Source organism: Mytilus edulis, chromosome 2, assembly GCF_963676685.1.
Source record: "Mytilus edulis chromosome 2, xbMytEdul2.2, whole genome shotgun sequence".
NCBI classification, from domain to species: domain Eukaryota; kingdom Metazoa; phylum Mollusca; class Bivalvia; order Mytilida; family Mytilidae; genus Mytilus; species Mytilus edulis.
This window is the reverse complement of record NC_092345.1, coordinates 81,230,639-81,289,590: the sequence shown is the minus strand read 5'-3', so window position 1 is coordinate 81,289,590 and position 58,952 is coordinate 81,230,639. Positions and strand designations below refer to the sequence as shown.

The 58,952-nt window shown below is 31.5% G+C and overlaps 1 protein-coding gene and 1 long non-coding RNA gene across 4 annotated transcripts; both read left to right on the top strand.

Annotated features, from left to right (window-relative positions):
* Positions 1-19,120: 19,120 nt before the first annotated feature.
* On the top strand, positions 19,121-39,183 carry LOC139513104 (solute carrier family 49 member 4 homolog). Of its 2 annotated transcripts, none has more exons than XM_071301279.1 (12): positions 19,121-19,474; positions 22,745-22,835; positions 25,054-25,217; positions 25,554-25,608; positions 26,893-26,960; positions 28,839-28,892; positions 34,188-34,317; positions 34,832-34,940; positions 36,231-36,298; positions 37,318-37,436; positions 37,843-38,025; positions 38,624-39,183. In XM_071301279.1, the coding sequence occupies exons 1-12, from the start codon at positions 19,201-19,203 to the stop codon at positions 38,851-38,853; spliced, it is 1,545 nt and encodes a 514-aa protein (XP_071157380.1). In that variant the 5' UTR covers positions 19,121-19,200; the 3' UTR covers positions 38,854-39,183. The 2 variants fall into 2 exon arrangements, with proteins under 2 accessions (XP_071157380.1, XP_071157381.1); XM_071301280.1 differs by lacking the exon at positions 19,121-19,474 and adding an exon at positions 21,877-22,193 and having other exon boundaries at positions 38,624-39,020.
* Positions 39,184-42,945: 3,762 nt separating this feature from the next.
* On the top strand, positions 42,946-50,784 carry LOC139513103 (uncharacterized). Of its 2 annotated transcripts, none has more exons than XR_011662392.1 (4): positions 42,946-43,016; positions 45,808-46,005; positions 47,539-47,697; positions 48,342-50,784. It is a non-coding gene; the product is annotated as an uncharacterized lncRNA (long non-coding RNA). The 2 variants fall into 2 exon arrangements; XR_011662391.1 differs by having other exon boundaries at positions 42,967-43,012.
* Positions 50,785-58,952: the final 8,168 nt, after the last annotated feature.

Below are 58,952 nucleotides of genomic sequence, written 5' to 3'. Positions count from 1 at the left end.
AATTTGACATTGAACAAGTTACCATGGCAACAAATCATGACTAAATTTGTATATTTTAAAAATAATCGTGATTTTCTTTGTAATGCCCCGTCTAAATTGTTTAGAAATCAAGATTTCAAATCCATCAAGCAAAGTTCACTTTAGATGGGTGAGGCTATTTTTATGTACTTTTTGGTCGTTTAGCTCTTCACCTGTTTTAATTCTCATACATCCCTGGCTTTCAAATATTTGGCATTGAGCGCTTCTGATGAAGGTTTTTTTTCAGAAAAGCGCTTCTAACGAATGCAAAAGAAGAGAGGTGAAGATACCAGAGGAACAGTCAAACTCATCAATCGAAAATAAGCTGACAACGCCATGTCTAAAAATGACAAAACAAGCAAAGTTTAAAAGAAACAACATAGAAAACAAAAGACTGAGCAACACGAACCCCATCAAACACTTGGGGTGATCTCAGGTGCTCCGGAGGGATAAGCAAATCCGACAAATAATAGTACACAAGCAACATATAACGTGAAGTTTTCATATTATTTCTTATTGGGGTCCATTATTGACTAAATCAAACAGAGATTTGATTTTTTTTGTCAGCAATATATCATAATTTAACCTTAAGATTGAAATATGATGGTATGTACTAAGCGCAGCAAAGTAATAAATGCTAAAAATTGTACATCAGTGATAAGTCTGATAAAAAAATACTACTTTTAAAAATAGATGACATAGGACGCAAGGACACGAATGGGCATTTTACAGAAAAAAGCTGTAAACTTCAAAGATTATATTTTATATATTTTGTTGGATTCAAAGTTCACGTAAAGGATTTCATTTTTTAATCTGTTTTAGCATCTATGAATAAAAACAAAGTAAAAACACAAAAATACTGAACTTACAGGAAAATCAATTCGGAAAGTCCATAATCACATGGCAAAATCAAATAACAAAACGCATTAAAAACGAATGGACAAGAACTGTCATATTCCTGACTTGGTACAGGCATTTTCAAATGTAGAAAATGGTGGATTAAACCTGGTTTTATAGCGCTAACCCTCTCACTTTGATGACAGTCTCATCAAATTCCGTTATATTTACATTGATGCGTTAACTTAACAGACACAATAAATAAAATAGTCAAAATATGGGTACATCAGTCATCATCGTATTACAATTTAACAGAACACATTCATTGATGTGTGTGTCTGACGTCAGAAAATTTTATACGTCACATAAGGCAGCAACCATTTGATTATCGGGGGGGGGGGGGGGGGGGGGGGGGGGGGGGGGGGGGGGGGGGGGGGGCTATGGATTTTTTCCCCGGACAAACTTTTTTTTTTGCCTACGGCGAAAAGCAATCTATTTTTTTGGAGACAAGTCGAAAACAATTTTTTTCTTTCAATTTTAGCATTACATATAGTGGCAGCTGAGGGTCAAACAAACAATTTTTTTTCCTCAGGGTCAAAAACAATTTTTTTTCTCTCCAAAAACTGGAAAACAAACCTTTTTTTTCTATAAAAATCCATAGCCCCCCCCCCCCCCCCCCCCCCCCCCCACCCCCAAGAAAATCAAATGGTTGCTGCCTAAATTTTTCGTTCAATGTGCATACACACAATTTTAAAATTTACACAGGCAATGTTACCATGTAGGGTGAAAAAATCAAAAGTATGTATGAATAAATTTCAGAAACAGACCAAACAGATTGAAAATAGTCAAAAAGCTATTTATAGAATTTATAAGATTCCACAAATAGTTAATTCCAATACGCGATTGATTTTGACGTTTATGGTTCAATGTATATTGTAATTACTATACGATATATAAAAATATTAATTTTCGCGAACCATTTAGGTCACGGAAATTCCAAAATATGGCATCAGTAAGGAGAGTTGTGCAAATAATGTAAATACACAGAACCCCCTCCAAACTTTCTTTAACTAAAAGTATTCATCATTTTCTATTTTATATGTACTAACAACATTCCATTTTTAATAATAGAAATATATCATAATGACATAAACTAGAACAATATCATACTGACGGGATCTTTTAAAGTACAGATTCACGTTATAAGAACCAAAGAAATACAAAAAGTCGCATATACAAAGCACGCCACCAAAAAATGAAAAACAAAACAAACACATTGACGAGATGTATAAGTACCGAGCCACGTCAAACGGATATCACATAAAACCATTCAACGGTAAAAGTAATATTAATAATAGAACAAGGACAAATGAAAGAACTATAAAACACGTTGTTAAGATGATTAACAACATCAGTACGCAGAATCAAGACCATCGTGTATTATTTGTGAAGTTGATACGGAATATTTATCATCAAGGTCTTGGTACCTTCTGATGATTTGTTTTTAGAAAAAGGACGAGACGTTCTTCGAGATACCCCTGGTTCATCAAATTTCTACTCAGACACTGATGCCGTTTTACAAAGTCTAAATAAAAGACGTTTCCCAGTTTCCTACAACCTTTGCGTGCTGTATTCCTTGTCACTAGGTCTTTTGTGGTATGGATTGTTTAACGATCTATTTCTTTCATAACTGATAATGAAGTTGATATTTTTGGTGGTAAATCTGTCATTAGGGACTGTATTACTTTGCAATGTATACGAGAAAACGTACTTTTTTGTGTGTATTCGGTCATTTAATTCCCAAGAAAAGCAGTGAAATGTCTTAAACATGCCAATTCCCATCGAAATTCCAAACTTTACGTTAAACCAAAATGACACCATGTCAACCCTATCAAGTTGCAATTATGATAATCATATTATATTATTTGAGAGATAAAATGTAACAAATTTTACGACACAAAAATTGGGAAACTCGATCATTATATAAGACAAAAGTGACGTGATTGCCATTGAGACAATTATCCACCACAGCCTTATTGACATGGATAAAACAATTGGTTATATTGGTCATTTTTTCTTCAATGTGAGCAAAACCATAATCGTATCGTCAGCTTAAAAAGCCTCCAGCATGAAAAATGTGAAAAATAAAATCATCAAAACAAAAAGTTATTTTATACTGTGTTGCTCATACTATTACATTATGTTATTAAAACTTATATTGTCTCCTCTTTTTATATATAAAATAACGATTATGACAGCAAACACATAAATAATAACGCTTTAGTTATAGAAAGCAAAGCAAACAGTCACAAATTAGAATAGCAGAAGAAAATAACCAAAAATAAATGAGATAGAAAAGATAAAAAAGACAAAAAAGACATATACGAACTATACGAAGATGTGGTATGAGTCAACTCTCCATCCAAGTCACAATTTGTAAAATTAAACCATTATAGGTCAAAGTACAGAGCTTTGGCTCACATACAAATGAAAGCTATAAATGGCCTACTAAATATCTAGTGTAAAACCATTCAAACAGGGAAACCAACGGTCTAATCTATATATAAAAAAGAAACGAGAAACATTCACGAAGCACACCAACAAACGACACCCACTAAACTTCAGATTCTTGACTAAGGATGGGTACTAACAAATGCAGCGGGTTAACACATTTTAATAAGAGCCAACCTTCACCCTAGCTTAAACAATAGTGTAACATGATAATATAGAAAGCCACGCTATAAATTATCAATTAAAATGTCTTAACTCAATCTAAAGACATATTAACACAAATCAGTGAACATACACTGATAAAATGAATTTGATCTATGACACAATGTAAATACAAAGTTAATAAAACAAGGGGTTAGATTTAAAACAATACCAGGAAAATAACCGTAACCTTGGTAAAAATTTCGCAAAATAAAATGACGTACACAGGCAATGCATCTTTTCCAGATAATAACTTCAATATCTTCAACAGAAGAACCACACGAACATTTAGTATAATTCAATACATGTATCTTTTTTATTTAGAGCAGCATTAATGGAACTGTATTGGTATCTTAGGCTTGCGTGCAGTATTTCACATTTAAGTTTCCCCGCCAATTTCGAAATACAAGGATTCTACGCTTGAATTTGTTATTATCGATGTTACTATCATTGCAAGCTATTAATTTTTTCACTGATTGATAGAAATCATATCAAAACACGGTTCCCATACTTAGCATCCATATTCCAAGTGGTTTTTTTTTTCTAAAAGTAAATTTAAGTTTCCTCAATACGTTTACCTATTTAAATACAGACTTTACCTAAATGTCCAGTTTCCATTTAACGAGAAAGTGAAACCTAAATGCTTCTGATGTTTAACTGTTTCCACGATATCTTTTGATGGTTTGACATTTACGATTTCTTATGGTGAGGTTTCTTTTGAATCGAAAATAGCATGTATGTCAGGACAAAAAAGACTCGCCTGTTTCTGTTGTAAATATGTTCTCTCTCTATATTCTTACCTTCGTCTTGTAACACAGATGTATACAATAATGACTGCACTGATGATCACCGTAAGTACTGATGTTATGATTATACCTGTAAAAAAACAAATGTATCATTAGATTATACCGTTTGTTTTTTCCCGTTTGAATGATTTTAAACTAGTAATTTTTTGGGCCCTTTATAGCTTGCTGTTCGATGTGAGTCAAAACTCCGTGTTGAAGACTTTTATAAATTGTTACTTGGATGGAGAGTTGTCTCATTGGCATTCATACCACATCTTCATATATACATTAATACATTCATTTTATACTGAAAAAACAAGGAATTGAAATAATTTACAGACTTTGATGTGGATATATAAAGATGTCAGTCAGGGTTAGCTCAATATTTCTAATACATTACTAACGGAAGGTTCATATCTAACAATAATTAAAAACATTTCACATGATATTTATACGAAGTGTTTGTGTACCCAGCATTTTCAAATAGAAAAACAAAGGAGATGTGGAATCCGTCCAATCAATGCAATTTTTTTTTTTTATTGTTTTAAAAAGATTAGAAAGGTGTAAACCAATAGTTCCTCTCTCTGAAGTACTTTTAAAATTGTACGTTCTATTTTATAGTTATTTGCAAGATTCAAGCACCAATATTTAAATGGTTTTATTATTATATTGCTAAATCGTTAAAAACTGACAACGACAACCTTCTATAATGCAAATTACGGTGAAATAATATGAAAAAAGAGGTGTTTTTAATTTTTGGAAACTACCTCGATCAATTTTGTTTAGCAAAAACTAATGTGCTAAAGAGGCAATTAATTCATTTCAGAAGCAGGAATGTGCAGAATATTTTTCATCCAGTTACACATGCTTTAGATATTGCATTGTATGGACGTTTGGTGCACTGTTCAATGTAATAGAACTCAAATGCCACTCCAAGGAAAATTCAAAACGGAAAGTCTTTTATGAAATGGCTAAATCAAAAGCCCAAAACGCATCAAACGAATGAAAAAGAACTGTCATGTTCCTAACTTTGTATTTCCTTATGTATATTTAATAACTAGAACAAACTATTCAAATATTTATTTCTATATACAAAAATTGCATTTCGATTCGATTGTAAATGTTTGGAAATGTAATTGCTTTTAAATTCACCAAATATGTAGACCTCTGTCCAAACAGAGACATGTGATCTGCCGAATAATCTGTCTATGGATCCTATCAGAACATATATTTAAAAGAGAACGGTACCATAAACGACAGTCTAAATACATTCAGCCGACAAATGGACACTTTGTGAAAATTCAAGTAAAAAGGCATGCTTCATTAGATAAGTATATTCAGTTCTTTTAGTTCATTATACATTTCTGGCAGGATTAATTGCCTGTATAAAAGTAAAGCCATGTGATATAAATTGTGACTGAGTTCAATTTCTCAATAAACTATTTGTCTTATCAATAAATTGTTCGTGTTCTGTCTTGTCTGACAAAGCGTACACTACAACATGTGGCAGCGGTGGAATCAAAGAAAGTACACAGAACCTTTAGTGTGATATTTTTTGGTTTTTGAAATTGCAATGGCGGATTCAAATGGGGATATTACAACCTATGGGTCTATCTTTTGGATTTCAATTGTGGCGATAGGAACAATTATCATCAGAACACTAATCGAGAACATCAATTTACCCCACCAGAAATATGAACTTTTACATATCTAGGATGTTTATTTAATCAAAATCAGTAAAATCCTCCCTACAGACAGACGTCGTCAATCTTTATTCCACAGAATCAGGACCACACGACTCCGCTTAGTAATACCCCATATGCCTTTGGTTAATATCCGTATACAGTTATGGCCAGTATGCCAGCTACCGAGCGTTTAAAACACATGAAAGAAACAATGTTTTTAAGGAGACAGAAACATTTCATTTTTGTGGAAAGGATTTTTTTATTAAATGTGTTTGTGTTTATTAGTTTATTAATACATATGGGCTAAAACTATTTATCCATGGCAAGATTTTGTTTGCTGGTTATAAGAGAACAGTGTAGACGATCGTGATTGCCAAATGGCAGAGGGAAATGTACACAAACGGATAATTTTGTTGACCCACTCATACTAAGCAAAGACAAGTGATAAGCTGAAGGATTCGTCAATGGAAAATATCAAAACAAGAATTTGAGGAGATGTCTATATTGCTTCTGCTTTATGTTGATCCATTGTGAAAAATAAATTTATAACTGGATTTGTTATCTAATTAGCAACACGACGGATGCCACATGTAGAGCAGGGTCTGCTTAAACTTTCGGTGTACCTGTAATCACCACTAGTTTTTGCAGTGTTCGTGTTGCTCAGTCTTTTTTGCCATGGCATCGCAGTTTATTCCCGACTTATGAGTTTGAATATCACTTTTGTATGTTTCGCTCTTCTTCTTATTACATTAATTAAGGTCATTCATTTGCTTTTAGTTCATAATTAATACTGTCTCGAATTAGTGGCTTAATCAGAGTAGAATTATTTGCCAAGTCAGTAATATGACAGTTGTTATCTATTCGTTCGACGTGTTGGAGCTTTTAATTATGCCATTTGCTTATGGACTTTGCGTTTATAATTTTCCTCGTAGTTTGGTTTTTTTTTTATTTTTTTATTTTGAGTGTATTTCGTAAGAAAATATACCAGTTGTCTTTTATGGTGAGGAGCAAGGAGTACAGTTTGGGATAGACCAATTTAAGTTAGTCAATTGTATCGAGTATGCAATTGCATAAGTATTGAACATCTCGACTCTCATGGAAACTCTGGAAAACGCTATTAGTATTTTATAAAATGTGTTTTTTGCTAATTAGTGCTCATAAGTCGAAAACACTCTGACAACGCAAAAAAACGAAAACGACCAATAGACCAACAACAGTGTATAACACTCAATATAGAAAAAAACATAAGTCCGAGAAGCATGAACCGTTAATGTATAGATGGTTGTGAAAGGTAAACTAGTTGCAGATACTGATTCTGGGAGATTGGACGAATGTTTCGATTCTTGTTAAAAATGGCTTGACCGCAGCTCAAGGGTAGACTAGACGTGTTCTGTTATTAAGCAAGAAAGTTCATATCTTGTTAGCTATTTTTGTGTGTGAAAATATTGTTTCAAAATCTAATTTAATAAATTGGAATGAAAAGTATGAACAATATGTGTGTTATTCAGGGGGAGAACTTTTTCTCGTTTCAATGTATGTTACTTATCAGAAAAACCCAGAGTAGAACTTGGACAAAATCAAATGATAAATGCATAACCATCAGTCGTAAACTACATTTAAAAAATTCAAAAGAAATATTTGAAAACACAGCATCGATGCTTGCCTAAACATATCATATTTTCAATATTGTTATTTGATCGTTTGGTATTTATATAATTTGGTGTCTCGTCTAAACAAGTTGAACGACCCGACCCATCCCTGTGTATTTTCATGTTCAACTTACTTAATGAATAATCAATTGAAATTGCTTCTATCGATGCCTCTGTCGTTGTTACATTCATTACAGGTGCCGTTACATTCATATTGCTGAAAGAAAAATAATAACAACGAAACATTAAATAAGAAATAAACAAATAAATAAAACTGATAAGACAAAAAAGTTCAGATATGCGAAACATACCGGAAAGAAAAGTATAAAAAAGTTTATAAAGAATAACAGTTGCAACTGTACTTATATAAAGTGATATAAAAATCAGATGTATCTATACCTAACTTAATTTTAGGGGGTATAAGGTTTGAAGTGGCTTAACAATACGATAACCATATGATTAATATTTCCCAAAGGGCAAGAATAATTTATTGGAGCTGATTTTCGAACTTACCCCAGGTATTGCTGATATGAACTTTTGATATAAATCTAGCAAGAGTTGTAAATATTAGAGGGCTTAAATGCAATTATAATTAAAATTGGACTGGTTTTTTTTTAATTTGTCTCAGACATTGCTGGTAAAACTTGATAAAAACCTGGCAAGAATTGTTCTCCTGAGAACGCTTACACAAATGGAAAGAAGAATGTAACACGCCCGGTATTTATATGCCCCAGCAACGCATCGGGGAACAAACTCACAAGTCTTCGAGTTTGTTTACAAACTACAGGTAATGAAAAATACTTATGTTAACTGTATTGATTATACAGGGGGAAAGACATCTTGGTGAATAGAAAATTGATACAAAAACGGTAAGCAAATTGTTTCTTGCTATCTTACAAAATAGATTTTTGTACAGTAATTACGTTATCCTCCCTATACCTGCTAATGCTAAGATATCAGTTAAAACTGTTTAAAGCAATATCAATTCTGTATTTGTTACAGTTTTAATTAAGATGTAATCAAGTAAATACACTTGTCATAGACACCAGACATTAAATGTTCACCAAACGCATGTTTCGTTTACGAAAGACTCACCAGTGACGCTTAGATTAAAAAGTAAAAAGGCCTAACAAGAAACGAAGAGCAAGAGCATTGCAGACCCAAATTTTCGAATTGTTTTGATAAATACAGCTACGGTTGTCAACTTATTTTTCCCCTAACAGAAGATAAAAAGTTTCGAAAATTCAAAGTTCGGTAAACAGTTTACAATTTAAAACATTGAACATATCAATGATCATTCATGCATTCCTGCTTCAAATTTGGTTATTGTATTAAACATGTTGAATGATTGTGTACTGCGATTTAATAATCCGTGATGACAGACGGCGGTCGTAATCTTAACTAAGAGGGTGGTAAATGGTGATTTTTGTGCAACGTGATCGCCGTTTTTTATTTCACGTTCAATGTGTTTTTACTTTTTTATTTGCCGTTCAGTCGTGCAAGACAACAACACTTGGCAGGGATCGTCAAGACATAAACCAATTATATCATAAATGTGTTTTCTAATCGGGAATATCAAGTAAAAGAGAGAGTTTTTTTTTGTTTTTTTTTTGTAATTATTTTATTTTTGATGATGAAACATGTGAAATTACATACTACAGTATTCGATACACATTTTAAAAATAAAGTAATACTTGATAAATCAATTAAGTCATTAAAACGTTTAATCCCGCTGCAAATGTTTGCACCTGTCCTAAGTCAGGAATCTGATGTACAGTAGTTGTCGTTTGTTTATGTAATATATACGTGTTTCTCGTTTCTCGTTTTGTTTATATAGATTAGACCGTTGGTTTTCCCGTTTGAATGGTTTTATACTAGTAATTTTGGGGCCCTTTATAGCTTGTTGTTCGGTGTGAGCCAAGGCTCCGTGTTGAAGGCCGTACTTTAACCTATAATGGTTTCCTTTTTTAAATTGTTATTTGGATGGAGAGTTGTCTCATTGGCACTCACACCACATCTGCCTTTATCTATATATGGATATAATAAGATATATATATAAATATTACAAAAAGATTTTGTTAATTAATCAAATAAATTAAATAAAAGCTGCTTCTAACATATGCCATTTCTGATCCATTTTTACTTTTTGTACAGGGGTTAAGAAACATACAGAGTATTTTTCTATATTAATCCAATATTTTAAATATTCTACCCCACCATATTTTGTGGGGGATATGTTCTTACATCTACATTTGTATATATAGTATTTGAATAACAACAAAATATTGTTAACTGTTTTACTGTTTACAAAATCCTCAGACACACCTAACATGACTTCTTTTGCACTGAAATGCAGGAGAATGCCATAATTTTTAATCCCATCTATAACGGATAGCCAGAAGTTTTGTGATACATTACATTCCCAAAAAATGTGAAAAATATTTTCTTTAAATTCTGAACAAAAAGTCCAAAGTTCAGTTTCTTTTAATTTACATTTCAATAAAAATGAATTACATGGTAGAATCCTATGAACAATCTTAAATTGAAAGTTTTGCAAAAAAGAGTTTCTGGTTATAATGAAGGGCATGGAATAAATAGCATTCCAATCCTCAATCTGCATATTTAAATCTCTTTCCCATTTTTCACGGGAAGATAAAGATAATACTTTATTATCCTCCAAAAATAATGTATAGAAAAATTTACAAGATTTTGGTTCCTTTTTAACTTTATCTATTAATTTATTTTCAATAATTTTCAGTTTTGAACTACCTTCTATTATACTTTTCCATCTCTTTGGAATCGCACTTAAAATACTATGAAATTCTACAAAATTAGTATTGATATCATACTTTTTTTTAAATTCATCATATGAGAATAATGTATTATTATCTGACATCAGATCATTAATGAAGAATATACTATTTTCAACATATTTGAACCTCAAAATCATCTTGCCATCCATTAAAACAGAGAGTTAATATAAACAGGAAGACAGTGACTCAGTCACAAAAGCTTCACATCAAAGTATTTATTTTTCGTGCAACGTTCATGACCACCCTCACCTAAATATTCGCTATACTCAATGAATAAAATCATGTTAAGTTTTATGGACATCAGTGTCCCTTTATATCAAACATGTTTAGACAACTTAGTACAGGCCTTTAGTATCAGGAATATTGGTAAAGATAATATAGAAAGCTCACCTTGATTTGACTTCATATATCCGTATTATAGTTTGTGTTCGTATAAACAATAGCGTGAAGCGGATACAACTTAAATCTATCTAAAACATGTCATTTTTCATTATCATCAATTAATCGGATTAATTCAATTATATTGTATAACTGCTTTTATGTACAACCTATGTGTTGAACAAGACCTCATTTATATTGAGATGACACTTTTACCAAACCAAAATAAAATGGAGGTGCAGTTGAAGAAATGAACAAAGCCGACTATCTTGAAGAGGAAAAATTGTCAGCTCTCCAACACTTCTTTTCATTAATATTTAATATGTGATCCTAAAACATAACAACAAATAAATGAGGTCCTCGCTGAACCGAACAGAGAGAAACAGATAGATGAGGACACTTGCGATCAAATAACTTACGCCCCAGAAAATGACAAAAATTCGCTTACTTTTACAGGTTATCTAAAAAGGTTATGTGATATCTTCAGACCTTTTTTCTACTCATGAGTAAAACTTTGTGGAACGGAAAACTCGAAATACAATCCGACATCTTTCAGTTGTCCATGCAACATATTGATAACCACTTGTGGTGAATATTGACGACGATAAAACAAAAGTGATTTGAACGCAGAAAAAAACGTTAGTGAGTGAAAATATTAAAATAAAAGTATAAACAATAAATATATAAATGCATTAGACGTCATCTTCTCATTTACTACTTTTATACATGGTTATACGAAATTATGATAATCCTTTGCTAAAGTATATATGTTTTTGCATTGACCGCCAATATAACTAATGAACGACATTTCAAATTTCAATTTTAGATATCTGAAAAGTTTTTATTTTCGAAAAACCTATTGTTTTGTTTAAAGGTAATCATTGGACTATTGCTATTGTATAAATTGAATGTATAATAGATGTATTTTATTATTATCTCTTTCTATTATAAGATTTTGGTCTTTGGTTTGATATGATTAAAGGAACAATCTGAATAGGCCCCAGTCACACTGTCACGTTTTACTACGTTTGAAAATGCTACGTTTCAACTACGTTTTGAATACAAATGTCCCGTTATTTAGAAAGCTAGGTTTTACTAGGTTTGTGCCACGTTCTTATAACGTTTTCCTACGTATTAGTTCGTGAAGACCCATGTTTCCGCCAATCGTTGATACGTTTCACTATGTAGTAAGCACGTTTTGTTACTTTCCGCTAATCTTTGATACATATTTACTAGTTTTCAACTTCGTTTAAATTTTCGCTACGTTTGTTGTTGAATTCCTGTTTTGAACAAAGTATCAATACGTTTTTTTACGTTTCAATTGCGTTTCGATACGCTTCGTTACGTATACTCCCGGTTCGCTACGCTTTCAAAACGTAATAAAACGTAGCTCTTGAAACGTGACATTGTGACTGGGGCTACTTGTATATTATGTACCCATACGTTCTTCTTTCTATTTCAAATATTAGAAGGTATGTATCATTACGACAAAACCTGAGTATTTCGAAATGGTTGTCAAAAAAGAAAGTTGAAATGGGCGTTTTCAGATTCTTGTTAGTAAAACGTAGACACATAATTTGTGTTTCTATTAGGATAGGAAGTAGAAGTTTGCAAAACCATTCACAGAATTGAGAAAGAGATCAGCTTGCTGGTTACTTACATTTTCTGAAAATAAACAGTCCGAGTTTAAACGATAAAACAATATTGATGGTCGTGCATACATTTGTAGCTCGTGTAGACCTCTTTAATATACTGTCAAATTTAATTCTAATGCAACAACGTCTGTAACAATAAGGTGCAAAAGGTTACTATAGAATTAATAGGATAAAACATTTCTAGACAAAGGTTGGCAGCCAAAGTTAAATTTGCTAAGAAATGTTATAAGTAATGGAAAATATATATAATTTTGCATTGTTAACAATGTTTAAAAACCAACTTAAATTGTTGCGGGGTTAGCATGCTTAATAAGTTATTGATTTGTAAAGAAAGAAAAGAGTACTCGTGAATATATGTTTAGTTTAAATGAGTTGTCGAATATAGGTTTTCTTGTATTGTGTTCGATTTGGCTTTGAGATGATAAACAACAATTAATACGTCGAGTTGTTGCATTTGGTTCCGTGGAGTTAAAGCAAGACTGAATCACAACATTTGTACCACTATATTCCCTTTGTTTCCGTCTTAAAGAATTTACATGTGTGGTTTAGTGGTTGTCGTTGGTACATGTCCATCATATTTGTGTTTTGATTTACATTAGACCGTCAGTTTTTTTAAATGAATTGTATTACATTTTTCCTAGTTCTTTCATTGTTAACGGCAGTGTGTTTGTCTATAAATGTTTACATCAACATCATTTGAACATAACACTGCTGGTTGACGTTTCGTCCCCGAGGGTATCACCAGCCCAGTAGTCAATACTTCCGTGTTGACATGAAAATCCATAATGTTGTCATCCTGTTTACAAAACTTTGAATTTTTCGAAATACTAATATCAGGATTTTCTTATCCAAGTCATAGATTACCTTAACTGTATTTGGCACAACTTTTTGGAACTTTAAATCCTAAATGCCCTTCAACTTTGTACTAGTTTGGCTTTATAAATATTTTGATATGAGCGTCACTGATGAGTCGTATGTAGACGAAACGCGCGTCTGGCGTACTAAATTATAATCCTGGTACCTTTGATAATTATTTGATAATAGTTGTATTATTGGCAAATATACCAGAGCTTCTTTTTTTATTCGTTACACAAAATTATATTATGAAAATAATACCTTGTTGTTTTGTGTTTGTAAATGCTTCAAAATGATGATGAATCAAACCAGTGGATTGAACTGACCATATCAACAATAAAAGGTACGAACTCTTTTCAGTCATTGTTTGACTTAAAAATTATACTTCTTATTGATCGCACCAAAGAACGAAGTTCAATTTTAGAAAAATATGGCCTTCATTATCAATTTGATCAATAAAATATACAAAGTCAATGATTTACATCTAAATTGGATCTATTAAAAAAAACCTTACTGCTATCTATAATTAAATAAATATCTTTTGGGGTATGTCAGAACAGTGTTTATACGATGTTTTTTTGGCAATTTTTCGTACTTTAAAGCTTTAGTAAAATCTTTGACACATCCTTTGATACAAAATGTTCTGTAACAATAAGGTGCAAAAGGTTACTATAGAATTAATAGGATAAAACATTTCTAGACAAAGGTTGGCAGCCAAAGTTAAATTTGCTAAGAAATGTTATAAGTAATGGAAAATATATATAATTTTGCATTGTTAACAATGTTTAAAAACCAACTTAAATTGTTGCGGGGTTAGCATGCTTAATAAGTTATTGATTTGTAAAGAAAGAAAAGAGTACTCGTGAATATATGTTTAGTTTAAATGAGTTGTCGAATATAGGTTTTCTTGTATTGTGTTCGATTTGGCTTTGAGATGATAAACAACAATTAATACGTCGAGTTGTTGCATTTGGTTCCGTGGAGTTAAAGCAAGACTGAATCACAACATTTGTACCACTATGTTCCCTTTGATTTAACTTCTATCGATTTAATCAGTTATGGTGGTAAAGCTATAATGTTTGTATTGTCATATGCATAAACCGATACATATTCATTATGTACAAGAAGTATTTTTATTATCCTACCTGTAAATATCTTACATATACAATTTGAAAACTAAGTACACAAGTGTACTCTGTAAATAGGTACTAGGCTTATAATTTAATACTTCAGACCCGCGTAACGTCTACATAAGACTCATCAGTAACGCTCAGATCATCGAATGGCAATATAAATAAAAAAAGTACGTACTAGGGATATATGTGTTAATACACAAAGATGACGAAAAGCAATTCATTAAATAAGACAAAACCTCCAAAGATTGTAATATACACTAGAAGATGGTGGATTCTTCTGATTTTTTCATTCAACTGCATAACACAGAGTATAATATGGAATACATGGGGACCAATTTCACAGTCGGCAAAAGCGGTATTCCTATGGAAGGATGCAACCATCGGAATGATAGCTAACTGCAGTAATATATCAACTTCAGTTACAGTTTTCCTTGCTAGCTATTTAATGGATTATAAAGGTATTTAATGAATTCATATTACAAATAAGTTCATTCAAAACATTCTAGAAGGGTTATTCAGGTAGGAGATGTAATTAAATAGACATCAGGTCTTTCAGAATCTACACTGAGCTATATCAGAACAGGGAATATGTCTAGAACTTTCAACTATGAAGGGAGTTCTGGATCTATGAAATTCCAAAAAGTCAAACTATTTAGATATTGTGTGTCATGAACAAATATACTCTAATTATGAAATTAGAATTAGTTAAAATAAACCCTCTGTTATACTTAGATACCAAAAAGAAAACTATAAAGGTTTAGTTAGTCTGCTTCCTTCCATCCAAAACGGAAGTTGATCAATAAAATCCTATTAAAACTACATGTATTTACAAATTATGGCCGCCACAAGAATACAATGATTAAAAAGCTTAACAACTTAGTAAAACATGTCAAATATCATGATGTTATAATTGTATCATATATTCTGTTAGGAACATATCTCATTTGTCCGACATTTATGCGCAATATTAACACGATAAGACTATGGTAACCAATAAAAGGATAAGTCGAGAGAACTTTTTTGCGTAAAATGTTTTTGGCTGTCTGGGTTGCGGAGTGCAAATGAAAGAATAGCTTATTTTATGGGCATTCTTCGTTATGGTTATTTTTTTGTTATATCAGAAATGCAAAAAGCAAATTGTATGAACAAATAAGGGCTAGTTTAAAAAAAAACTTGATTAAGTGGTATGAAGACTTTTTAAATCAAAAATTTCTGAAGGACATGTAATCATAATTTTAAAAACAAATTCCAAATATTGATTTAATCAGCAAGAGACAAAGAAATGGGAGGGGGCATTCAAATTCCTAGATCGACTTAATATACTTTATGCCTTCATAACAATAACGATCGATTGTTGGTGAATTGTTAGTTTTACGTCCAGCGTCACATTAAAGCATATTCATGACAAGTTATAATATATCAATGTGTAGAATTGAATACATGGGGTTGATTGGAAGATGGTTTGAATAATCACAATACAAGCTACTTGAAGGACATCGGGTCCATAATTTGCTGTGTTCTTAGTATGTTAAATCGCTGATTTCATGTTAGTCAGTTTATCAATAGTGAAAGCACAGGGCACAAGGTACTCAGACGAAGTATCAACCTTTTGCGAGTAGCTGACAGGTCTCATGATATGGTACGGTCTATGAAGCGTTTTGAAAAATGAGTTGATTAATCGGTCAGTCCTAATTTATATGTTGAATTTCCGGATAATTAAGGATCAAGTTTTCACAAACCATCTTACTATTCTTTTATTCGAAACCAAATAAAGGCAACAGTAGTATACCGCTGTTCAAAACTCATAAATCCATGGACAAAAAACAAAATCGGAGTAACAAACTAAAACCGAGGGAAACGCATTAAATATAAGAGGAGAACAACGACATAACACCGAAACGTAACACACACAGAAACGGACCAAGCATCAGACAAAACACCACGAGAATAACAAATATAACATGAAAACCAAAGACATGAATTTGGGATAGACAAGTACCGTGCCACGTCTTATCTCAATTTCTCAAAAATAAGAGAAAACACAAACGACTCAACGTTAAAATGCAACACACACAGAAACGAACAATAATATAACAATGGCCATCTTCCTGACTTGGTACAGGACACTTTTAAAGGGGAATAAAAGTGGTGGGTTGAACCTGGTTTTGTGGCATGCCAAACCTCGCACTTTAATGGCAAAGTTAAATATAACATTGAAATGACAACATAATATTACAGGACTACAATACAAATTAATAGAACATATTAGACAAAGAAAAACATGATTAATAGATAACAAAAAGCATCAGGTTTAAAATTCAACACGCCAAAAACGCGCCTTGTCCACACAAGACTTACAAGTGACGCCCAGATATAAAAGATCGAAAGTGAAAAAAGTACAAAGTTGTACAACACTGAAGATCAAAAGTTGAAAAGGTTTTGCCAAATACGGCATTGTTTTTATGCCCGGGATAAGAACATTCTTATTATATAGAACAATTCATGCTATTGCAAACAGTACATTTTATCAAATGAATACGAAAGAGATATACATAAAGAAACTGAAGTATTAACTAATTACAGAAAACTAAACCCGAATACATAACGCCCAGATATAAAAGATCGAAAGTGAAAAAGGTACAAAGTTGTACAGCACTGAAGATAAAAAGTTGAAAAGGTTTTGCAAAATACGGCATTGACATCATTTCTAGGTAATCCTACACAGCTTGTATGTTTACTTTATCGATTTCACTCGTTTAAAAATTGTCCCGTCAGTGGACAACTTAGCATAAACGCATAACTCTTCTTCATTTGTCGCAGTTTTATTACCTCGTTCGTTTCCGTCTCAAGAATTTATATGGTTTAGTGGTTGTCATTGGTGCATGTCCATCATATTTTTGTTACGTAAATTGTTTTGTATTTCATAAGACGGTCAGTTTTCTAAAATGAATGTTTTCACATTTTTCATAGGTTCTTCTTATCGTTAAAAGCAGTGTGGTTGTCTATAAATGCTTACATCAACATCATTTGAACTCTGATGGAAGGTTGTCTTATTTTCAATGATACCACAGCTTCTTGTTTTTTAATTTTTACACAATATTATATTATGAAAACAATGCATTGTACTTTGTGTTTGTAAATATATCAAAATGATCATGAATCCTACCAGTGAATAGAACTGACCATATCAAGAATTAAAGGTATGAACTCTTTTCAGTTATGTTCTAATACATAACTTTAAGCGAACATAAATTATCAACAAAATAAACTGTACATCTTAATATGGGATCAGCTCTTCTGACAGAGTGTATCAAAGCTGTCATCTTATTAAAGACAAATGCAATGTAATAAATGTTCATTTTTTACTGTCTGCATAGGCCGCTGAACGTAACAAACACGAAAATCCAATCTACAAAAATAATAACCATTTTCATTAGGTACGCAAATACATATTATGAATAAAAAAAAAGATTCTGTTCTTACATACATTATTATTTACATTAATCAAAAATAACACAAGAAAAATACATTAAATCGGGTTGGAAGGTGGGAAACTTTACTGCACCAAAGCGGATCTTGATTTAAAATTTCTTCACAAAACCGCCAAATGTATAACACGAAATATTTGAATTGAACTTATTCAAATATTATGGTCTGTTTTAACTCGACCAATGAAAAACATTTAACCCATTATATACTTTCAACACGTGTATATATTTATAAACAAATACACGTGGTAATGTTTACATATCGGTGAACATAACTTTAATAAATATATTCATTGTTTGACTTAACAATCATACTTCTCATTGATTTAACCAAAGGACAAAGTTCAATTTTAGCAAATTATGGCCTTTAATTTCAATTTGATCACAACATATACAAAGTCACTGATTTACTTCTAAATTGGATCTATTCAGAAAGGCTTTCTGCTACTCATAATTAAAACAAATATCTTTTTGGGTACGTCAGAATACGATAGTCTTTTTGTGCATTTTTTCGTAACTCAAAGCTTTGGGAAAATCTTAGACACATCCTTTGATACGAAATGTTCTGTAACCGTAAGGTGTAAAAGGTTACTTTTTTTTTAATTAATAGGATAACACTTTTCTGGGCAGAGGATGGCAGCCAAAGTTAATTTTGCTAAGTATTTATTATAAGATATGGAGAATGCATATAATTTTGCATTTTTAACAATATTTGCAAATCCACCTGTTTAAGGGTTTGCATGCTAAATAAATTATTGAAATAGAAAGAAAGAAAAAAATACTTGTCAATACAATATACGCTCAGTTTGAAGGTGTTATTGAGTATAGATTTTTCTCGTATTGTATTTCATTTGTTTTTGAGTTGATGAACATCAATTAATACGTCGATTCGTTGCGTTTAGTTACGTTGAGTTAATTTAGGACTGAATCTCTATCCCTGCTTTCCCACTGATTTAACTTCGATCGATTTTAATCATTTGTAATCCTGGTACCTTTGATAACTATTATGGCCGTAGATCTACAATTTTGTGCATTGTCATTTGCATATACCGATATATGTTTATTATGTACATGAAGTGTTTTTATTATCCTACCTGTACTTATCTTACACATACAATTTGAAAACTTAGTACACAAATATACTCTGTAAAAATGGCAGTGTGAACCAGACAGGACGTACCAGAAATATATGGCTGAAGACACAAAGAATATGAGAAGAAATTTGTTAAATAAGAGAAAACCTCCAAAGATTATTGTATACACTCGAAGATGGTGGATTCTCCTGATTTTTTCCTTCAATTGTATAACACAGACTCTAATATGGAATACATGGGGACCAATTGCACAGTCGGCAAAAGCTGTATTCCTATGGAATGATGCAACCGTCGGAATGATAGCGAACTGCAGTAATATATCGACTTTATTTACAGTTTTCCTTGCTAGCTATTTTATGGATTATAAAGGTATTTAATGAATTTATATTTAATTCATTCAAAAAACCGTAAAGGTAGAAGGGACATTTCAATTAGAAAATGAAATTCTATAGACACCAGGTCTTTTAGAATCTACACTAAGCTTGATCAGAACAGGTAACACAACTAGCACTATCAACTATGAAAGGAGACATGATTTATGAAATTAAATATGGGTTGAGCATTCTTGCAATTGTCAAACTATTTAGATATCTTGTGTCATGAACTGATATACTCTAATTTGTGTAATTATCATGAAATTAGAATTGGTTAAAATAAGAACCCCTTTATTTTCTTAAATGCCAACAGAAGTCTTTTAAGGTTTAGTTAGTCTGCTTCCTCCCAACCAAAACGAAAAATGATGAGTAAAATCCAATTAAAGCTACATGCATTTACAAGTTATGGCAACAAGAATACGACAACTATGTAAAACATGTCAATTATCAGGATGTTACAATGGTATCATAGATTCTCTTAGTAACATACCTCATTTGTCCGACATCTTTGCTCAATATATATACTGTTGGACTATGCTAGTCAATGTTAGACTCGAGTGAACTATCTTACATTAAAGGTTGTTGACTGTCTGTGTTACTGAGTGCAAATAAAAGTATAGCGTATTTTATAGACACTCTTCGTTATGTTTAATATCTTTTTATATCAGAAAAGCTAAATGTATGAACAAATATGGGCTATTTTTCATTTGTTTTTGTTTTAAATGTTTGTTTTCATTCTGTTTTAATTAAGTCTCCACTTCGGTGTTGACAGGAACATCTACTATATTGTAATTTTTAATAAATTTACTGTTTGCAAAAGTAAGAATTATTCTACCTAAATACTAAGGACTTTCTTTTCCCAGGAAAAGATAACCTTAGACGTATTTGGCACCACTTTTTATAATTTTGGGTCATCAATTCTCTTCAGCTTTGTACTTGTTTTTTTTTTTACTATTTTGATCTGAGCTTCACTGGTAAGTCTTATGTAGACGAAACGCACGTATGGTGTATTAAATTATAAGCCTGGTACCTTTGATAACTAGCATATCGAAATGTCCTATTGTAATGTTTATTTGTGCATTTCTTTGTCCTTAATGTTCTTTCATCTATTTATACTGTAGTCCTATCATGTAATGTCATTTTAATGTTATATTAACCTTGCCAAAAAAAAGCGCTAGGTGTGGCTAGCCGCAAAACCAGGTTCAACCCACCATATTTTTTTCTTAAAATGTCCTATGCCAAGTAAGGAAAATGGCAGATGTTACTAGTATCTTTATCTGTGTGTGTTGCATTGTCATAATGGTTTTTTGTTGCACTTCAGTGTTACTGTTGTTTCGTTGTTTTACTCTTATAGTTGATGTGTTTACCTCAGTTTTAGTTTGAAACATAACCCGGATATGTTTTCTCTCAATCGATGTATGACTTTCGAATGCCGTATACTACTGGTGCCTTTATATTTCAAACAGTTGATTGAGTGAAAAGCTGACGATTTTTTAAGTCAAATTTTCTGAATGACATGTTATCGTAATTTTTAAAACAAATAATCATCGCTTCTCCTTTGGCGGAATGCGTGTGGTACGGACATGCCAAAGATGTGATAAATAGTTTTTTTTTGTGTTTTTTTATCAGACACAGGTTAAAATGATATCCGGACACTGATGTTCAATGTATTATCAATAAACGTCTTTAAGTTTTGCGAAGACTCGCATTAGTCCAAAACGATTTGACTAATAAATGATTCGATTTTTGGTAAAAATAAATTAAGTAAGCAATGATTCTAATTTTATCTCAACATTTTCAAATGTTTTACCGTTTCTTTGAATGAAGCTTATTTAGATTAAACACTCAATTTATCTATAATATTACAAATAACCTGTTGAAAAAAAAAAGATACACACATGGCTGAAACATTTAGTAATCTCTGAATCGCTGAAAGACCAATTAAGTTGTGTACAAAATTGACAGTTTATGAAAGATCAGCAATAATGACCGTAAATTAAAAAAAACATAACATACAACTGAAAGCAGCAACCTGGTCAAGCACATGAACAAGTTGTTATATTTAACTGGTTTTCAATTACTTAATCCTCACCTCCATTTGATTAACAGATTTTAAATAATTTTTGCTGTAACCTTAAGAGAGTTTAAAGAACTAAACCTGCTGATATGAAGTCAAACCGTCTTAAAACTGTTATACCATTGGCTAAATAAAATCAAACCCGGATTCTTCAAGTCGATTTTTTTTTTCATATTTAAAAATGTTGTGAAATGATCAAAGGACGTATATAATATTTGATACGATATTTCTTTCAAAGCTAAATTATCGCTATCTCAATATCACATTAAACGTCAATTATAAATAACAAAAACAGATTGATAACAAGACAGATCACATGTTATTGTACAAAATGTGTAAATGTAAAGCAAAATGAAGAAAACTTAAACTGTTTTAATTTTAAACTATGGAAGACCTCGACCGTTAATCCGCAATCACAATGTCACTGTTTTATATACAAGGAGGTGGTGGATGTTGGCTGTTTTTTCATTTAGTTGTTTTATGCAAACTTTAATTTGGAATACGTGGGGACCTATAGCGCAGTCTGCTAAAACAGTGTATGGATGGAGTGATGGAACGATAGGTTTGATACCAAGCCTTGGTAATATAGCTTGCATGTGTACAGTTTTGTTGAACTGTTATTTTATGGACGAAAAGGGTATGTACTCAAAACCAATTGTCGTTTGTGGAATACATATATCAATATATTCTTTTATTATATTACATCTAGGCCCTTATAAAGCAAATTTACTGTTATGCTATTTTGCTTGTATCGACATGACGTAGGACTATAAGGTTTTGTGACTATTGCAATGTTATTTTATGGATAAAAAGGGAACGTACAAAAATAATTGTTACTTATGCTATACATATATACTTGTTCTTGTTAAACCGGATTTGTTATCTCATAAGCAACACGACGGGTGCCACATGTGGAGCAGGATCTGCTTACCCTTCCGGAGCACCTTAGATCAGCCCTAGTTTTTGATGGGGTTCGTGTTGTTTATTCTTTAGTTTTCTATGTTGTGTCATGTGTACTATTGTTTGTCTGTTTATCCCTTTCAGTTTAAGCCATGGCTGTGTCAGTTTATTTTCGATTTATGAGTTTGACTGTCCCTCTGGTATCTTTTGTCCCTCTTTTTCAACTTTATTTAACTTTTTTTTAATATATGTAGATAATATGAGAATGCAGCTTTTTTATATTTAAAGGTCTTCGAATCTCAGCTGTGTTATGTTCTGGTTTGATATTTGCTGCTTCTGGACTAAGATGTATTACAAGTGATCCGGAATACGCTACTGGGTAGGTTTGTATGATAGCAACACGTATTTTGATTGTAGTCTACGTATCAAAAACATACAGCAATAGGTCAATCCCCACTTGCAGCATATGTAATTGAAACACATCAACTATAAGAAGAGAACAACGAAATAACAAAACACAGAAGTGCAACAGAAACAAACAACAATGCAACATACATAGAAACGCACTATCATATTATAGTTTATTTGTTAATGCTTCTATAAAATTAGAAGCATTAACAAATAAACTTGTATATAAGTCTCTGATAAATAAAAAAATTGAACCAGCTATTGGACCCAAAAAATGGCTGCGTATATTTGATATAGATGATGTGTTATATCAAAACTATCTATATAAATTTTTATTCAAATATTTAAAAGAAAATAAACTTAGAATTTTTAGATGGAAATTACTACAACATATTCTACCTACAAAGAAACTTTTATGCAGGTGGAAAATTGTAAACAATAGTTCTTGTAATTTTTGTACACAAGAAGAAGATTATGATCACTTCTTTATACTGTGTCCGTATTTAAAACTTTTTTGGAATAAAATAAATGAAGTTTTAAATAACAGTAAAATAACTTTTAAAGTAAAACTAAGACACTTAGTATTTGGATATAAAACTTCTGAAGAAGAATATTTTGACTTAAACTATTTTTTAACAATTGTGGGCTTTTCAATTTATAAAGCCTACTACATATCTGATCAAAAGACAAAAAATGTCAATGTTTACTCAATTTTTCGCAATGAGTTCAATAGAAGAGTATGTTTGAAGGTTAAAAGTAATGTTTTAGCAACTATTAGAAAACATATTACGTGATTAATCGATATTATCTAATATATATATATATATATGATGTAAAAAATGTAATATGTATTTTGCAACTAATCACTACCCTGAGTGATTAGTGGATTGTAACAGGGAACATCGGGAGCAGCTTGGACTCTTGAATGATATTGTAACAAGCCAATATTTGAAATAAATATTTATTTATGTTGTTAAAAAAAAAAAGAAACGCACTATCAGATAACAACTGCCATATTCCTGACTTGTTACAGGATATTTTAAGAAAAAATGTTGGGTTGAACCTAGTTTTGTGGCTAGCCAAACCTTCGCGTTTTATGACATTGTTAAGTATACCGCTAAAATGACAACATTACATGACGGGCAATACAGTACACATTCATACAAATACACCAAAGATAGATAACTAAATAAATAAATAATATCATAGTTCATTTCGACATGTTAACTACAGAATAACAACGAATAACTAAAATTAATTAAGACAGTACACACAAACTGCTTAATAGAATTACGAAGTGTGTGTCTGTAACACGAATGGATTGAGACTGGTTAAGTACTCAGTATTTGTTTAAATTCCTTTGAAAAAGAAAACAAAATTATACACTGTTATTCCAAAACGGTATACTCAAACTATATGTTTGGTGCGGCGTTATTCGGTGTGAAACAGGAGCTTTATCAACTTGCACACTTCAATTTCAAAAAGTAGGTAGTTCAAATTAAGGAGTCCACCAAGGCTAAACTTTAATTTCATATATTTTTTTTTGTATTCAAGATCAATAACCAAAAGACAATACAAGATATTTCTAGACCACAATAAACTAAATTAAAGCTTGCCTTCATATCGCATTAAATCTGAATTTCATTTAAACTTTCAATCTGTAAAACCCACAATCATTGCTTTAAAAATTCAAAATGGTCAAATATTTCAAATGAGAAACTCAATGAAAATAATATCTTTTAATTTATTGCGTCCTAAGTCTTGTTTGTGTTTACCTTATATGCTATGTAAGGATACATATAAAATATTGACGATGTTTGGTTTTCAATACGATAAGTCATAGATTAATCTGAGTGCAACCTTTTAATCTTTGCAACATGTTATTTTGGGAGAACATGTAATTGTCTTATACCAGTTACTAAAAGGGAAGCTTATTATTAGATATTGATTATAGTTATAATTGTGCACAAGTGACATAAAGATTGCTTCACGAGTTACAGTCATGATTCTACTTCGTCAAAATGAGCTCTCCATTACGCTACCCAATTGTTTAAATCGTGGTTGCCATTATAGTGATGACGAGTCATGAAATCTAATATATTTATCCACATATCATCTTTACGATTTTGACATCACAGTTGTAATTTATTTATTTCCATGTACTGTAAATGCTATTATGTCTATTCCAGATTGATGTATGCATCTGCAATAATTAATGGAGTAGCTGGTACAACTTTTTTCTCGGGACCACCATTGTTAGCATCGTTGTGGTTCCCTCTTAAACAACGAACAACAGCTACTGCTATCAGCTCACTATGTATCTATGCTGGATTGGCAGGAGGGTTTCTTATTGGTAGTCAATTTCTATAACAAATACGCATAACCAAACTTTTGCCAAACAAATGTATATGAGTTTTATTCATTTTGCAGCGTAATAGTTGCTTTGAGCCTTTTTATGAATACACTAACCAAGAAACATATCTCCTCAGAATCAAATATGTCAAATCAGTTTTATAATTTTTAAGGTAACTTTATATTTAGTTTTGTTCTGAATTAAACACAAAAGATATCGGCACCTTTAACAAATATTGTTTTACAATGTAACGATACGAATTACGTTTCTTCATTCCTAATCATACAACTTAAGGTATTTTCATACTTTAAATAATTCTATAATTTATATTTGTAGGTCCACAATTAGTTTCGGCACCCATATATAACACAACAGTCAGATATCTTAAAAGGTAGTATGTTTTGTGTTTTTATTCGTTATCGAGTTTCTACATGTTTGAACTTTGTATTTTTACAACAAATACAAACATAATGAAGGTATGAAATCTTACCAAAACATGTTTCTATAATTGGCGAAGCCATCGTAGACGACAACCAGTAAATATAAACAAATACATAGTAAAAGTATCAGCAAATGATATTTAAACGGCTTCATATGTGAAAAATATCTTTACCAATCAGAGTTGGTGTCAACTAATGATTTGTCTCTGTTGAATATATACAAATGTATGTTGTTAAATTAGACTATGACTTCGAGTATGCCATACGACGAAGGCGTTGGTCCATTTCTAAATACTGTTACAAACTCATCAACGATACCAGACTTATAATTTTGTTCGCTAGACACGCGTTTTGTCTACAAATTCTAATTAGTGACGCTTGAATAAAAAACAGTGTTGACCTGTGTAGATTTGCGTGGATTATGGCTACTATTCTTTCTTTTTGAATACCGATAATTAAACTATTTAAACATTAATTTGTCATATTGCTCATCAAGTATAAAAGCATTTATAGATCAATAGCATTCAAATTTTTAAGTATCAGTTGCAAATGAAAGCAATGTCAGAGAACATGTTAAAACGCACCACATTTCTACAGTATTATTGCAATGTCAGAGAACATGTTAAAACGCACCACATTTCTACAGTAGTATTGCCATTTCCAAGCACTAAGGCAGAGAACATGTTAAAACGCACCACATTTCTACAGTATTATTGCCTATTTCCAAGCACTAAGACAATACCGCAGCTAGAGGACTTTTCAAAGTAGTCACCTAGGGTATCATCAGCACTTTTTTGTAGAATTCTTTGATTATGAAATTTTGAAATAACTATGCTACAAAAGTCATGATTTTCTGAAGCGATGTTGTCAATTGAGAGGTTTTCGGCTGTTCTTTCTATTTCATTTTAACCATATAACTGCTCACGTATTCAAGTAATTATACATCCATGAATGCCATTATTTTATAGTTTAAGCGTTCCCGTCCCGTTTATGACGCTCATATTTAATCAAGTCTTTTTTGTCATTTAAGACTGCCTTTTAATCTTAATTTGGCATGGGCCTCTGAGAATGAGGTATGTCAAATATCGCAATATATAAATAAATACTTTTTTGTGACATGAAACCAACAAGAAACTCTTGATGAGTATTTGCGATAAAGGCTAAAGATAATAAGAAAAACATTTTAATTGATCCCAATTTTATTTTTTGAAGATTTATTGTTTTATCATTTTCAGTGACGTAGTTACACATATGGTAAATGAGTCGTCAACAATGTCGTACCAAAATACCTATAACGAAACAGGTAAAGATTTTGAAAATTATGTCTTATATTCTGTAGATATTTGCTTGCCTTCTAAAAAGTGTATTACGAATAGCAAGAAAGTATATGTGTTGGAGGTCAACTTTATTTATCTTTGAATACTCTTTGTTCAAAGTTGATCAGTTATCCTAATGATACAGTACATTCTTCTTTGTTTCATTTATTTGGCGACCACGTGTCAAATGCCAATACATTTCCCTTCTTGTTTTTTTTTAACAAAGGCCAATAAAAATTAGACGCCAACAAATATGAGAACTGTTAGTGTAAATTTGACTGTTTGATAAAATAGACTAAGAGTTCAATCAAAAGCTACAGAAAATATGTTAAGATAGCTTTTGAGCTTTTAAGCTATTAAGCAAACATTTCTGTCCTGTGACAATATGTTAACCTGCATTTTTTAGAACAAAATTGAGCGCATTATTTCTATCTGTGTTTCAATTTAAGATGGTCCGTAACTATGGGGTTGAAATTTGGTATTGTATAGCTTTTAATTTGAAGAGGGTTATTATCTACCGTAGGTCATTGCATCGCGATAAAAAGTTGATATAACGAAAAAAAAAATGTATGAATATAAGTTATCAATAATAAATATAGATAACAACAAAATAGAAAGTAAAACCTCATCAAAGATACCAGGTCATAACTTGTAACTCCAGACACGCGTTTTGTCTACATAAAACTCATCAATCAGTGCTCAAATAAAATCATTTGGAATGCCAAATCAACATCTAAGTTAAGAAACTCATTATTGTCTTAGTTTTAACCCTTATTAATTTGATAGTTCATTTCAAACAAAGATTGAATGATATTATCTAGTATGTATTATTATGGTTGATGAAAGCATATTGTTTTGTTTTCTTGAAATTTGCCCACGTAAATCTGTTAAAAAAAACCCGCTCGAATTTTCTGTAATTTAAGTTCAGAATGTATAATGGTGCACAAATACAGCATTCGTTTCCTTGTCCTGTTCTGGTATGCCAAAATATAATGGGTTGACATGCACTAGAAATTTTAAAACAATTAAGGAGAGCTTACTCTGTTGTTTAATATTATCATTCTTATCAAAATGTATCTAGACATTTCTTGAATTACCAGACACGCAGAAACTAAAGACTTGCCATTTTTAAATCAAGAGGGTAACTTTAAAGAATATAAAGTACTCAATGGTGGCCCCTTTGCCGGCAATGCTATTTTAAACAAATATCTCCTTAAAAGGAGTTTTCAATAAACTTATTATTGAAAAACTGCTGTGGTCTAATTGGAGCTCGATATCTATTTGTGAGTTTACCGCACTTAAACATATATGGTCCCATGGCTTTTCTTGGTGAATTTGGTTTGTCTTTTTACGATACCTGACGATTTCGCAGAAAATTTCCCCTAATTTTGATCAACATAAAAAATCATTTCCGGCCATTCATCATATACATTTAAGGACAAATGTGTGCTTGCATGAAACTTTAATCATAATGCTTTTCAGAAGAACAATACATAAATGATATAACAACCAATCACAGAGAGCCATCTATATTTATCTCTATGTCATGTTCCCTTCATAAAATGGCTGCGCCCATGTAATTTTATTTGGTACATTGTAACCTTGAAATATGATGGTTAGGGCGATGAAAGTTTTTTCAACCATGTTTAAAGGGCCATTATAAAAAAATAGTGTTAAATATATCAAACAGGAAAATCAATGGTTCAATGGGAAACACCTTTGAACCACACCGACAAAAAAATACCATTGATTAAATGGCTCAAGACTAAGACTGTAAAGAATTTCCATCGACTGATTTATATCGAATTATACTGCTTTAAAAAAGATGTTTCAAATCGGTCAGATTATTTACTTTTCTTTTTTAGCGCTACTAAACTTTGAAGAGTTAAGAAACCAGGTGATGTGGTTGATGTATGTTGGTAAGTTTAAGTAAAGTAACATTGATTCAGAATGTCTGACACTAAATTGTGTACCTGAAGTGCAATGTATGTTTAGTCTTGGATTAATTTATCAAAATCTTAATCAATGTAATTCTCGATAAGGAAATAACCGTTACCGCAATGCTAATTTATGAAATTATAAAATGGGGTTTCTCAAAGGAACAATCATAGGATTACATGGATCGTGTCTATAAACAACACCATCCTACAAATTATTGTGTGATATCCCATTTGGAACGGGGACAAAATTATTTTCACCATTAGTTCAATGCAATTTCATCATAATTACAGGACATACTCTTTTTTGTTATTTGACTCCCATTTTAATTCGACATGTAATTTAGACATGCTATGACGTCATAATGGTATCTCAAGTGACCTTTCTAGATAAAAAAAATAGTTGTTTCCTTTCTACGTATTTTAGTCTTTGGTGGAGAGTTGTCTCATTCGCAATTTTACATAAATGCAACATTAGTATACTGATGTTCAAAAGTCATAAACAGATTGAGAGAAAACAAATCCGGGTAACTGATTAAAACCAAGGGAAACACATCAACTATAAAATGAAAACAACGAAACAACAGAAACACTGAAGAGCAACAAAAATTAACAACAAAGCAACATACATAGAAACGAACTATTAGTCAACAACCATTGTTCCACTAACTGCATTATCTACCTATGTCGGCCTTTCTTCAAAATCAAACTGTGCAAAACGAATAAATCCTGTTCACATAGTTGCTTTAAACTAAAATCATACAAATGAACTGGGTGATTAATTTTTTATCTTTATTTTTACATACGAATAGAAAACAAAAATTAGAAGTACAACTACAAACGATAAGACAGATCACAACATCCGATCAGAATTAAAAATAAAACAACATCAGTAAATACATGAACGCTGGATAAAAAAAATACCGTATCACGTATTATAGCAATTCGAATTATCACTCAGAAAAACAGTCATATTTTGGAATAGGTCTTGATTGGTACTTAAAAGACCAGACAACGTAATGGTAAACTAAATCTAAAAATGTCCTTAGATTAGACGAATACACATCGTATGTATCAACCAATTCGTGATGGTGTCCATTAAACTTACTGAGTGTCTTTCCTCCTCATTATTTTATTGGAGAAGTTTTTGCGTAAGGTGCACACTCCTGTATATGAAATCCGTATAGTGTGAACACGCACGTGCGTAACGCATCAACTGGATTCTGTAAACACCATACGATGGGGCAGAGATTATCTTACTGCTGAGAATTGGGAAATTGATAATTTGGAAATTGAAATCGTCACTATTGTCATACCACATCTTAATTTGTAAAACAAATAGTGTCCAGATTACATTTACTTGTTACATAGTTAAATAGGTAGAATTTTTATTTCAACCTTGGCTCATTAAACAATGACTAAACATCGTTAAAATACATTTTCTCTGCTATTTTTTTAAAATATTATTGAATGATCTTTTTACACAATAAATGCGAATATATAGAAAGCACATAAAATAAGCCAATTATGTTATAAAATCTGTTTAAAGAGGGGGGGGCAAGGGGTTTAACTGTTATGCTGTTATGGGGTAATTTAATTCTTTGTTATCTGTTATTTTGAAAATATATTAACTGTTAGCTGTTATTGTCTTATTCCTTGTTATCTGTTATAGGACTAATATTTTTATTGTTATCTGTTATTATGAGATTGTTTTGCTGTTAACTGTTATTGAAAATTGGAATGTTAGCATTTTGACAGCCAATTTTGAGAAGAAATGGAAAAAAATGAACATTGTGATTTGGATAGAAAGTTGTCTCATTGGCACTCATACCACATCTTTTTATTATCATTATTGGGGTCTTTCCATTGGTGATATGGAGGTCACGTATTTGCAGAAGGATTCCAGTAACAAACATCACATAAACATATTTAAAAACAGTCGGGTCCAGGACCATTCCCGTATACATTATTGTTACTCTTTGTAATAAATTCCATTGTCTGTGAACATGTTTTTAGATGTAAAATTTTGTACAAATTATAATTTTGTACATAAATAGGTACACATTATATTTATTTTTTTACTTTGTACACATTTTTCTAAAAATTATAATTTGTATTTTGACTTTGTACACATTTTTTGTACAAATTATAATTTGTGAAAATGACAATTTGTATATGAAATTTGACTAAAATCACTTTTAACAATGTATAACGTTTACAATAACTTATCATATGGATTTTATTTATAAAAAGAAAGCCTTGATACACCGTATATAATTTTAATTCAATGACCAAATAATAAACGTTATGTTGTATTGTTACACCACTGTCCAAGGTTAGACACCAACTTACATGTTTAACCCCGCCACTTTCTGTATGTGTATGTCCCAAGTCAGGAGCCTGCAATTCAGTGGTTGTTTTCGTTTATTATTTTTTAGATAAATCAAGCTGTTAAATTTCTCGTTTTGATTGTTTTTCATTTGTCTTTTCAATGCCTTTTATATCTGACTATGCAGTATTGGTGTGTTGCTCATAGTCGAAGGTGGTATGATGAGCTATAGTTGTTAATTTCTGTGTCTTTTTGTCTCTTTTAGATATTTGTCTTATTGGCAATCATAACCACATCTCCTTTTATACTTATTTACAAAATACAAAAATAGTATAAAATTGAGAATAGAAATGGGGAATGTGTCAAAGAGACCACAACCCGACCAAATAAAAAACAACAGCAGAGGGTCACCAACAGGTCTTCAATGTAGCGAGAAATTCCCGCACCTGGAGGCGTCCTTCAGCTGGCCCCTAAACAAATATATACTAGTCTAGTGATAATGAACGCCATACTAATTTCCAAATTGTACACAAGAAACTAAAATTAAAATAGTACAAGACTAACAAAGGCCAGAGGCTAGAGATATATGTATCATTTGTTTGAGCATGTGAGTGAAATGTTGCCTTTGGGAATTACACGACATCTTTTTCTTCAGCATTCACACTAGAAGTGCTACTCCTCCTCTTTGTATTTACATGAAAGAGAACCCTGACTATCAATTTTTCGATCGCTTTTTAACTGGTTCACATAATGAAAAGTGAAGCTCAGAAACTGTTGCTGCAAATAAAGATGTGTCTTTAACAGCTTCAAATATTTAATTTCTCGAAAAAATATACTTAAAATAAGTGAATATATTTGTCTCTGTTAAGGCCTAGCAATCCATACAACCAGTTATATAATAAGATGTACTGACTGTACTGTATTGGTCCAGGACCGGACTGATTCTAAAATTTCATTTACTGTTATCTGTTATTGTCCCTTTTCAATTCCTTGTTATCTGTTTTAAGTCAAATCAATTTACTGATTTGCTTTTATTGGAAACCCCCTTGCCCCCCCCCCCCCCTCTTTAAAATTGTCAAATTTCCTATTACCAAAGCATAGACTTGTCTGAAGACAAAACATGTCGTTGATAAATCATTTTTCTGTTTAAATGATTTAAAATAAGGGTCACTAACTTAGTTTTCTATCAGTGAACATTTAAAGTGGTATTCATATTGAACAAAAATACAACTAAACGTTGAAATAAGCATTATGTTATCGCGTTGTAAGCCAGAAATATTTTTTCGTTATTATAACTAAACTGGGGAAAACTGGAAAAAAGCTATGAATTGGTTTTAGATATTTTATGCTTTTAAGACAAATAAAAGAATTTACTTGAACTCAGATAACTTTAATTTGAATCCGGTGAAATCACTGCGGACACAGGAATAACGAACGTGTAGGTGAATATACACGATTGCTTCTGTTGTTATAAGAGTTATTTTTTTTTAAAGTAAAATCATTAGAAGTCATTTCTACAGTATGATTTGAAAAAGTTAGATTTTTTTAAAGCAACCATAACATCAATGTAACGATCGGAGGTGTTATTGAATTTATCTATTCAATGGAATTTCTACATCTTCACAAATAAATAATTAATATAATAACAGTAGATGGACGTTCAGACGATTAATTAAATTTGATTTCCGAGACATTCAAAAAGTTTTATTTTATTCCCTTATCAATATAATGCAATATATATGACGGCACGTGATTTCCTTGGCAACGTTAATACAATGCATAGAAAAGAAAACGAAATCCGAAGTTTTCTCGTCACTTTAAACATATACAATACAAATTTAATTATAAGAACTGAATGCCTTTTTTTGGTAATTTTATAGAAATGTAAATTTGTACATAATGTGCTTCGATCAATTCTGTTAAACCCCAATAAAATTACAAGATGAACCAATCAATTGTTAAAAGATTAAAATCTTCTTCATAACTTAACTCTTTCACATCTTGAAACCAATCTTAAATACTTGATAGTAACGTAAATAAAGGCAATAGTAGCATACCGGTGTTCAAAAGCATGCTTTAGATAAAAAAAATTGGAACCTCTGACTTTATGAAGTTATTTTCCCAGAAATATTTCGCAAACTAGATTCGACTCTTTTAAAATACAATCTCTTGACAACGCATTGTAATAGAATTATACAAAACATTAAAAATGTAACAAATCGTGTAAATTTGTTAGCAGAAATAATTGATATTCAAACAAAATGAATCAACATAAGTTAACAACCTATTTCATTTGCCGAGGGAATATTAGAAATATATAAATAAGGAGTTGTTGTAAGATTTCCAATGAAAAAACAATTCACCACGAGTCCAAACGAGGTGGTTGATATTAAATGGAATTTTCAAACATGTTTAAAGCAACTTGCAATATAGTTATATTTTTTATTTACAGAGTATTATTTTTTAATTGCTGTAACCAGATTTAAATCAATTATCTGAAGTGAAATAGATTCTGGTACTTATACCCAGTTAAAATAGAATCACATTAGGCTTCTTAATATAAGGCGTATAGTTGCACTTTTAGAAGTTACTACCTTTCAGCAAAAAACATTGACAAACCCTTTTTTTTTAAATCCTGCGTTATCTTATGATTGGCAGTTTACTGATCCAATCGTATTCATAACAGCACCTAGGCTAGTGTGGTCAAGCATTAACCATGTAAATGTGCAAATACCTTTTAACAATAGCCACGAAAAGTTGACTTTACATACAATTGAATTTAGTAAATTTTTTGGACCTCTTTCGGTTAAATATTTTCTTACGTTTGTACTTATTTAAACACTCCTGGCTTTCAAATGATTGTTCCTAATGAAGGCTTATCCAGAAAAACAACTTCATACATTCACGAAAATGTGCATGCATTTGTTTTGTTTGTTTGTTTGTTTTAGAATGTATAGCAGCAGCTGTAGGGTTTTTTGCTATTCTTTTGTATTTTCCTGACAAGCCACCAACTCCACCAAGTAATTCTGCAAGTGAGAAAAGAATTGAGTACAAAAAGGCTGTTTGTCAAATAATTAGGTACGAATTTTAATTTTGTAATAATATTGACGAAAAAGACTCAAGTTTTTCAAAATACTGTTTCCTCGGCTACTAGTATATGCCACACTTTTTTATTTGGATATTAGTATCCACAGAAATGATAATTAACTAAGTCATTTTTCTGTGCTTATTTTAAGCAAGTTCTGTGCACTTATTGTAATATTACTAAAATATTAGAAGGAAAGGTATTATTGGTCACGCCAAAAATAGTTTGTTGTCCTACACACGCATTTTAACATGTTTTTGTCCTTGTTTGTGTTTTTCGTATATGTTGAGTATTTCTGTAAAATACATTCTCAAAACTTTCGACGCAACATCATTATTGGAAAAAAAAATCTAATAACTGTGATAAATAGAATTATACCAACCAAGAACAGCTACAGTAGGTACAAAGATTTATTCTTGAATTTTAAACAAATTCCAATTTCAAATATATAATATATAGACTATTTTGCATATGGTTATTTACAATTTTTTAATTTCGCAATTTCAGGCACGGACCTTTATGGTTAATCTCAATAGCATTTGCTTTACCCATTGGTGTATATGCCGCCTGGGGAGCCATACTTGATGTTATCCTACACCCTGTTGGAGTATCGCAGGTTTGTTTTCTACATAAGGAAATGCCTATACCAAGTCAGGAATAGGACAGTTGTTATCCATTCGTTTGATGTGTTTGAGATTTTGATTTTGCGATTTGTTTAAGGGCTTTCCGTTTTGAATATTCCTCGGATTAAGTCTTAAATATTTATTTTGAATAAAAACAATTTGTCCATGTTTAAGGTATTGTTTATAGGATAAAATTGAAATATTTAGTTGGAATATAATTATCAAGTGCATTTTCAAAGACGAATTGAAGAAAAATATAGACCAATATAGACTATCTATTCAATTCTGTTTAAATGTTTTCATTCAAATTTGTATATATATTTTAATTTTTAACATTAAAGTAATCCATACAAAATGATAAAAGATATCCGAAAAAATTGCACGGTACAATCAACGGCAACAACCACCAACACCCGATTCGTGCGAGAAAGAGAAACGCTTTGAGGTAAAACAAACAATGAAAACCTTTACAGTATAGTTTCTTATAGCAATGTCATAAGCATGGCACAATTATTAAAACACGGAACATATTTTGTAATTTGGAAAACATAGGAAGGTAGGTAGGGTAGTCAAACTGTTGGTTGAATACTGCAGCCCAAGAAAACAAATTAATATGCATTGTGTACTTCATTATTTGAATTTAGGTAATGACTGAATCTAAACTATATAGATTATATCTGGCTGTCTTTAAACGGAGGAAGGTATCATACGAGCCATATAGTTCTTGATATGTAAAATAAAAACAAGCTAAATTTTTAATTTAAGATTATTTTACTCTTATTGACAAATGATAAGTTTCATATAATCTTGACACTTTCGTGCAGGGAAAGCAACTGTGATGGCACTATGATGTCATAGACATGTCCACATTGACAAATTTTAATTTAAATTCTACATGATATAGTTATGATCCAAGGCATTTCCACAAGATATTTTACACACATTTACATGATTGAAAAATACATATTGTCGTTGCAAATATCTTTTACAACGCTGAATCATATCTACATAGTAATGACGAGATCTTAAAATTCTATTTTTGGATATATTTGCAGTTTTGCAACAAATAAAAGAAACAAAAGTCTACTAGAAGTTATAAAAAAACTGATTTTGGAGTAATCATATCTTGATCAGCGGTAGATTGAAGAAGATACAATTAAAAAACGACAAATAGAAGTTAAAAAGTGTTATACTGGATAACTAATTGTAAGGTGTTTTTTTTTAATTAAAAAAAGAATATCAGATAGGATTTCCAATTTTATATTGTCCAACTATTTTAACAGGAAGAAGCTGGCTGGATTGGATTTTATGCAACAGTAGGTGGTTGTATTGCTGGAGTTGTGATCGCTAGGTAAAGTGTCTTATTGCACATTATTTTCTAGACGATTTATTCAAAAAAATATTATTAACAAAAAGATGAACACGACGTAAATAAAGGTTTATAGTCTTTTTAATGGGAATATCCAAGCATGTGTATTGGCTTTTATATATAGCAATGGCGAACAATTTTCCTTCAGTCAGATTGAAAAATGCAGCACTGTGCTAAATAGCAGTTTTTGAGCATGCACGTTATTGTAAAGCGTTCTTTATTACAGTACTGATATGGAAGCGTTATTCTTTTTTATTTAGAAAAGAGATTCTTAATTTAAACAGAGATTATTTCAAATACCGGTATATGATACATGTGTTGAAGATCATAAAAAAAGTAAAAGCACAAAAATAAACTCCGAGGAAAATTCAAAACGGAAAGTCCATAATCAAATGGCAAAATCAAATGATAAAACACATCAAACGAATGAACAACAACTGTCATATTCCTGACTTGTATGACAGTCACATCAAATTCGATTATATTTACAACGATGCGTGAACAAAACAGACATAATAGGTAAAATTGTCAAAATATGGGCACAGCAGTCATCACTGTGCCACAATCTCAAAACAAACAAATATTTAACAAAGAAGCACAAACAGCATCTATCAAATTTAACAACAACATTCATTGCTTCGCATGTTTGACGTGAATTAAATCCTTCTAGCCAAAGTTATGACAACGATTCGATTGTTATTTATTCCGTTTAAATTTTTAAATATTTAAACATTTTGTATTTATCATATTTATTTAGCGTTTTGACTTTTTAAAATGCCAATTAAGGAAAAAGAAAAGAGAATTTATTTTTTTCTAATTTTAGATTTCACTTTGATTGCTATTTATAGCAGAAAATCGAAATGTGACGAATGTATAGTACAAAGTTAACTGTGCTTTAGGTGATTAGAGTACTCAGACAGATTTGCAAGTAGAGTAGTAATTTTGCTACGATTTTTTCTTTATCATACATTTATATACTTAATATTTATTATTTCTTTCAGATTTTCAGATTTGTTTTTGAGACATATGAAGTTATTCCTGCTATGTTTATATATGTGTGGTGGTGCTTCGTTTGTATGGTTCACACTTGTCTGTGATAAGATTGTACCATACTCAACAGGTATACATGTACCGAGTGAACACTAACTTATGTTCAAAGGCGTAAGAATTATATTTAAAAAAAACCGACATAGATTTAATTTTAAAACACTGTAGTTGAAAGAAAATTAAACTAGGAACATGCAATAGTTATTTATTATTTTCAGCAAATTTTCTTTTCTTCTATTCCCTTTTCTGCAAGTCCAACAACCTTGTCGCATTTTAAAATTTTAACCGTAAGGCAAAAAAAATAAATTGATGTCATTTACGCTGATGTTCATTATTATAATGAAGTTAAATATTATTTGAGATATACTTATCATTAAGCGATTTCAAACAAACTGTTTTACATGTTAGATTATTGTTGTCTAATGTAATTGCTGTTTTTCTTTTAAGAAAATACAACTATTTATATTTGATTTTTTTAGCTCAGCTGTACATTTCGAGCATTGCTGGTGGGATATTTTTAAATGGAACAATACCTCTCTTTTATGAATTGAGTTGCGAAACATCATACCCTATATCAGAAGGAATAACAGGGGCTTTTTCAACTATGCTGGATAGCATTTTTGGTGTATTATTCCTTTTCGTACTACAAATTCCAAATATAGGTATTTAGATAAATGTTCTACTAATATATTTAATTATAACCGCAAACGAGATAGCAATCTAACGACAAAAAAAATCCAAAAATACATTTAGAAGATAGCTGGAAAGCTAAACAAGTACAATCTTGAAGAGCATTGAACACCCCTAATTCCAAAATGTTGTGCCAAATACGGCTTTGGTAATCTATGCCTGGAATAGGAAAATCCGCAGTATTTCCAATAATTCATACTTTTGCAATAAATTTATAAAAATGACCATATAATTGATGTTTATGTCAACACCGAAGCCTTTCACATAATTGTTTCGTATAATAATACTTTATTGTATATACGATGGAAAAGATATATTCAAACGGTAGACAGAAACTACATTTTTGTAGCTGAGCTTATTTACTGACGTAAATTCGAATTATGTCTTATTCAAGCAGTTTCAACGGATAGTATTGAATGAAGAAAGACAACTCTGATTTACTACCATTCATTCTTACATATAAGTATCATGTATACCCTAGTGGTGATGTAAGCGTATAATGGGTATTGCAAAGTCGCTTGTGTGTTTCTCTCTTTTACAACATACAGAATGTATTCTTTGTTTTAACAGGTACAACATGGATGAATTGGTGTCTAGTAGGCAGCATAGGAGCTGGTATCCTAGTTTTGTTAATATTTAGAGAATCATACAGGCGAACAGATCTGGATATTACTATAGTTGTTAAGCCTAGTGACTGTGTCGACAAAATTGACGAAAATTTTAACAAACAAGAGAAGGTTGATGCTGATTTTATTCATAAAAGAACTATTTGCGCTGAAAATGTAGAACATGCAGAATGAAACTCTATAACTGCTTAAAAGGATTTACTTTAACTGTTATACTAACTGTTAGAATGCCAGGTTTAAGTTAACTCAGCTATCTTTTCAGAATCTGTGGATTACAGTTCGCTCTTGTTGTTCATTGTTTGTATGCACAATTTACTGATATTAAATCGCTACAAGTAATATATCTATTAAAACAATGATATTAAAGCGCTACAAGTAATATATCTATTAAAACAATGATAAGCGCTACAAGTAATATATCTATTAAAATAATGTGCCATTTAAAAGAGACGGAAGATACGAAATAAATATAACACGTTTTTCACAAATACAAATTTTGAGAACTAGAACTAGTTTTCTGAATCCACCTTCAATAAGAACTCTCAAATCAAAACATTTAAAAGCTATAGGTCTATAGAAACATAGGAACATTTGAAAAAAAGTGGACAAACAAAACTGGCATTGTCATAGCAACAACAAAAACAGACGACGAAAAGTTCAAGAAACACTACATATATACTAAAAACTAAGCAACACATACCCCATCACCTCTTGATCTCAGGTACCCGGAAGATTAATCAAAACCGGCTCCTGCCATCGTCGTATTACTAGCGGCTGATAAAAACTCGCGAACAAGATGAATATCATTATGTAATGTCGATCTTGATCGAGCAATATAGTAGTATGGTAGTATGTTAATGGAAAGGGAAGAAATATATATGCTCTTCCCAAATGGGTTAAACATGTAATTTAAGTATCCTGATGTACATGCGAGTTTATTAACGGGCATATGATCATAACTGTCATATCGTTCTTAAAATCATCTATGATTCAAGCAAATATCTTTCCACCATGACACATACGTGTATATTGTTGTCCTATAAATCAAAGCATAAGCCGTAATATCAATTTTGTGTAGATCATATTAACACTATGCTGAATAAGGCAGGTATTTTGAAAGCCCCTATGTTTTTTTCCTCCAAACATGAAAAAAGATTGATTATACTATCATCCCATTAGACGCCCACATTTCATATCATTTTTCTCCATCAAAAGGTTCTACTCCAAAGGCGTTTATGACAGTTCGTATCTATGTATGTTGGCGTTTGTTTTTGTTGCACTTCAGTGTTTGTTGTTGTTCCTTTGTTTTCCTCGTATAGTTGATGTAATTCCTCAGTTTTAGTTTGTAACCCGGATTGGTTTTCTCTCAAGCAATTTATGCCTTTTGAACAACGGAATTACTTTTGTTGTCTTTATTTGATCAGATGTGAACGTAATTAAATGTAAGTATTAGTCAATAGTAAATGAAATGCCCTTTCTAACTGCAATAGTATCAAAACATTAGACTATTCCACCCTTCAGAGTATTTTCCATTCAAAGCTAACCGTTGATTTTATAAATAAGTCAAACTTGGCCAAAATGTAAAATAACAAAAATAACGAACTCCAAGTAAAATTTCTAAATAGAAAGTCAAAATCAAAAGCTCAAACTTATCTAACGAATGGATAACGACTGTTATATTCATGACTTGATACGGGTATTTTATTGTTTAGACAATGGTGGATTAAACGTAGTTTTATAGCTTGCTAAACATGTCACTTGCACTACAGTCCCATAAAATTCTATTATATTGACAACGACGTGGACAAAACTAAAAGACATTACAGGTAAAAATGTCAAGAAATAGTGATACAACAGTCAACATTGTATTATAATATATTAATCAATATAAAAAGAGTAATTATTTCAACAAAGTTGAACAAAAAGGCATATAGATGAAGCACATTAGCAAAAAGGAAAAACCAGAATACAGATAGATTCTACCACTGCATCGAGTTTAATACGATATTTATCCACTCGAGACAGTTAAATTTTCAAATTTTAAAAAAACGCGAGGCTTGCCCGAGCGTTTTAAATATTTAAAATTTAACTGTCGAGACACCCGATGCAACTGAGGTTATCCTATTAAATAGATCTTATGTTAGTGGGGTTACGTTGTTCAATAGAGGGTATGGTATACCATGTTAACACATGTTAGGGGGTTATTCTATTGAAATAGAGAAACACAGTATTATAGCCATGCTAGTATATGGTATGGGGTTATCTTATTCAAGTAAAATAACACAGCAATGATACAAGTTTTGCATATGGTATGGAGTTATATTGTTCTAATAGGGTAAAACGGTACAACGATGTTGAAGCCAATAATTTTTTTTTTATCCTACATCCGGAAATTAAAACTGCGGCCTAAAAACCATATATCATGAGACTAACACGTTATTTGATTTATTATTGTTGATCTTATATTATAGGGTAATTGCATGAATATTGAGGAATATTGTCCCGAGTAGAGTATAGATTATAAAGATGGTACGTTTGATGGAACTTCCAAATATACAGCCGAGACCGCATTCGATCAAAAATCGTAGTTGAAAAGCATTAGAAAATATCGAAAATGATTATTTTTTATATAGATACGCATCCCTCTGAAATCACCTACTTATGGAAAATGTGTGATAAAATTACTTAGATAAGTTCACAATAATTTATTCGAAGGTAAAAAGATAAGCACTGTTCCCTAATATAATATGCCGGATACAATAGAAATACTAATGACCATCATATACTATATGTATAAATGCTTTATTAATAACAACTATAAGAGAGAAGATGTGGTATGATTGCCAATGAGACAACTCTCCACAAGAGACCTAAATGACACAGAAATTAACAACTATAGGTCACAGTACGGCCTTCAACAATAAGCAAAGCCCATACCGCATAGTCAGCTATAAAAGGCCCCGAAATGACAATGTAAAACAATTCAAACGAGAAAACTAACGGCCTTATTTATATATATAAAAAAATGAACGAAAATAAATATGTAACACATAAACAAACGACTCCTGACTTGGGACAGACACATACAAATAAAATTGAGAATGGAAATGGGGAATATGTCAAAGAGACAACAACCCGACCATAGAGCAGACAACAGCAGAAGGTCACCAACAGGTCTTCAATGTTTATTTTCCAATCAAAATTCAAGGTGGCTATAGTGACAAATCTAAATCGGTGACCCCCAATTTTTTTCCATCATATATTGTTCCTCAAATCATGAAATACCTTCACACAATTATTTTAGGGGGAAATCACTGGTAGAACTGAATAAGTTGTTAAAGGCTTTTTCAAAGTTTAGGACTACTTTATCTTAGGAAAGGATTTATGTGGGTGAAATGACCTTGGAAAATAGTTTTATTCCCAGCATTTTCATCAAATGAGCATTTAGTGTTTCAACCTAAATAATAATCTCAAGCTGATCTATTAAAAGATGACGCGGCGACAGCTTTCTGTATGGAAATTTTCGTCAGAAAAGCAGAACGCTAATTTTATATCATTTTATGTCAGTAATGACAGTATATCGGAGGTTTTTCTCTAAGCAAGTACAAATTTTCAGAGCCTGACAAGTTGTTGTCTCCATGGTTACTTGTAAACAGTCAAGTTTTTGAATGATATACTTATGTCGACCCCCGCAACACACCGTGTTTTGTTTTTTTGATATTTGTGTTTTTGCTTTTTTGCTTATTATCTGAAACTGAGACTATTATAACACATAACATCAGTCTTAAAAGGCGAGATCATCGGACTCACCGTTGCACACACTTTCACATAGAAGATCATCAAGTTGAACTATATGTAAAAGACAAAGAAATAGCTCGTAGAACATTTGAAGAGGGCACAACCAATATATAAACTCAATGATAATGACACTCTCAAACATACTATTACAAATTTAACAATTACTAATCTAGTATAACTGATCTTTAACCCCCTTTATAGATGAACCATATTTTCATATGTAGAACAGGTGCTCTCTTTATATAAAGTACTGCTTCTCCTTCCACCATTGGGCATCTAACCATAGTTACATGCTCAGCTCTGCTTCAAGTGCTCTCTATTTTACTATCCACACCGATATGTGTCCACACTTGTAAATTTTTAATTTTTTTTCGGAAAATACTCATTTCCATTCGGAACTTAGCTAGATCTACCACGATGTTGCATTCGGCAATCCTCGGTAGAATCCGCTACTCTCCTTCTTGAGGAATCGGCCGAGTTGAGACGAATGCACGATGTTGATGATGGGGCGCGGCCATTATCTCTGGAACACATAGTAGGTAACCAAACATTTTCAATGTAAATCTATCCTATTCTAAAAGATAAATCCCACAGTTATAGGGATGAAACTTTAACAAGCAATACAAGTACATTAATCAGGAGTAATAGGGAGTTATATATATATAGCTAGTGGAGAAGAAGATAAAATTGTATAAAAAAATCAGTTAATCTATTTTGGAGTTTTTGTCCCCTTTATAATGCTTTTTATCAGTTTTTAACTGTGACCACAATATGTTTAGGAGCTAGGTTAAAAGTTTACCGAGTTGGAAAATGGATCAGCATGACAATATGTATATTATTTTTGACTGAAATTTCGAGAAAAGTCTATAAACCTGTTTTGGAGTTATTGCCCCTGAAATAATATAAATTTCCAGTTTTTTAGCTTTTTCCATGAAAAAATAGGAGCTCAGGTGAAAATTGAACATGTAAAAAGGTTCAACCTAACAAGATGAATATATATCCTAAAAAATTAGTGAATATTTGGTCCAGGTGTCAACTTATATTTGAAGTTCCACTGGAAACTTTGTTATAAACAATGTCATAATATCTATACCTGTAGGAACACATATTCTATACCATTTATTCCGTTCGGAACATATACTGTAATTTTTATTCCTCTGGAAATAATATTCCAGAATATTTTTCCTTTCGGAACTTACATTTATATGAAGGAACTTCTATTCCGTGACACCCCCTGTTTCGATATAATCTCTTTATCAACTTGTACTATACTTTTATTCACACATTTTTTGTTGTTATTTTGAAAACATTTTTTAAATATATACATTAATTTAAAGAGAATAATTGGCATGTCGGTGATTACCAATGAGACAACTCTCCACAATAAATGACATAGAAACTAATAACTATAGGTCACTAACACTGTACAGCCTTCAACAATAAGAAAAGTCTTTTAAAATGCATAGTCCGCTATGTCATGTATGTTGATTTTTTACTTCTTTTTTTTCAGTTTTGGCTGTTATCTGAAAGTTATACATGTTACAGGAGCTTAAAGCTAAACCTGTAAATTGCAAAAAAATATATAAAAGTCTGAATTAGCAAACTGGTGATTTTATTCTTCAGGTGAACAATACAGGCACAGATATAACTCTTCTTTGTCTTTTTAAAAATTGTTGTGTCTATTTTTGATTGCCATATTTGCATCTTCTCCCCCTTTTTTACATCCTTCAATGAATATCATGATTCTTAATAGTTAATTTCTTTCCTTCCATATTAAAATAAGGAGATGTGGTTGATGATTGCTAGTGAGACAACTATCCACATGAGTTCAAATGAAAGGGATGTTAAACCATATACCATGTATACATGTTGCCTTCAGCATTGAGAAAAACTTGTTATACATGTACCATTTGGTTGGCTATAACAGCATTGTACCAACATGAAAAATGTAAACTAATGTGAACTTTAGAGAAAACTTGTGGTCTGATCGATAATAGTTTGACAACCATTTAAAAAATCTGATTTTTATGTTATTATATAAAACATCACTAACATGTTAAATGACAGGGACTTGTAAAACATTGAATGAGTGATATGAGTAAGTTACAGTAATCATGTTCATTGAACAAAAAATATATAGTTCTGTTACCATTCATACATTTGACTGATGAAAAACTTGACAGTAACATTCAGTGAATGGTATAAAAGTTAACAACTACATTTGTATGGGTCACTAGATATATAAGAAGATGTTATATGAATACCAATTAAACAACTCTCCATCCAAGTCACTATTTTTAAAAGTAAATCATTATAGGTCAAAGTACTATAACTTCAACATGGAGCCTTGGCTTACACCAAACAGCAAGCTATAAAGGGCCCCAAAAATGACAAGTGTGAAACCATTCAAATAGAAAAACCAACAGTCTAATCTATATAAAAATCGAGAAAGACTTATGAACCTCATCAACAAATGGCAACCACTAAACATCATGTTCCTGACTAGTAAAGGTGCAAACAAATGCAGCTGGATTGAACGTTTTGATAGGTACCAACCTTCACCCTTATCTGAAACAATCACAAAATAGACAGACACTGAACATATGTGTAATGCCTTCAACAATGAACAAAACCCATGCCATGCATAGTTAACTTAAAAAGGCCCTGAAATACAAAACAATGTAAAACAATTCTAAATTACCTGATTTATGTATAAAACAAAATAAATGAAAGAATAGATGTAAAAGACATTTATTTAACCAGGTTTGTTTATTATGTCCAATATATATTAAATATGATAAAACAAAGATTTTTTTACACTACAAACATGTATTTTAGATTTGATGTCATTTATATCCTACATTTGTACATGTGATTTACAAAATTTGATCTTTTCTAGTATTAATTGAGAGTTAATTTCCACCAAACTCAAATACAAAAAGGCTGTTTACTCGAAACACATGAAATTCAGGAAAGGCACTTTAAAATCTGCTTTATGATAGAGTCTAAGTACGATAAAAGATGTAAATGAGTGAACATGGTGAAAATATAAATGAAAATATTTATTTTTCACTATATATTGGTGGATACCCCCATTTTATAATGGCCTCCCATGAACACCAAGTATGTTTAAATTGATCATCCCTAATACCTAATGGAAAAAAGCATACCTAACCTTTACTTGTTTCAAGCTTAAAATTTACCTCAAAGGAAAATTTACTCATTCAAATTTTATGAAAACATTGTGTTCATACATTAGTTCCACTACATCTTTTAGGAGAGATCTTGAAACTAGTTTGTATAAATTGAAATCTTTATCATACATTTCAGGTCAACCTTCTCATTTATATTGGCAGAATATATAATTATTATTAACTGACGAAAAATAAAGGAACTGTTGAAAATGCATGGAGAAATTTGATGGGCAAGGACAGACATAAAGCTTAACATCAGAAAACCTCTGGATTCTCGGAACTGTTTATCACATTGACATTATCAACATGATCAAATCAGATAGGTTTTAAAAAAGTATATATTGTAAAAGACTTTACACCTTTCACAAAATATCTTACTACTAAAAATGCTAGCAAGTATTGAAATGTTCCTGACACGCAATTATTATCATACCCCTTATCTTGAAAAGATGGGGCATTTATTGATGCACATGATTGTCAGTATGCTGTCTGTCCACCATTCAAAATTTTAGTTTTATGATGATGATTACAGTATCACTTGACCAAATCTGATGAAATTGAAACATCTTGGATAATACTTTATACTGGTCAAGTTTGATTATGAAAGCTTTGATGTTTATTGTTCAAGATTTATGACTAAATATGCCCCTTATATAATTATCCACGACCACCTTGAAAGTTTTTTTTAAATCTCTTGCCAAATTTTTTTTAAGTTCTTAAAGAACACAATGCAAGTTGGTTCATGAATGACAGATCAAATTAATTTTGACATTTACTGTTTTAAGAGTTATTACCCTTATTTACCTAAAAATTCAGATTGATTTTGTGTTTCTTGTTGATAATGCACCATTTGAAAAAAACTTTTTTCAATTTTATTATAATTTAACACAAGCATGACAAGTGAGGAAACTTAAAATACAGGTCACATTCAATTGTGATTTTGGTTTGTGGCAACTACAGTAAGGGTGTTTTTGCAACCAGGGGTACCTGTGATCACTTGATCACCTAGACTGACAATTTCGAGTTTCTAGTAAAAACTTTTATGAAATGGATAGTAATTTTTTAGTTTTTTAACACAGTTCTATTCATGTACATTACAGTTTGTACCTATGAAATGTCAAAAAAAAAGAAAACCAACAATAGAACAAAAGTCCTATATTTCTGTTCATGTATAGTGGAATTTAAACTAAACTACATTGTATCTTCATATACATGTATATATATAACACATGAGGTATAGTCTTACCGGTACTTTGGATACCATGCTTTTGTGTCTTCCACTACTAATGGGAGCTGTTGGGTGTGTGTATGATTAATGGAAGAAACCACCAATCACAACAAAACTAAAATGAAACTTATTTCTCTTATTTTTTTGTGTTTATTTATAAATAAATAACTCCATATCTTAATTTTTTAAAGAAAATCGTAATATATTTAATAGTTTTCTGAAAGTTGTATGTTTATTGATGGTAACAACTTAACATCATATATGTAAACCAACTTATTTTTCAGGGATAGTAGATTTTGTGTAAAGCCCTTTTCAGCTGACTTAGCAGCAATTTATTCTTGTGATTTTCAACCAAAATGCTATTGATTTCTGTTAGGAAAGACCCCCATTTTAGTTAATCCTGACAATTTTCATTCCAATTAAATGCCTTCGTTGGGTTGAGCAATATCAAATAACCTAGTAAGACTGGCTTTTTCTTCCCTGCTTTACCTCTGACAGACAACATATGTGCCTTTTCTTTCTTTCTTAAACTCACAAAAGTTTCAAAAGTAATAGTCTACAAAAATAAGTTGGTGTACAGTTTTGTAGATTTAGGATCTTCTTTAAATTATACATTTATTACACACTTTTTAATTACAGTGATATATTATATAATGGAAAGTTAAAGCTGGAAGTAAGGTGCATACCATGAAAGTACCTGACAAGTGGACTTACAAGATCTGGTGTAAGAACATTTGTGAATTGTTGAAGAAGCACAATAAAAGAAGTCCATGAAGTTTTTGAAGATCTTGTTGTCAGGTTAATTTCAAGTCATCCCTTTCATGCTTTACACATTTGTTTGCCTTAATTGATATATCCCTATTGATTGACATATAACTTGATACCAGCTAAAACACAAGTCACCTAAAATTGGATTGCCATCAAATATTAACTTGTTGAAATAGTGTACATGGCTTTGTGCTTTGAACAATTAGTCCAATTAAAACTTTCAACAGGTTGTCAACTATATTAAGCAAACATATTCAACAAGTGACAAATAATATCAAAAATATTTTAACACCCTCAGCACTTTTATAATATGTACAATATCAGAATTATTAAAATTTATGTTATTTGTCCAATGATTTAACAAAAATTTTTATGAGGTTCAGTAGTTTGATTGATTTGAAATAAGATATCAAATATCAGAATGTCAACTGAAGAAAATGTAGAGAGTACACAGAAAATTTATAAGAAAATGTAAAGAATGCACAGACAAAATAAGAAAATATATGGATTCACAGAAACAATAGTTGTATAATCATGTATATAGGAATAATAGGTATAATATTAAGACTTCTAATTCTGGATACTATTTTTTTTGTTGCAGAAATCAGAGATGTATTGAATAGATTTTAAATCTGACACAAAATAATCTAATAGAATTATTTTATTTTTTTCAGTATCTGACTTCATTGGTAGATGTAATTGAACAGTTTAATAAACCAGCTCCAGCAAATCTAGATCATTGTTCCAATACTCCAGCAAAAAGATTTATCATTAGAATTCCAGGAAGTCACAACAAATTTATTTTATGGTTTGATCCTAAACACTATCATCATTGTAATTGGTTTAATATTATACCAGGCTCTTGAGTCTGAGGAAAGGAATGTTATTTTCCTTAGTTTACTGTTAAAATAGAATTTCACGAAACCTTTTCAGATAATAAGGACATACTATGTAGTTGTGCATATCGACGGGAAATTGCGATTCAATTTTTTTTCTAGGAGTTACGCCCCTTTGAACTTATTTACTTTAATGTACTACTGCAACAGTTTGTCATCGCAACTCCTCTCAAACCACACAACAGAATTTCACGAAACCTTTTCAGATAATAAGGACATACTATGTAGTTGTGCATATCGATGGGAAATTGCGATTCAATTTTTTTTCTAGGAGTTACGCCCCTTTGAACTTATTTGCCTCACTATACTGTTGACTCCTCTCGCTTGGAATTTATGTACTACTGCAACAGTTTGTCATCGCAACTCCTCTCAAACTACACAACAGAATTTCATGAAACCTTTTCAGATAATAAGGACATACTATGTAGTTGTGCATATCGACGGGAAATTGCGATTCAATTTTTTTTCTAGGAGTTACACCCCTTTGAACTTATTTGCCTCACTATACTGTTGACTCCTCTCGCTTGGAATTTAAATTCCCCAAAAATACTGAACAGTAGTTATTTTATTGAAGTTGTATGCTGGGTTTACCCTGCGTCCGTTTTCTTCTTGCCACGCCTTTGGCTAATGCTTTAAGTGGTTTTCATGAAACTTTGATGAATTATTTATTTCTATTGAAATGAGCTACCTTTCGTTTGATAGAAATTTTAGATTTTACTTTTCCTAGCTATGGGGATTTTTTTTGTTAACAAAAAGGGGGATTTTCCTGTTTTCGGACAAGAATTCATAAGTGCTTTGAGCAGTTTCATGGAACTTTGATGACTGCTTTATTTCTATTGATGTGAGCTCCCTTAAGCTTTTTTTTTTTATAAATTTCTGATATGAAATATAGGCATTATGGAATGTTATAAATGAGAGGCATATAATGTGCTCATTGCACTGCTGTATATTTAACTAGTTCATTGTAAATTCTATTTCTCAAATTAGGTTTGTGTGTAACATCTTTTTTATTGTTTTTTTTTTCTTAAAAGTTCCTCTTGCTCATTTTTCTCTTACTTATTTAATTGTATTTTATTGTAAACTTTAAGTTTTTAATCAATTGTAACCTGTTGACTATTTTTTTAAACATCATTTATGGCATTTAACTATATTTATTGTATATATTTTAACTATTTTGTTGTGACGTTTTTTTTGTTGTTGTAAACTTTGATATGTGAGAAACTGTGAGTGAATAAATGTCCGTTGTTTCATTGTCAATGTCGCATGTTTTGTATCTTTAAGTAGAAATCAGGTATTCTTAAAACGAAACATTTATTTAATCTGAACTTCCAACCTCATTTAGTTTCCACATTTATGAAATTTATATCAAAGTTTTATACATGTATCAGCAATGTCTCATCCAAATATATCTGTTTTCAATGATTGTGATGAATTTTATATTATATATCTGTTTTCTTTAAAATATGTAGAACTAGGTATCTAGTTTTCTTGTATGAAGTAAAATGTTATGTTACGTTAATTTCAAGGTTAATTATTTTAACTTTGATATTTATTTTTTTCACTATGAAATCAAAAATACTTGACATATTGAATATGTTTTTATTATGGAAAATTTTAGTACAATATTTTTTTTAGTTCATGTTAATTAAGTTTATAACAGTTTATTATTATTACTAGTTTACTTAAAGGCACACATTGTATGCAACAAGAGCAACACAATATAGTATACAAAATGATAAATTGGTCAATAAATATGACAAGAGAAGAAAAAACACAACCCTTTTATCACTAGGGGTGGGAAAGAGGTTTTAAGTATTTGTGAAATATGGTCAGGATAGTACTAGCATAGGACAAAAAATTTCCAGATAGATATAGTATTAGTATTATATATAGTGTTTATGTACTTTGCATTGAAGCTAATATTGACCTGGTTTTACGAATCAGGTTTGTCAGTTCTGTTCCGCTTACACTTTTCCATTGTTTTGATGTCAGACTATTTCATGGGCAAAAACTCAATCAATACTTATAAGTGTCATATTTTATGCTTCAGTCAGAAATGAGAATTATATTTATTGTTGCTTTAAGGGTATACTATGTGTTAGGATTATGTTTTCTATTGAAGATTTGGGAGTGATGTTTAATGAGTATTTCTGATGGTATATATGCTACGTAGAAATTAAATTTTTAGTTGCCTTTTCAATAAAGCAATCATTTACTATTATGAAGTTTTTGTGTTTGTTGCCAATCTCAAATGGTTTTAACAGCAAAAGCAGAACAGTAGTAAAAAAAAACAAATTGACCACAGCAAGTATTCTAGTAATTAAAGTAATAAGTAAAAAGCTGCTTTGGTGATGATGTTCATAATGGCACCATCTTCCTTATTTTGATGATTAAAAAATCTTGTATTTCCTTGATGTCATAAACAATTTGTGTACAAGTCAAATACAACTTCCAGTTGCTTGTTAACAGTAAAGAATACTACCACAGCAGAGTTGATCAAACAGGATTTTTCTGAATATTAATTTCAAAAATTAAAATCTATTTTTATAGTCTAAAATGATAAAATCCCAATAATAAATATGCGCAATAATTTCTGAATTTACAGTATATGAAATTAGGGTTTTCAAACCACTCCTTTTTTAAGTGAATGGTTCAAGAATGAATCTTGTAATATATATTATCTGCACATCAATGAAACAAAGCCATGATCAGCTAGCAAAGAAATTAATTTCTCATACAGATAAAATATCGAATAAGTGATTAATGTAGGTAAATTTTTAGGACAACTTACTCTTTTAACATGTTTATGACTGCAAACATTTGCAATCATAAAATGGTATGGCTATTTAAATGATGTTTAAAAGAAAAATCAAAGTCTTTGATTCTTGGGATTATGAAAAATGCTGGATCTAACTGCACATTTAGATTTTGGACCCCACTTTAAATTGGTCCATATTAAAGTCCAAAGGATCCAAATTGTTTGATTTCAACAAATATTTAATATGTGGTGTCCCTCAAGATGCTGAATCTAAAGAGAATTTAGACATTGATTTTTGAACCCAATTTTCAAATTAACTGGTCCATATTGAGGTCTGAAGGGTCCAAAATTGAAGATAAATGGACTTCATCAAAAATTGAAATCTTTGGATTGTTAGATATATTGAATTAAAACTTGTGTTTAGATTTGTGATTTTGGACCAAATTTTCAACAAAAAATTAAAATATTGGGTCCATTTGATATGTTGAATCTTATTGTGAAATAAGACTTTAATTTTTGGGCTTACTGAGCAAATTTATGGCAAGCCGTTTTGCTATTTATTATAACTTCATTAAATCTCATAAACTTTATTAGATATCTTATATAGTTTATAAAATATATAGTTTATAATGTATATTATATAGTTTATAAGATATATTATATAGTTTATGAGATACCTTAAATAGTTTATGAGATATCTTATATAGTTTATAAGATATCTCATATAATTTTTATAAGAAATCTCATATAATTTTCTTTATAAGATATCTCATATACTTTTAAATATATCTTTTAAAGTATTATTAGATATCTTGTAAACTATATTTTTTTATATATAATATATGAGATGTTTTATAAGATATCTCCTTAAATATACAAGATATCTTATATAATATTACATGAGATTTCTTGAAATTCTAATAAATAGTACGCCTCCGGGTGCGGGAATTACTCGCTACATTGAAGACCTGTTGGTGACCCTCTGCTGTTGTTTTTTATTTGGTCGGGTTGTTGTCTCTTTGACACATTCCCCATTTCCATTCTCAATTTTATTTTAAAACAGTTTGCCATACATATTGGTCCGTTTTGATTTCCAACAGGTCCTAAAATTAAATTTTGTATGATGAACACAAGGTGTTTTGTTATATTGTGAATCCATGGACCTGTATGTTTCTGCTGAATCTAACCATATATTTATAGGTAAATGAGATAAGATGTGGTATGATTGCCAGCAAGACAACTCTGTTCAAGAGGCAAAAATGTCGCAGTCATTAACAACTATAGGTCAACTTGCAGCTTTTTTACAAGGTTAAAAACCCATAAAAACTGAATAATCAGCTATAAAAGGACACCAAATTACAAATGTGAAACAATTCAAAGGAGAAAACTTACAGCCAATGTATGTTAAAAATAATGAACGAAAAACAAATATGTTAAAACAGCAATAAATGGCAGCCATTGAATTAAAGGCTCCTGACTGGGACAGCCACATACGAAATGTGGCGGAGATGAAATAGTTGGATGGCGCAAAACCCTCTCCTACCATGAGACATTGGTACAACAGCACAAAACAATGCACTATAAAATATAACAAGCAACAACCATTCATTTTAGCTCCTTCCTTACTTGGAACAGGCACATACAAAATGTGGTGGGGTTAAACTAGTTTGAATGCTCCAACATTTCCCCTAACAAACTATATAAAAATCAGTTGGAGAATGGCTTAACTCATCAGATGGGTCAAAATAAAAATATAGAATCTTAACAAAAACACAATGTTTCCAATTTCAAAATTCTTAGACCACACTCATTTGCGGTCAGAAACCTATGCTGTCAAATATTAAATCCCAATTCAAATTAAGAACTGTATCAAGATTAAATGATGTGTATAGTTTCCCCAACTGTTCAGTGTTCGATAAGGAACAAATGTTCCATGGTGCAACGAAGCTAAGTTTTATGCAAAATATATGACATAACCAGTTTGCTGTGTATCTATTTACCAGCATTACCATCATTCTAGTATACGCTAGATTGAGTGATCGTTGATTGCTTTAGTCCAGTGGCAAAAATTTGATGCATGCGAGACAGTTTGTTGTTTGCTTTAGTCCAGTGGCAAATATTTATGCACGACATAGTTTGTTGTTTACTTTAGTTCAGTGGCAAATATTTCATGCATGTGAGACAGAGTTTGTTGTTTGCCTTAGACCAGTGGCAAATATTTCATGTATGTGAGACATTGTTTGTTGTTTGCTTTAGTCAAGTGGCAAATATTTCATGCATGTGAGACATAGTTTGCTGTTTGCTTTAGGTCACGGTCAAATATTTCATGCATGTTTGAGACAAGAAAACTATGCGTACAATAGGTAGGTCGTGTAACTGCTATATTCCGTCTATCTAAAAGAATGGACAGAAAACATATTTTTTTACATTCTATAAGACGGAATGATCTTGTCCTTTATTGAAACTTCGTAATAATTCTGTCTCATAGACGTATATATGAAGGTTACATAGGGTCTATACCCATCGAATAACTTTGTCGCATTGGAGTCTTTTTTTAGAGCCTATTTTTATCTAATAAATCAGATGATTCATTGTATAAAAGCTATATCCATCAAATATCTCTGTCTCAGGGTTTATACTTCTCAAATAACTCTGTCTCGTATACCCATCGAATAACTTTGTCTCGTTGGTGAGCGAATGTTGTATAGGGTCTAAAACCCGGCCTCGAAAAACTCTGCTTGATTGGTGTATGAACGTAATATAGGGGCTATATTCGTCGAATAACCCGGTCTAAATGGTATATGGACGTTATAGAGCTTATAGCCATCGAATAACGTTATCTCATAAGTGTATGAATTTTGTATAGAGCCTATACTTATCGAATAACATAAGTTTCATTTGTGTATGAACACTATACAGGGTTTATACTTCTCAAATAACTCTGTCTCATATACCCATCGGATAACTTTGTCTCGTTGATGTATGCATGTTGTATAGAGCCTTTTCTTAATGAATATCTCAGTCTCATTGATGTATGAACACTATACAGGGTCCATACTTCTCAAAAAGTGTCTCATTGGTGTATGAACGACGGGTTATATAGCCATCTAATAACAACCCTGTCTCATTGGTATATGAACGTTATATAGAGCTTATAACCATCGAATAAAGCTATCTCATTAGTGTATGAACGTTGTATAGAGCCTATACTTATCGAATAACTTAGTCTCATTGGTGAATGAACACTAAACATGGTTAATACTTCTCAAATACCTTTGTCTCACAGTTGTATGCACCACGTTACATAGGATCTATACCCATCGAATAACTTTGTCTCATTGGTGTATACACGTTGTATAGGGTTTATACCCATCGAATAACTTTGTCTCATTGGTGTATACATGTTGTATAGGGTTTATACCCATCGAATAACTTTGTCTCATTGGTGTATACACGTTGTATAGGGTTTATACCCATCGAATAACTTTGTCTCATTGGTGTATGAATGTTGTATAGGGTCTATACCCATCGAATAACTTGTCTCGTTGGTGTATGGACATTATATAGAGCCTATACTTATCAAATAACTCTGATTCGTTGGTTTATGAACGTTGTATAGAGTATATGTAATTATATACCTCTCGAATAACTCTGTCTCATGTGTATGTGTATGAACGTTAAATACATTGTAGGGTCTATACACATCTTATAACTCTGTTTCATAGGTATATACAACATGTATGAAGGGTCTATACCAACCGAATAACTGTCTCATTGGAATATGAACTCTATATATCGAATTGATCGGTCTAATATATAGGTGTATGAACCTTATATACCCATAGCGCCGTCTCATTGGTGTATGGACGTTGTATAGGGTTTTTATATATCGAATAACTATGTCTCATTGGTGTATTCATGAACGTTATACAGAAAATATACTTATCGAAAAATAAAAGTAATGAAATTATGCATTTCAAATAAAGTTGTCTTTCAGTGCGTCGTTTTACCTACGTTACCACAGTCTAGTAACCGCTAAATTGATTGATTGCTGTTTGCTTTGCGTCCAGTAACAAATATTTCATTCATGTTCAGAACGAGATCATATTAGCGATCACTTCTATAGTAAGGGTAACCTCTAGACTCTGTCCGTCCAACAAACTATTTACGTCCAGTGGCAAGTATTGCATTCATGTTCAAATTAACAGCGAATACAATAGTAAGGTCATATAACCGTAGGACTCTGTCAAATTGACTAGAAATAAAATCAATGTTCGGCTTCTACCTGACGAAATCATTTTTTGATTTGGTCTGCAGCTTGGTATTAATATTGTAGCCAGTAAATAAGTACATCCGACGTGCAGCCACTTAAATGTCCGTCTGAATACCTTTATATGTGTAAGAACTGTATCCATACCATCATGTTACAAATATATTTTATGAACGATGGTGTCCGCCTGTTTCAATGATTTGTTATATACGAAATGAATCCAAAACAATGACATTACTGACTGTATGCAAAAACCACAGAAAATAATCACGCAAGTACCATAGCAAAACTTACAGACTGTACGTAGGTACCACAGACTATACACTACTTAGACTGTATCTAAGAACAACCGACAAAACTTACAGACTGTACCTAATAAACACAGACAATACTTACAGACTGATCTAAGAACCACAAACAATACTTACACTGTATCTTAGAACCACAGACAAAACTTACAAACTACATTAGAACCACAGACAATACTTAGACAGTATCTAAGAACCACAGACTATATTTTCAGACTGTATCTAAGAACCACATACAATACGTACAGACTGCATCTAAGAACCACAGACACTCCTATAATGCTGTATCTAAGAACCACGGACAATACTCAAAGACTTTGTCTAGGAACAACAGAAAAAACTTACAGACTTTTACAGGATCTAAGAACCACAGACAATACTTACAGACTGTATCTAAGAACCACAGACAATACTTTGACTGTATCTACGAACCACAGACAATACTTTGACTGTATCTAAGAACCACAGACAAAACTTACAGACTGTATATAAGAACCACAGACAAAACTTACAGACTGTATATAAGAACTACAGACTATATTTACAGACTGTACATCAGAACCAGAAAATATTTTCAGACTGTATCTAGGAACCAGACAATACGTACAGTCTGTATTTAAGAACCACAGACAATACTTTTATGCGGTATCTCAGAACCACGGTCAATACTTACAGACTGTATCTAAGAACCAGACAAAACTTACAGACTGTATCTAAGAGCCACAGACAATACTTACAGACTGTATCTAAGAACCACAGACAATACTTACAAACTGTAAATAAGAACCAGACAAAACTTACAGACTGTATATAAGAACCAGAGACAATACTTAAAGACTGTATCTAAGAACCACAGACAATACTTATAGACTGTATCTAAGAACCACAAACAAAACCTACAAACTGTTTCTAAGAACCACAGACAAAACTTACAGACTGTATCTAAGAACTACAGACTATATTTACAGACTGTACATCAGAACCAGAAAATATTTTCAGACTGTATCTAGGAACCAGACAATACGTACAGTCTGTATTTAAGAACCACAGACAATACTTGTATGCGGTATCTCAGAACCACGGTCAATACTTACAGACTGTATCTAGGAACAACAGTTTAAACTTGCAGACTGTATCTTAGAACCACTAAGACTTTGTCTAGGAACAACAGAAAACACTTACAGACTTTTACAGGATCTTAGAACTACAGACAATACTTACAGACTGTATCTAAGAACAACAGACAATACTTTGACTGTATCTACGAACCACAGACAATACTTTGGCTGTATCGAAGAACCACAGACAATACTTACAGACTGTATATAAGAACCATAGACAAAACTTACAGACTGTATATAAGAACCACAGACAATACTTACAGACTGTATATAAGAACCACAGACAAAACTTACAGACTGTATCTAAGAACCAGACAATACTTAAAGACTGTATCTAAGAACCACAGACAAAACTTACAGACTGTATCTTAGAACCAAAGACAAAACTTACAGACTGTATATAAGAACCACAGACAATACATAAAGACTGTATCTAAAAACCACAGACAATACTTTGACTGTATCTACGAACCACAGACAATACTTTAACTGTATCTAAGAACCACAGACAATTCTTAAAGACTGTATCTAAGAACCACAGACAAAACTTACAGACTGTATATAAGAACCACAGACAATACTTACAGACTGTATCTAAGAACCACAGACAATACTTATAGACTGTATCTAAGAACCACAGACAAAACTTACAGACTGTATCTAAGAACCAGACAATACTTACAGACTGTATCTTAGAACCACAGACAAAACTTACAGACTGTATCTAAGAACCAGACAATACTTACAGACTGTATATAAGAACCACAGACAATTCTTAAAGACTGTATCTTAGAACCACAGACAAAACTTACAGACTGTATATAAGAACCACAGACAATACTTACAGACTGTATCTTAGAACCACAGACAAAACTTACAGACTGTATATAAGAACCACAGACAATACTTACAGACTGTATCTAAGAACCACAGACAATACTTACAGACTGTATATAAGAACCACAGACAATACTTACAGACTTTATATAAGAACCACAGACAAAACTTACAGACTGTATCCAAGAACCAGACAATACTTACAGACTGTATATAAGAACCACAGACAATACTTACAGACTGTATCTAAGAACCACAGACAATACTTACAGACTGTATCGAAGAACCAGACAATACTTACAGACTGTATATAAGAACCACAGACAAAACTTACAGACTGTATCTAAGAACCAGACAATACTTATAGACTGTATCTAAGAACCACAGACAATACTTACAGACTGTATCTAAGAACCAGACAATACTTATAGACTGTATCTAAGAACCACAGACAAAACTTACAGACTGTATCTTAGAACCACAGACAAATCTTACAGACTGTATATAAGAACCACAGACAATACATAAAGACTGTATCTAAAAACCACAGACAATACTTTGACTGTATCTACGAACCACAGACAATACTTTAACTGTATCTAAGAACCACAGACAATTCTTAAAGACTGTATCTAAGAACCGCAGATAAAACGTACAGACTGTATCTAAGAACCACAGACAATACTTACAGACTGTATCTAGGAACAACAGAAAATACTTATTGACTGTATCTACGAACCACAGACAAAACTTACAGACTGTATCTAGGAACAACAGACAATACTTATAGACTGTATCTAAGAACCACAGACAAAACCTACAAACTGTTTCTAAGAACCACAGACAAAACTTACAGACTGTATCTAAGAACTACAGACTATATTTACAGACTGTACATCGGAACCAGACAATATTTTCAGACTGTATCTAGGAACCAGACAATATGTACAGACTGTATTTAAGAACCACAGACAATACTTTTATGCCGTATCTCAGAACCACGGTCAATACTTACAGACTGTATCTAGGAACAACAGTTTAAACTTGCAGACTGTATCTTAGAACCACTAAGAACCACAGACAAAGCTTACAGAC

Coding starts and splice junctions, on each gene's coding strand:
- LOC139513104 (XM_071301279.1), top strand. CDS start 19,201: ATGGCTGAAGACACAAAGAATATGAGAAGAAATTTGTTAAATAAGAGA. Junction 25,218..25,553: donor GGCAGGAGGGTTTCTTATTG/GTAGTCAATTTC, acceptor TTATATTTGTAG/GTCCACAATTAGTTTCGGCA. Junction 37,437..37,842: donor GATTGTACCATACTCAACAG/GTATACATGTAC, acceptor TGATTTTTTTAG/CTCAGCTGTACATTTCGAGC.